General features: G+C 36.9%; 3 protein-coding genes and 1 long non-coding RNA gene across 6 annotated transcripts; 3 read left to right on the top strand and 1 right to left on the bottom strand.

Moving 5' to 3' along the window:
• Positions 1 to 6,733: 6,733 nt before the first annotated feature.
• Positions 6,734 to 11,527, bottom strand: LOC125614825. Its single transcript, XR_007345382.1, has 2 exons — positions 11,263 to 11,527; positions 6,734 to 7,047 (listed from the first exon to the last, which is right to left on the bottom strand). It is a non-coding gene; the product is annotated as an uncharacterized LOC125614825 (long non-coding RNA).
• LOC107133755 (olfactory receptor 4C46-like) lies at positions 7,464 to 11,372 on the top strand. The gene is made up of 2 exons (XM_015475964.2): positions 7,464 to 8,359; positions 11,348 to 11,372. Exons 1-2 carry the CDS (start codon positions 7,464 to 7,466, stop codon positions 11,370 to 11,372), a joined length of 921 nt encoding a protein of 306 aa, XP_015331450.1.
• Positions 11,528 to 21,687: 10,160 nt separating the features above from the next.
• On the top strand, positions 21,688 to 30,348 carry LOC107133753 (olfactory receptor 4C46-like). Of its 2 annotated transcripts, XM_048797706.1 has the most exons (2): positions 21,688 to 21,701; positions 29,445 to 30,348. In XM_048797706.1, exons 1-2 carry the CDS (start codon positions 21,688 to 21,690, stop codon positions 30,346 to 30,348), a joined length of 918 nt encoding a protein of 305 aa, XP_048653663.1. The 2 variants fall into 2 exon arrangements, with proteins under 2 accessions (XP_048653663.1, XP_015331447.1); XM_015475961.1 differs by lacking the exon at positions 21,688 to 21,701 and having other exon boundaries at positions 29,434 to 30,348.
• Positions 30,349 to 42,537: 12,189 nt separating this feature from the next.
• Positions 42,538 to 47,774, top strand: LOC107133756 (olfactory receptor 4C46-like). Of its 2 annotated transcripts, XM_015475966.1 has the most exons (2): positions 42,538 to 43,433; positions 47,750 to 47,774. In XM_015475966.1, exons 1-2 carry the CDS (start codon positions 42,538 to 42,540, stop codon positions 47,772 to 47,774), a joined length of 921 nt encoding a protein of 306 aa, XP_015331452.1. The 2 variants fall into 2 exon arrangements, with proteins under 2 accessions (XP_015331452.1, XP_015331451.1); XM_015475965.1 differs by lacking the exon at positions 47,750 to 47,774 and having other exon boundaries at positions 42,538 to 43,467.
• The last annotated feature ends 3,736 nt before the right edge of the window (positions 47,775 to 51,510 follow it).

Below are 51,510 nucleotides of genomic sequence, written 5' to 3'. Positions count from 1 at the left end.
AAAAAAAAAAAAAAAAAAAAAGTCTACCAACCAAGAAAAGCCCAGGATACACAGCCGAGTTCTACAAGACCTTTAAAGAAGATCTAATACCTATACTCTTCAATTTATTTCAAAAAATAGAAAAAGAGGCAGCACTTCCAACTCATTCTAAGAGGCCAATATCACCCTTATTCCAAAACCAAGCACATCGAAAAAAGAAAACTTCAGACCAACATATCTAATGAACATAGATGCAAAAATTCTCAATAAAATTCTGGCAAATTGAGTACAAAAACATATCAAAAAGATCATGCACTGCAATCAAGAGGGATTCATTCCAGGTATACATGGTTGGTTCAACATATGGAAATCAATAAATGTAACTCATCACATCAATAGACTTAAAGAATCATTTGATGATCTGAATAGACACAGAAAACACATTTGACAAAATTCAGCATCCCTTTATGTTCAAAATACTAGAAAAACTAGAAATAACAGGAACACATCTCAAAATCATAAAGCCTATCTATGCTAAGCCCCAGACCAACATCATTTTAAATGGAGAAAAATAGAAGGCACTCCATATAAAACTGGGACAAGAGAGGGATGCCCTCTTTTACCACTTCTATTTAACATAGTTCTTGAAACACTGGCCAGAGCAATTAGACAGACAAAAGAAATTAAAGGGATACAAATAGGAAAATATTTGCTGATGATATAATTCTATACCTAGAGGACACTAAAAGTTCCACGAGAAAACTTTTAGAACTAGTAAACAAATTCAGCAAAGCAGCAGGATATAAAATCAACACCAGAAATCAAAGACATTTATGTATGTCAGTGACAAATCCTCAAAGAGAAACGAGGAAAACTACCCCATTTAAAATAGTCTCAAAAAAACATAAAATAATTGGGAATCAACTAAGCAAAAGTGGTGAAAGATCTATATAATGAAAATTACAGAACCCTAAAGAAAGAAATCAAAGAAAACCTTAGAAGATGAAAAGATCTACCTTGCTCTTGGATAGGCAGAATTAATATTATCAAAATGACCATAGTTCCAAAAGCAGTATACAAATTTTTTCCCTTTTTTATTCTTTGTATTTTTATTTTTGTGATAATATTTATAGTAACTTTAAATCTTGTATATATTCAGAGTTGTATTTATACCTTTTTTATAGTGTAGTGAAAACTAAAAGATAAAAACAATGGTGTGATTTTTGAGAAGGAGTTATTGAGAATACCTTATTTTAAAGCATAGTTGCATAATTTAAATCTCTAGATAGGCCATGAAGGAAGATTTTTAAAAGAGGCAAAAATGAATAATTCAATTTAGAAGAGAAAATACATTTTAAAAATAAGCCAAAATTAGGAAGCAGATTATATAAAACAAAGCAAAAAACTTGTGTATCTTAGAAAATTGACTATGGTTGACTATAGTTTGATTATAGTTTTATATACAGCATAGTAAATTTATTGATTTTATTATATTTTGAAATTGTACATTGAAAATATTGATGTTCATTAAAAATGTAGATTGACAATATTTATTTTCATTGTGAAACCAAAATTAAAATTGTAGGAAGTGCAAATCCTGCTTCAAAATATTCCCTGATATTAACAAAAGTACCAGTACTCTTTAACATTGATCCAGGACTCTCTTAGTTACAATGAGAGAATATCAGTTAGGATATTACAGAACTATGTGGACAAAGATGCTTCAAAGCGGTTCCCAAAGCAGTTCTAGGAGCCCTCGGAAAAAGTCATCTCATGTTGCAATATCCACTGTTCGATGAGAACGTTTGTAAAACCCTTTTGTTCTAATAATACTGAATGATTCCAAGGTCTATGTCTCTGCCTCTCTTTCTAATCTCTCTCTCTCTCTCTCTCTCTCTCTCTCTCTCTCTCTCTCTCTCTCTCATAGAAACACAAAGGTGTACAAGTGAAGATCCCATACCCTTCACTTTAAGTGTATTTGCCAAAAGTCTCTACTATGTAAATTTTTTGAGAAAGATTTTTGTACAAAATTATTTGCAAATATACATCAAATTCCATTTTCCAGGAAAAAAAAAGACAAACCCACTGAATTGTCATTATTGACAAATAAATGCATGACTAAGGTCCAGAGAATATGTGGATGATAGTATGAAACTCCATCAGGAACAATTTTATGTTTTTCTCTTTAACTATTTATTATATCATTAACAATGAAAAATTGGGAAATTGGAAGATATAGGTTTAATTATTTGATGTAAAATGTTTATGTGCCACAAGTATTAATATATTCTGGGCATGGTATTAAATATTTTTTATATATTTGTCTATTTTATTTTTACCTTGGCCAATGAGATACATGTTATCGTATTGTTTCCCCTTTTGCAAATAGGAATATTACAACCAAGTTCAAATAGAAAAGTCTATATCTAATCCTTATTTGTATGTTTCAAAAACTCATATTTTTACAATACTTCTCATATCACAAATTCAAAGGCTTAATAACTTTCCCCTCAAATGAATTTGTCCTCAAATTACCATCCTAAATGTCTGTTCTTAAAAAGAACTACCATTAACATATTCCAGAAGAACTTAAAATTAAAAATTAATATTTACTAAAATCAAATTTTATGTAAATAGATGTCCAAAACTTCAAAGAATTTCCCAGTTTAAGAAAAATATTTATGTTAATCTTGTCTCATATTTTATATTTCTCTGCAATGTCAAGGTTGTTCTTCAGTCTGATTCTTCTTATCTTTCTCTGTAATATTAAACAGCAAATTGATATAGACAGCAGCTGTCTTCCTTTTTGCATCTTCAATGCACAAAAATATTTTAGGTCTGCATTACTAGGAATACTTTGAATTAAAAGACTTAAGACAGACCAGAGGGAAAAATTACCATAGGCATTTTTTTTTTTTTGCAACAAAAGCCTGTGTAGTTATATTTGAAAAAAAAAAAAAAGCCAGTAACATTAAAGTGGTCATACAGAGAGCTTTAAGGCTTTCTTTTATTTCTATTTAGAATATTGACATGAGTGATTCTATAATGTTATAGCATTGATAATGTGATAAGTTCCCCCTCTCAAACCAGAATAATTTCCTTAAAGTCCAAACTAACTGATGTTATGTAATATAATTTAATGAATTCTAAACTCTTTATTACATAATTATATCAATGAGCTAAGAAACTATCATAAAAGTATTGATATTAACCATGATAAATCACTCAATTATTTAGGTATAGAGGTAATATTTCTCAACATTCCATATAATAAATCCATCTATGACAAGCCCACAGTTATACTATCTTAAATGGTAAAAAGCTAAGTGCCTTTTTTGTAAGTACAGGACCAAGGAGCAGGCCATCTCCCCTCAATTCTATAAAACAGAATCCTAGAAAATAGGCAAAAAAAAAAAATGACATAATCTTAAATAGCTAGGAAACTCCTAAGACTTTATAAAAGTCTGTTAGAACTAACAAATGAATTCTGTGAATTTGCAAGATACAAATCATCATGAAACAATGGACTGTATCTCTGTGCAAAACTACCATGTACAATAGCAGCAGAAAGACTAAAATCATGTGAATAAATTACCCTGGGGATGAAAGACCTCTGCTTTAGGGACTATAAGATATTTCCGAGAGAAAATAAAGAAGATATAAATCAATTAAAAGAAACCCTATGCTCATGAATTGGAAGATTAATATTGTTGAAATGTCTACATTACCCAAAGAAATCTACCAATCCAATGAAATCATTATCAAAATCCCAATGATGTTTGTTGCAGAAATAGAAAAAAACAAACAATGAAATTCATACAGAACTACAAATGAGGCCAAAAAGCCAGNTATAACTAAAAAGAACCAATAAAATATTACTTGTTCAAAAATAAAATTTTAAATGAAAAAAGATAATTCACAGACTTGGACTAAATTGTGTATGGTTATATATATAATATATATATTTGAGATCAAATATATTGATGTTGAGATCACTTAAAACTACTGTTGAGATCACTTAAAACTACAAAAGAAGAAGCCAAAACTTCTGTTTTATCTGATAAGGCTATAGATGAAAACCTCACAAGAGATGATATACTAATGACCAATAAGATTATGAAAGTTTAAATTAACCTAAATAATTAGTAAAATTTGAATTAAAGCTACAATAATTTACCGCTATGTACCTCCTAGAAAAAATAAATTGGACATAAGTAAAAATATCAAGTGACCAAATGACTTAACTTTTCTGTTTCAAGTACATCTTCAAATTTGTAGTGTTGCCTCTTAACCCAGGACAGCCCATAAGACCCAAAGAGGATCGTAATATAGAACATTCCAGGTTAAGGCTACTTCCAAACACTCTTAGAAATAAGAAGAGCAGCTTTTGGAGGAAAGTACTCTAACATACTACTATTAATTTTATGCCTCAGCAGCTTTGCTCTTAGGCAATCAACAATAGGTTTCAGAAATGGTTAAACATCAGTCAGAAGCAGGAAGTTCCCTCTGCGAAATGCATCATCAGGGAAACTGCACCACTGGTCTCCGCACAAGACTCCTACTGCCATGCAGTCTGCTTGGCATTCAGCTTTCGAAACAAACCAAGTTCATAGAGGGAATAGGGACTCTCAAGGGCTTATGGTCCAAAGTGCAGGACATAACATTTCCCCACTCAAGAGGGGGAGATTTTCAAAATCTCTTTCCAGGATGAGACTGAGGCAAAACCTTTCCATCAAAGGTAATTAATTCCTGGGAGAGAAAGCACAGCTACTAGCAAGGTCCAAGAGACTTTATGGAAACCATAAATACCCAGATAATGTAAGAGTAAATACCATCTATAGTAGTCACTTCATCAAACGAGACTCATCATGATGACACCCACTTGAATTTTTTTCCTTCAAAATTTCTACCTCCTGCCCTGAAGACCAGACCTGGATAATGAAGATCACTTTTCCATAATGAAACAAGTGAATCCATTTCAAGTTCTATCCCTGGGTTTTCTGTGAGACATTCAAGGTTTGATGTGGGAAGGAAAGATTTGGACTTAGAAAGACTTCTTAGTATCTGTTGATTTGATATTGTATTATTTGAATACTCTCTTTCAATTGTGTCTTATATTTTAATATTGAAAGATTCTTACTCTAAGTGGAGGTCACTCTGAAGATGGGAGTGCTTCTGAACACCATCAAGCATCATTAAAATCCTCTAAGATTACTAAGGTAAGTTCTTCAACAGGGCTGATGTTCACTAAATATTGTTAGTTTTCATGTACTGAAATTTTACTTTTCAACATTTTTAAGTATGATTATAGGGTGTTTCACCCTCACCTTAATTTTTCAAGAGATGGTAAATTCAATCAACCTGATTTAACAGTGGACAATTCAAGAGTCAAAAATGAAGCAAAAATTCTTTAGCAACTGAAGCCTATTTTACCATGAGACACTCTTTGGTTAACTAAGATAATTCACACAGGCAAAAACAAAATTTAAATGAACTTCAAAAAAGATTTAATATGAATAATAGATGGCCTAAGACATCAGATATTGAGTAAAGTAAAACATGGGAAATCTTTCTGGGATCAATGGCTATGGATAATAGAGGTTTCTGTAGATTCTTTACAAGTAATATTGGAGATAATTCCTTCACTGTTCAGTGTGTTAATTCTGCACATCTGCTGAGTGCACGCAGTTAAACATAAAGGAAAGTCCTCTATGTATCATTAGAACGGTTGTGAGTGTGTTCATATAATAATCAATTATCAGATCAACTTATGAGGTGATATTCTTAACTATCATTCCATAGATAGAAGAAACAGATGGGTGCTTTGCCAGGAAAAAATAGGTTCAAGTTGAATAACCAGGATTCTAATCAGTTTTCACTAATTTAAAGCCAAGATGCTGTGATAGTTGTTTTCAACATATCCAACAGGATCTGTAACCACATTATGGCAGTATTGAGAAGGGGAGAATTGGATGTGAGGGACAGATGAGGACAAAGGAACCCCTCCAAGAATGCAGAAACAATTATTTTTTTCAATATTTGAGAGTTCAAATGAATCATTGTATGTCTGTGAGTCTGCTGAAGAAATTAGTTTATATAAAGATGTCTCTCAGATGGTATTTAATTAATCATACTAATTACGGTCATGTCAAAAGAGAATTATTGGTACATTGCTAAAACAGGGCAATATGGGTTATATAAGTTAAAGCTAAAAATTTGGAGGACAAAAATAAATAGAATAAGAAAAACCTGAGTTCTGTTCTTAGCTCTTATGTTTATTAGCTTCTTCCTTTAGAGCAGAATTATTAATTTCTCTGTGCTTTCATTACAGGCAAAATAATTTTAAATATACCTATAAGATGACTCTAGCCAGCAACCACTACTCTTAAAGTGATTATTAAATATGCAGACATCTGCAAAAGCATTTAGAACACCTGAAGAGTTAAATTTCTTTTGGTTAGCATTGCCATTACTAAACCACTACAATCATTTTTTCTCTCAAATTGTTTCCTTATCTGTGTAGTGAAGTAGTATTACCACACAGGTTATTCTAAGTATTAAAAAGAAACATATGGGGCTGGGACTGTAACTCAGTGGCAGAGCGATTGCCTAGCATGTGTGAGGCACTGGGTTCCGTTCTCAGCACCACATAAAAATAAATAAAATAAAGGCATTCTGTCCATCTACAACTACAAAAAAAAAAAAGAATTGTGTGTGCGCAAAGCACTTGGTACCATGAAATTCACTGAACAAATATTGCAAAGTAATTTATTGTTGGCTATTATGAAGCTCTTGGGTTTAGTCATCCAGCATTATGAATTATTTCAGAGTAGCTTTTTATACTTATATTTCCATCACTGTTGCACTGAAATTCTTCCATCAACTCTCATGGATAGTCAGCCACCTGGGGTTCCTGGATCTGGCTTCCATTATTCACTGAGCCTTGAGCAGCTTCTTCCAGGACACATAGTGGCATTTACAAGGGTAATGCCCCAGATTCACCCTTCCTCAGATTTCTTGTCATACTTGTACTCATTTCCATAGTTATGTTCTGTAGTCTCCATTTTCCTAAGAATAAGGATGAAAATTGTTAACTATACCATGATGACTATTACATCAATCTTCTACCTCCCTTAGGGACTTAACTGCCACAATCTGTTCAATCTTTTACTTATATTTATTCTCCTAGTTTTCTGGTTTCCACAAAGGAGTCCATGTATTCCAAGGGCCTTTTGACTTTTATGTCTATAAGAATTTCTCATGCATATGCTTCTTGCCCAATCGTCACTCAGGAGGCATCTGAGTAATCTATAAGGTAACAGAACCAATATTTTATGCTCAACAAAATCCATGAAACAAGTGTGGAACTCATGAGATTTCACAGACAATACAATCCAGGCTTTCTTTCTTTGTGACATGGAGAAGTTTAACAAATTCAAGGTTGAATTCACGTTTTTCAGGTAATAAAGTTGCACAGGAAGTACATGGAGAAAAGGAACAACGTGACAGAGTTTGTTCTACTAGGACTTACAGAAAACCCCAAGATGCAGAAAATTATATTTGCTGTGTTTTTGCTCATCTACATCATCTCTATGTTAGGAAATTTGCTCATTGTGGTTGCCATCACTGCCAGCTCATTGTTGGGGTCCCCCATGTACTTTTTCCTGGCCTATCTCTCCTTTATTGATGCCTGCTACTCCTCTGTGAATACGCCTAAACTGATTGTGGATTCACTCCATGAAAAGAAGACCATCCTGTTCAATGGATGCATGGCCCAAGTATTTGGAGAACATTTCTTCTCGGGTGCAGAGGTCATCCTGCTTACAGTGATGGCCTATGACCGCTATGTGGCCATCTGCAAGCCCTTGCACTATGCAACCATCATGAACTGGAGACTGTGTATGCTGCTGGTGGGCGTGTCCTGGATGGGAGGCTTTCTCCATGCAACCATCCAGATCCTCTTGATCTTCCGACTACCCTTCTGTGGCCCTAATATCATTGATCACTTTATGTGTGATCTGAGCCCTCTGCTAAACCTGGCCTGCACTGATACCCGCACTCTGGGGCTCTTTGTTGTTGCCAACAGTGGGTTCATCTGCCTGCTAATCTTCCTCCTCTTGCTGGTCTCCTATGTGGTCACCCTGTGCTCCCTCAGGACACAGAGCCTAGAGGGTAGGCGCAAAGCCCTGTCTACCTGTGTCTCCCACATCACAGTGATGGTATTATTCTTTTTCCCCTCCATGTTTGTGTACCTGAGACCTGCAGTTACTTTACCTATTGATAAGGCAGTTGCTGTTTTCTACACTATGATAACTCCCATGTTAAATCCCTTGATCTACACCTTGAGAAATTCCCAGATGAAAAGTACCATTAAGAAATTATTTACTAGGAAGTTTCTTTCTGCTGGACAAATACCTATGCCTGAAGATCAACATTGAGTTTACTGAAGAAAGTGTCAAATGGCCCTTTTGAATGACCTCATCAAGCAGCACTTTAAAGATAAAGATAAAAGTCATATTTACTCAAAACTGTGCTTTACTCAATCTCATTTGTCAATTCATGGGATTAATCAACTCGTTATATGCATGTGTGAATAGGACATACTCTTCTTATGTGTAAGTATAATGCAACAATATTTTAAAATTCTTCATTGAGGGAATTAAAAATGTGTGAATAAAAAGGAACAACAAACTCAGGACCATGCTACATGTTGAAAAAAATTTAACAAATCAAGACTTGATTTTCTTTGCTTTATCCATGTATCTAAATTCATAAGCTATCTTTTAATAACAACAAAATAAATAATTAACCATTTGTATTGAGCAGAAATCTTTATAGTAAGCAGAACTATTGTTCCCATTTTATTTGAATATGACTAGTTTTCCAGATCATACTGTTAATTTCCATGTTACATGGCCATGCAATGATAACAAATAGATCACATAAATGTGTTCATTATAATTTTAAAAATACTATTTTGAGCACATTCTGTTTGATAATTGATTTTCCAAACCTAAAAATCTAATTATTTTATAAATATCTTCTATAAACATATATATTACATTTTAGGTAATACATTTTGGATAATTGTTGAGAGCCACAGCGGAAGGGGCCCCAGCAAACTTCCAGCTGCCGGCTGATGATTGGCTCACAGCGGCCCCAGCAACATCTAGCTGATTGGCTCCTCTGCGGTGATGCTCATTGGGCTGTTTCCCTGCCCTTTCAGACCACGGAGCTGCTCATTGGGGGACTTTTTTGGCTCCGCCCACGTGACCCAGCCAATCGGCCTCAAGAGCAGGAGGATTGTAGGAGGGGAGAGAAGCTTGTGTGGGAGAGAGAGGCTTGTGGAAAGCCGGGGATGGCAGTTGAGGCTCTGAGGGTTTTTCCTGAGAGGCTGTTTTGTTTGGCGTGTGTGGTTCTAAAAATAAAGTTAGTTTCTTTTGACAAGTGGCTCCTGATTGTGCCCAGCCAGACTGCGGCAGATAATATTATGGTATTATAGACTAGGGCTATTAACAAAAGTGACATTTAACCTCGAGTAGTAAATAATGTAGATTTGACCATGTTTCTGAATTTCCTTCTAGTCTTCAGAAAAATTTTTGTAGCTCATGTGACCCTATGTTGATAACCCATTAGAGGAGTGATGGATCACGGAAAAGAAACTTGATTGTCTCATAGGAACTCCAATTTGATAATACACAGCTGGACTCCATGAATTACTTGCCTGCTAGCTAGCAGTACTTTAAAGTAGCATCAAGTTTGGTCCATGATAAGCAGTCAGTGATTGAGTAAAAGCATAAAGACATATAAATAAATTCTGTAAAATGAGTACTAGGGACTACAATTTTTTTTTAACCTTTAATCTGATTCAGACTGGGGGGAGAATTTAAGCTTGCCTTCCAAAAGGAAGCACATTTTGTTTTCTTTTATGCCCTACATGAACTGAGCAATGAGAAAGAGGATGCAACTGACATTCTTTTCATATGAACAAAAACATTAGACCCTGATATTCTGTCAGCAAGATCTCATTATCTATGCATGTTGGCTATTGATGACTTTTTTTTCTGTAATTTTGTGGTCACATTTCATTAGTAAAACATATTTGTCAAAGCATATAGCTCTCTCTACACAAAAGCAACTTCAGGATTTTTGTTTGTTTGCTTTTTCATTCACTGATTTGTTCACTCATTAAAAAACACAGTGATTTGAGGGATTGCCCTGAGATGAATGAAAACACACCAGTTTCTTCCTTCCCAGTGCTTAAGATTCATTGAGAGACTCTCAGAAGGGAGTGGAAAGAACTCCTGAGAATTATATATACAAGTTAAGATGGACAGAGGGCTATGAAAGCATGTTTGATGGATGACAAACACATATCTGGGGAGGGAGAGGTGTAAATGCGAAAGGATTCCTACAAGGAAAGATATAAAAATGGCACATTTGGGACAAAATTGGGTAAGGAGACTGAAAAGGCAAGAGATTGAATCAATGCATCCCCATGACAGGTAATGTTTAATAAAGGCTAGAGGCATAAACAAAATATGCAGGAAACCTAAATAATTCAATGTGGTTGGGGATATTAGGTTGAATATTCATCCAGCAATTGTTTACTTAAACCCCACTGAATGCCAGGTGTGGAACTGCACACTCAGCTAGTTCAAAAAGTAAATTGTCATTCCTGAGACCTGAAAGACAGAAGTGGGTACGTACCGATCAAAACAATTCTCAAAATCCTGTTACAGATTAATAGTAAGGATCATGGAAAACATTGAAAATATTTTTAAGATGGCAAGTGATGCAATTAGATTTTAGACTTACAGTGATAACTCAACCTACACAGTTTGATAAATGAATGAAGGGAGTAAGATTGACAGCAGAAGAGCAGAAGCCTATTGTAAGGATATGAGTGTGAAAACTGTAGATTGAACTCTGGTCCTGCTGGTGAAGAGGCAGAGTGTGGTGGACACTGGAATCATGTCCAGATCACCTCTATCAGGCCAGTGTGCACAAGACCCAGCGACTGTGTCTCTGGGCTTCTAACAGCTCACAGCCCTACACTTCTCTGAACAACTAAAGAAAAAGGGAGCTTCAGTCTATGGATTTTCTCTACCATCTTAGGGTCCTCAAGTAGACAATAAAAGACTATGACAAAAGGAAAAGAAGGTTGGAACCCCCTTGCCTCCAGGCAGAACAAGTTATGGAGTAGAGTGAATACTCTATAGCTTCTCAAGGTCCCAGGCTAAAACCAAACTTATTTTGATAACACATATTTCTTCCCCTTACCTTGTCAGATTCCCGCAGTCCCTGCTTCTGTCACCTTCATAGAAATCCCCACATCTAGTTCTGCATCTGTGGAACACAAAATGACATGGAGAGAGAGGAGTCACAGGTGAGATTCAGGTTCTGTCTTGCATCACAAGATGGATGAGGAAATTGAGAAGATGGATCAGAGAGATCTATGAGTCTTTGCAAGTGTTTAACAAAGCTGCTCTATGTCTTGTAGAAGTTCCTTCCAGCTACTAGTAGGTGGTCTTTTTACTCCTAAGGATGACTCTACATTGCCTGAGGATTCTCTGCCCTGAGGAAGTTGCCCTGAAAGAAAATGCTGATTCTGCTTGGGGCTAACTCCCACCTCCCTTCATTATTTCCAGACTCAAGTCTAAAGTTACCCTAAAGGAACTGCAAAGTGTAACCCTATGTGCACTGCACTCCAAAAAAATACATGATTTTTCTAATATATGTAGACAGGAATCCAGGAACATGTTTATTAACAAATATCAAGTGTGGGATAATGTTGGAACAAACAAAGCTGAATCAGGCCATATTTACAGATGCAAATTCACTAAAACAAATATTCTTAGAATTGTATATCATGGAGTTAGGAAGAGCTCTGTTTAATTATTTAGCTGCAACAGGAACCCAAATGTAGTGCTCATGAGTGAGATAGAAATGCTAAACTTTCAAGGGTTAAGGGTTAGAAAGGGATTAAAAAGCTTAGAGAAATTGGAATGCACTGTGATTTGTCTTTAAGATTCACCCACCCTGGATGAGTTCAATGTATAACCTTTATCACAACTATGAGTAATAAGTTGTGGGAGGAGCCCTGGCATCCTTGAAAACTTCTGTGATTGCTCTTCCCTGTTGGTGGGACTCCACAGTGGGAACTCTGATGCCTGGACTGGAAACTCTAACTGCAAAGTAAATAATTGGATCCTTGGATGGCAGGAGTCAAGTGACATCACTCCATCTCCAGAGTATTGGTGGTAGAGTGAATAAAAAATTAAAGAAGAAATCCAAATAATCAGACCAGAAAAGATCTATGACCTTGGCTGGTTGATTTTAGGCTTCGTAAAAGTGAAATATTATAGAAATCCTAATGAGTTCTTACTTGATATAGTTTAGCAGAAAAATTTTAGTTTAAGTGAATCAAAACAAAACTGAATTTTGAATATAGAAAGTCATGTTTCCTCAATCAGCTTCCAGACTTCAGCCACTCTACAGATCCAGAGCAACTAAAATAAAGAGAATTTGGGTGGCTTCAGGTAGCACCCTGGAACTCTGTCTAAAACTTATGTGAAACTTTCTCCTACTCTTCTTCAAGGTACACTAGGGCCTTTTGGGGGGCACAGTGCATTAGGAAAATGGAAATAATCAGATACCTATGCAACTACTGGACCCCAAATATCAATTGACAATAATTAAAGAACACCCAAATATTAATATGGTCTGAAGATGAAGGTCTCATGGAGATTAGGTGATCAATGAAATTTTAATTCAGGTCTTTGTCTCAGTGTTGAGTGTCCTGAGACTCATTTGGTGGTCATTCATGCTGTTCTGAAATTAAAATTAGGAAAGAGAAACTCAGAAGAGATAGAATCTCCACACTGATCTCCTGACCCACAGAGAGAAAATGATTATGGTGGGAAAGACCAAGTGGAAGCCAGTACAATTACTTCTACCTAGGAAAATAGTAAAACAAAAATAAAATTGTATTTTACTTGGCATAGTATTACATTACAAATATAAATTTCATTCCTGGAGGCATTTCAGAGCTTATTACCACCAGGAAGGTCTTGAAGGTCTACACCAGGGTTAATTCCCATCACATTCAACTGAACGATTTGTCCTGTTCAGGATACAGATGGTTATAGGAAATGTAGAATGGAAGTCCATAAGTTTAATCAGAAAGAGACTTCAAGTATATGTGCTGAACGAGATGTGATTTCCTTGCTTGAACAAATTAACATATCCCTGTGTCATCTGATATACAGCTAGTGATCTGGCAAAGGCTTCTCCATGCTTTTCAATAAGAACCCTCAGAAACACTGTGGTTTCATCTAGAAATACCAGCAATGAACATTTGTCAGACCCAGGAATGAATGATGGTCTTTGAACTGCCCAGAGACAGAGGCCATGCCCCTCTGGAGAATTCTCAGTGTAAAGGCACCATGGAGATCACCTAGTTGTATGGCCATGCCCCGTTCAAAGGGAAATTCCCTGGTAGCCAAAGAACTTTATCAATTCATGATGCTGGGAGCCATTAGCCAAGTAGGTATGACAATTTCCTTGCCAGCATACCCCATGTTGCTGACATTTTGCAGTGACATTGCATGTAGGTGACCTTGCTCAAGGACCAAGGCGGATTAGGGTGTTCCCGGTTTAAGATAATCGGGTTTAGGGCATTCCTGGTTTAGGTTCCAGGTTTAAGGTTTAAGATTATTCCTGCTGGGAATAGGGCGTATCCTGCTGCCTGAGTTCCCCTTGAGTTCTCACGGGATTCAGACAGTATTTTTTGGGAGACAGAAGCCCAGTGGATATGGATTTGGGCAGAGAATGTGGATTTCCCCAGAACGTGATTGTAGACGGCTGGTGTGAGTTCGGGAATAAAGAGTTGCTGTTTGAATCTACAAGCTGTGTGGTGGCTTGTGATTGTGTGCCCAGCCAGACTGCGGCATTTGTGCCCAGCCAGACTGCAGCATCATACCTTGGGTTCAAACCCCTGCTGCCAGAGTAGAGAATCATGGGTTCAAGCTGATAAATCCTAATTGGACTGCCTTTTATTCTGAGCCTCCAGAGATAGGCTGAACCACCATGCATACCTTTTTACTCTACTTTTGTGTCTGCTTTTTCTTAATCCCCCACATAGCTGGGTCCACATAGCCCTGAATAAACTGTGGTTCAAACGACAAAGATCCTTTCTCCTACCTCAGGAGACAATGATCCAGCCCTATGACATGATCTGCTATGGTGTCATATTGACCTGCTGTGGTGGTATAATGATATCCATGATGTCATAATGACATTCTGTAATGTCATAATGAGCTTTCATGGTGTTAAAAATGACTTGCTATGATGTCATAATGACCAGCTGTGGTGTCATAATGAGCTTCTATTGAGTCATAATGATCTGTTATGATAATAAAAATGACCAGCTGTGGTGTCACAATGACCTACTGTGGTGTCATGATGACATCACATTATATCACAATGTCTGCTATGATGTCATAATGATCTCTCATGATATCATAATGAAGTTCTATGGTGTCATAATGACTTGCTATGGTGCCATGATGACCTCACATGAATTCATGATGACCTGCTACGGTGTCATAATGATCTGTTATAATGTCATAGTAACCTGCTATGGTATCAGAATGACTTGTCATGATGTAAGAACAACCAGCTGTGTTGTCATAACGACCTGCTGTGGTGTCATATCACTTGCTCTGTTGTTATAAGTATCTGCTGTCCTGTCTTAATGATCTGTTATGATGTCATGATGACCTGCTGTGCCTGAGTGTTCTGAGGCAACAAGAAGTTGTGCTACCTGGGTTGATATGTCTTCTGGAGGATTTTGATTTCTATATTGTGGAATCATTAAGATTATATTAGAGAGTAGAACTATAATCAAGCTATTTCCCAAATATTTGTTCTATTTCCTCAGGAGGATGAAGACTTTGATCTAAAATGAAAAATGCTTTAGAGCTATGTTCTTTGTACATGTTCTCCTTTCATTTAGTCCTTCAACACATGCCATCCACGAACCTAATATGCCCCAGGCTCTATTTGGGAGCTAGGAGAGACACATACATATGGATCTCAGGGCTCTTACACTTCTGTGAGTGCAGATGGAAATACATAACATGTAAACAAGTAATTTTAATAACATGTGATATGACAGCTGATTCAACATTCAAGTGTTGTGTAAATTTAGAAGTATTGGTTTTCCTTAAACCTATATTACCTTATTTATACAGTTGGAAAAGTACTTACTTTATAGCATTTGGGTGGGATTAAAAAGAAATAAATGTTATTTTAAAAAGACCTATTCACTAGCTGTCACACAATACACGTTCAATGCTTTCTTTTTCTTTTTTCTTTTTCTTCTTCTTTTCTTTTTCTTTTTAAGGCTGATGATAACAGCAGAGGGTTGAGGCAGTAAGGAAAAATAAATGTCTGATTTTACCGAGATCTGAAAAAACCTTTGCAGAAAAACTAGGATTTGAAGGATGAGTTGATAGGTGGAGAAGAGAATTAGAGGATAGATAATCGTGAAATTCAGTGTTCTAGGGAGAATTTTGTTTGCAGTCTAATTTGGTAAGCCATCTTGAGAGAAACTTTAAAAAGGTTAGGATGAAGGTGTCAATGAATTACTTCATGTATCATGCCACAGGAGGCATCTATAGATAAAAATGAAGAAGCATCACAGATCTTTAATCAGAGGACTATGGCATTTGGAAATTATATGTGTTTAAACAGGCAGCAACAAGATAGGGAGGACAGAGGACATCTGGTGACCTTGTACCTAGGTAGAATGATGAAAAAAATACTGTGTATTATGTCTACAACTCTTGGAAGAATGGAAAGACAGCACAGCGAGATAAACAATTCCTTAGTTTTGAAAGCAGCTGGTATATTTGTGAATTTACCAGACACCCATGACAATGACAATATTTTATGGGAGCTGGCAACACTAATACACATGACAATAGTTAACCTGTTGGAGTATGTGTAGCTGGAGGGAAATGTAATTCACGAGCACCTGCCTGAGTCTGTTTGGCTAAAATCAGTAGTGGCAACCTTCATTTTATCAGCATGTAAAGCACTAAGGTCACAGTGCATTCAGAAAAGAGTTTTCTAGAAACCTCAGTTTTTAGAAGTTTTTTGAAGTTTTATGGTTTTCGGGTTATTATTTTTGTTTGGGTGGTTGGTTTTTAAAATAAACAATGCTTTGTTTCACCCTGAAATATCTTCCATTGGAAAATTAATTATAGAATTTAGTATAATATCTGCCTAATTGACTAGTAAAATAGTGTGGTTTTTTTGTTTTGTTTTGTTTTGTTTTGTTTTTTTTTTTTTTTTTAGCAGTAAACCAGAGGTAGAGAATGATTTTGACCATTTGAGTTTTGGAATGTGCATGTCAGATTTTCATACATGATAAAGGAATCTTTCTATGCTTGCTTCTCTTGTAAATGCTGCAGTAGAGGTTACAGTATATAACTGTGGTGTTGTGTAGCTTGGAGCTCTGCTGTGGTGAGCATCAGTCTGCAGCCCAACATTGGGAGTTTGTCCTCAGTATGGCTGTATCTGATCACAGTAATATCTAATGAAGCCAAGAGAATGAACATAAATTGATTTCGTCTTCCACTAAATATGTCACAATCTATTGGATTGCAATCATTACCATTTGCTAATAAACTCTTAAAATAAGTAAGACTTATTCTTTTCACTCTCTATCCCAGAATAGCCAGCAGATTCTACAAATCTGATAGATAAGTGGCATGGCTCAGAAATCAGGCACACAAGGATGTTTTTAAGAGCTCAGAAAACTCCTAGATGGAGAGGCAGTATCAACACATACCCTCTCTCCATTTTGTCATCTCATCTTCATATTTAGAAATGCCATAGATCTTCCACTCCCTGATTGGTCTTAGACAACACTCTTGTTGTAGGCAGATGTCTACCTCTCTTCCTTCACTTCCATTCCAAGTATTTCTCAAGTTTTGGATTTTATGTCCAGTGGCCACCAATACCCTTTTCCAAATTTGACATAGCTATTAAGTATATCATACTGAATGTTGAAGAATGTTGAAGTTTTCTGACTCCAATTTTGAAAAACAGCAAATGGAAAATGATAGTACCATGAAGCTAGAGAAAGAAGAAAATAATGTAACTACTAAACAAAAGTAGTTGTCTGAAAACCACTAATATTAAAAAATTCCATTATACTTATGGTTAAGATGTTTTTCCTCCATTACCTGATGCATAATTGTATAATTTTACCTATTCTATATATTTCATTCTATGGAAGAAGAAAATAGAAGTCAAAACAGTTCTCAAATCTTTGCAGCATCAATAGTATTATAAGATTTAGGAGTAAAAGAAATTTATTAAAAATCATCTCTGCTATCCCATAAATATGGGATAAAGGACAGGGAAAATCAGGACAGGGAAAATCAGGACAGGGGAAGTGTCCTAGGAAAAGAAGTCTCTGATGTCTCTCCCAGATGGTGGCAGAGGGGCTCACTCAGGCCCAGATAGCTCCAGATACTCTTGTGAATGGACTATATATATATATATATATATATATATATATATAAGCCCAAGGATGTTTGCTCTCCTCCCTTCTGTATTTTTAAGTCCATGTCTGTTTAAATCTGGCTGATTCCCCTGCAATAATGTCAGGATCAATGGAGCTCAGGATCTTCTGGCTGTCCAGTGGCTTTGTCTCTAGCTCAGCTGTCCACTTTCATAGATGTCACTTTGTTTCTGAATCCAGGCCATCAGGACCAGCACGCAGCAACACAGCATGCAGCAATAAATGTATTCTTAGAATACAGGTGGCAATCCTTCTAACCATCCCCTCCCAGCCCTTGCTGTTGTCATGGGTATAGGCTGCAGTTTCACCATGGAGCTTCACAGTGAAAAGGGAGTTTTCTTCTTCTGATGTGTCATGAGAGGACTTGTTTTCTGCTTCTCACCCTCTGATGGTCATCCAGGGGCTGGATGGAGGGGTATTCAGGGTCATGTTGGGGGGTATTCGGGGAGTGGAGTTGCTCACCTGCAGGATGCAGACAGGAATGAAATGCAGATTTGCTCTTCTGTTGCCCTGCTGCCCTGACCACTGGTTCTTCTCAGCCAGCTGAGCAAAAATGGGAAGGTGCAAAGGGCCAGTTCAATGGCACTTCTCTTTTGGGAGACACAGAAGGTGATAGAATCTGCAGTGTGCAAGCAAGGCCCCACCTCTGGATGTGCATGTTTAATTGCAAACATGCTTATTGCTCCCTGGATTGCCTGGTGCTGAAGCATCAGATATGTAGCCATTGCATGGTCAGATTTTGTGTTTACCAAAGATTACCAGATGTGATGTGGGATATAAATCATGTCAAGCATGATTGTCATTATTGTGGGGATGAGTGGTTGGCTAGTAGCTCACTAGAATGAGTTTGAATATTTCTCATCCTGGCTCAGCCATGGGTGCCTCAAAATTTGGTCTACTATAAGCCTATGTATGTGGTTGATGGTCAGTAATTGACTGATGACACTAAGTACTTTAGCAGAAACGTGAAGGGGAATGTCATACCATGCATTCAGGACCTTCTCCTTCAGCTGTACAAAGGTGGTCACATCGAATTGGAGGTTCGTCAGTGAACATGAAGAATAGAACTACACCCAGGATCCAGGCACCCACCACATGGTTGTTATCTTCTTGCTGGTAGAGTTCTGGGCACAGTACAGAAGGCCTTGCTTGCACTGTGCAGAATGTGTCCAGCTCCTGCCCAGCTGTGACCTGCAACTCAGGTAAAGTCAAAGAAGTTAATGTTTCCTCCAGTGTCTACCAGGATGTTCGCTGGCTTCCGATCTCTGTGTGTGGTGCTCTTCTTGTGGTAGTAGCTCACAGAGCATGTGATCTGCCTAAACCTTCCCTGGTCCTCCTCCTTTTGCTTTCCTCATGCCTCCATGATGTGCTGCAGTAACTGTCCCCACATGAATGCTCAGCACAACCTAGATGTTTTCAATGTGTCAATACCTTGAAACAACTTGATCATGTTTAGTTGGTCCATGGCCTTCTGCTCTACCTTTACCAGGACTTCCATGGCAACCTCTGTCTCAGTGAGGAGACGATGAACCAGTTTCACCTGAGCAATGCTGCCCTGTAAGGTGTCCCTTGGGCCACTATAATGGTTCATGAGAATATCCTTAAAGAAGGAGCTGATTGAGAGGACCTGCCACTCTTACCCTTTACTAAACTCACTACTCTCACTACATTTTGTAAGAAACAACGAAAACAATTTTAGATGAAAAAGAAGGAAAGAAAAAAGAAATAAAGCAAAATAAAATATCATCCCCCTCACAGAAAAAAAAGAAAGAAAGAAAGAAAAGAAAAGAAATCCAAAATACCTAAATCCAAAACCACCAAATGAGGCTATGCCCCCCCTCCCAAAAAAAAAGAACTGTCACAGCCAGGGCCTGAAGTATAACTGGTGTTTGAAATTCCCCTACAATATACCTTTGTGAGATCAGTTCAGTAAACCACCCATAACCCACAGAGGCTGTCTCTCTTTCTGACCTCCCTGACCTTTTCCACTTTCATAATAAGAGTAAGAAAGGCTTGAGAAGCTTTTTGCTTTAGTGGGTTATGGAGACTGATATTTACTTGTGTAGAAATTAAAATCTGAAGGATGTTTCAATGCCCTTCCTTATTTTGAGTTCAAGAGTCTATAAATAACTTTTGGCTTGTAAAGACTTTATCACACCTACACTCAAGGTATTTAATTCCCTTTTCTTTCAGTTTGGAATGACTGGTGTCAAAAGGATGGTAGCAACCCACATCATGATAGACACTTCCTTCTCTAAGACACTGTAGGGATGTTATTACCATATGTGGGGCTGAGAGGAAGGATGCTTTCTTTATGATTTCCCTATAAGGTCCTCATCAGATACCCTGGGATCCAGAAGGCAGTGGGTTGATATATTCAAAGTGATGAGGACAAAACATGATGCTCCAGGGGACTCCTTCTTTGGAACTTAAGGACTTACCTGGGCACCCGGGTACAGAGGGAAGGTTGGTGGCATGCTGATGTTTATGACTGGTGTCTTGCTTATGGACTCTGTGGCAGAACTAGGCTGTCTGCAGCTTCTGTGCTGCTCCCTGAGCTCCTCCATCTATTCATGGAAACGTTGCTGATGTAGCCAATGTGCTCAGGTCAGGCTGGGGCAGGTTAGTGGAGGTCTGGTGGCCCTGGGATCCCCATGGAACTGCTTGTGAGTACATCAGGTATGGAGTTTCTAGGAAAACACTTCCAATTCCTGCAGCTGCCAAGGTGGGAAGTGGTAAATGGATTTGTGGTCTCAGGTACAAGAACCTGCAAGGTACAGGTTCCCTGGCTCCTCTGGTTACTCCTGCCCTGGATCACACCATTGCCCTTGTGAGTCACATAGCCATTGTGGCTCTGTCACTTTCTTGTTTCACAGAGGCCTTGTGAGTTGTATCATCCTCATGCTTCATGTCTTCCCTGAAGCCTAGAGCTCCTTTGCCAAAGGGGTCGTCCTCTGCTTCTGTGGTTGTACCTTGCTAGGTTCAGCAGTTATTCTCATAAACCCCCAGGTCTAGACTTGGGCTCACAGCACTGGCTCCAGTATGCCATGACTGGAAGTTGCAGAAGCTCTATGTGCCCTCAGAGCCAAAGCATTGTAAAACACCAACATTAGTTGGCATTTGGTGAAAACATGTGTCTCTTCTGATGATAACAGGAAGTTTAAACTGCTGCTGAGATTCAGCTCCATCTTGCAATATTATATAAATCTATTCTGTGATTTGTAATAAATTAATCCAATAAGGGGTGGATATTAGGCATTACAAGCAGAAATTACATTTAGAACTGGAGACTGAGAGATAGAAACATGGTCTGTATGCTTCAGAAACTCAGATCTATTCAGTCAAATTGGCCAGTCAGAGAACAATTACAGGACAGTATAATAAGTGATATTTGAAGTGTACCAAAGGTTCTCAGGAGGGGTAAGGGAGGGCCCTGGGAGAGATGGAATAGTAAACACAAAGTGATAATTTCAAGTCCTGAGCCCAAGTGCCTATGAATGTCACTTTATTTTGAAGTAGGTTCATTGCAGATGTAGTTATGTTAAAATTTTTGAGGCAATATCATTCTGGATTTAGGCCAGTCCTAAATCAAATCACGGATGTTATTGTAAGAAAAATGTGGTGGAGATTCCTGGGGGAAGTCCTTATAACACTTAGGGAAATCTATCTGGAGATGGAGGCAGAGACTGGAGACAGGAAGACACAAGCCAAGAAGTGCCAGGCATTTTTCAGCCACCAGTGAGAGGAGGGAGTTGTGGTCAGATTCTCTCTCTGAGCCTCCAACAGTAGTCAATCCAGCCAGCACCTGGATTTAAGACTCTGAGATAATGAATCTTTGTGTTATTTTAATTTGACAAACCTGTGGGAATCTATTATGGCTATCCTAAGCAACAAAATGTCTCACCTAGTCTGGAGGCTGAGACTGGAGATGGCCATCAGGATAAACATGCTTTCCAGCTCAGCAGCATTTAAGCAAAGAAGGCCAAGTAGGAGTTCACCCAAATTACGCATAGGAAAAAAAAAATCCATGAAATTGAAACAGTCCACATTTTCACATTGTTTCCTGTAAAAATACTAAGTCCTAATTCTACTAGAGAAAGGCAAAAGACATGACACTCCCCCAGTTTTGTCTACTTTAGGCAAATGTCTCCACTATGTAATCGACCTGGTCTGTTGGAAGGGGCCTTGATATCTCACACCTCTGTTTCTATCATACTGACAAAGCTAAGTATCATTTTCTCATCTAAATCATTGTAATAACTTTCTAATTGGTCTATCTAATTCCATCATGGCCTGTGCCACCCCTAATGCATCTGGACATAGCAGATGTCGAGATAGAGATGCTGTTAAAACCTAAGTGACTTTGGGTCATTCTCCAGCACAGAACCTCCCAATGGCTATTCATAGCATTCAGAGCAAAAACGTGAAGTTCTTAAATGTTTGAAAGACACAGGTAGAACTGATGATACATGACTTTTTTTGATGTCATCTCCTGTGACTTAGCCCTTGACCCACTTGGTCTTCTTGCAATTCTGCACATGCTGGCTATGAGCCTGTGTTAAGGACATTGCAATAAGTACCTTTCCCTTTCTCTGAAACACTCACTACCCAAGTATCTGTCTGGCCTGCTGCCGGCCTGCCTTCATGTTTCCTCTCTAAGGTCAATTTATCAGGCCTTTCCTGACAAAGCCATAACCCCTCCTCCAATACTTCTTTTCTACTGAACAGTACTTAGATTTCCCTCATACTACTTATTATCATCTGAATTTTGTATTTTTATTTGTATCTTGTATATTTTCCCCTCAACAAAAAAGATCTGTTTCATAGAATTTGGGACATGATCTCTTCTGATCAACATTATGTGATAACTGTGTAGGGCAGTGCTTGATAACATGGTATGATTTCAATGAACAGTTTTTGAGTGAATGGATGAATGTGATATCAAAAATCTTTTTTTTAAATGAGAGCTTCACAAAAAGAAATGAAAATATTTCATGAAAATTTCTGGATTTATTATTTAAAAACTCAATAACTTTAACATGTAATACTATAGAAAAAAGTTACAAGTTCTACTAACAGATTAAAAAATCTCACATTCTTTTTAACACATGTGCACATGCACACAAAAACACACACACATACTATGAACAAACAAACAAAAACGGAATAGAATTTAATCAATGTGGTTTTGATATTAAGTTTTCATTTTGGATCTTGTTCAGTGATGCTCCTGTTGCATAGGACTGTTTCAATTTGAAAGTATTTTTCTGACCTTCACTTTCTTTTCCTAATTCGTACTTCTTAATTTTACACAAGGTAATAATATAGTTCACAAGGCTCAAGTGATACCTAATGATTTCCAGGGGAGATTTTGCTTTTTCTGTGTGTACTCTCCAAATACTGACCGGGGCTGAGATGCTATGTCTTTTGGTCTCTCCCACCTGGGAATTTCTGTGCCTCTCCTTTCTTTGCTGGAATCATACTACACTAATCAGATTCTATGTTCTTTGCCCACTGTGACTAGGAGGGAGAGACCTTTGAAATTGTTTTAATCTTTTCATTGACACATAATGATTGTACATATTTGTGGATACTTTGATTTAAGCATACATTGTGTAATCATCAAATCATGGCAGTTAGCATGTCCATTACCTTAAATTTTTACCATATTTTTTATGGTGAGTAAATTTGAAATTCTCTTTTAGCAATTTTTAGATACACAACAAATTCTTGTCAACTCCATCCACCCACCCTACTGTGCAATAAAACACCATAATATATTCCACCTGCCTCACTGTACCATTGTGCTTGCTGACCAGTCCCCTACCCTTCCTCCCACCTGCTCTCTCCAGCCTCCAGTAATCATTATTATGTTCCTAAGTTCTATGAGATCAGCTTTGTCTAGCCTTCACATAGGAGTGAAATAGTGTGGCATCTGTCTTTCTATGCCTGACCTATTTCATTTAGCATAATGATTCCCATGTCTCTCCATGCTGTTGCAAATAACAGGCTTTCATTTTTTTCTTATGGCATAGTAGTAGTCCATGATGTACCTGTACCATATTCTCATCCCTCATTCCTCAGTTCATGGACACCAAAGTTGATTCCATATCTTGGTTATTGTGAATAGTTCAGCAGTAAAGATGGGAGGGCAGCTATCTCTTTGACACACAGATTGCATTTCCTCTGGATATATTCCCAGTGGTGGAATTGCTGCATCACACAGAAGCTCTTTTTTTTTTTTTTTTTGTGGTGTTGAGGATTAAACCCAGAGCCTTGTGCTTGGAGGGCAAGAACTCTACCAACTGAGCTATATCCTCAGCCCAGTAGTTCTATTTTTAATTTTTTGAGGTGCCTTCATAATGTTTTCCATAATGGCTGTATTAATTTATGTTCTCATAAACAATGTATCAAAGTTGAGAAAGGCATTTTAAAAGTTTTTTCCATAAGCAGAATTACTTCCAGGTGAAAGTCTGACTTATGAACAGCTCCTTGTGAGAAAAAAAAAAAGATGGACAAAAATGAAAATTTCTTTATATTACCCTTAGGAAATAGTCAGCAAAGGCATATAGCTTAATCCCTTATGGCCAGTATCCTGTGGGCTACACAGGTAGATAATAAAAATGCAAACTTAGGCTTTTTGGAGAACACACCTGGTGAGATAATTCTTTGTAGAACTAGCTGCTGAGGAAGAGTGGAGGAGGGCAAATGTGGGGAGAGGGTGATGTGCACCTGCCTTTATATTTACCTTAACACTTAACCTCCACTCCAACCTGAAGAAGAGCAGGACATCTAAGCTGCCATAAGGCAAGTGTCTTGCTGAAGGTCACTCAGCCAGTGGTTAAATCCAGATTTATTTGATTTCATGGACTGTGCTCTTTTATCTCCACTCTGCTGCCTAGATATCAGAAATAGATTTTGGGGCTGGGGCTGCAGCTCAGTGGTAGAGTGCCTGCCTCGCCTGTGTGAGAGACTAGGTTTGATCCTCAGCATCACATAAAAATAAGTAAGTAAAGATATTGGGTCGATTGACAACTTTGAGGGATTTGAGCCTAAACCTTTAAAAAGTAACTTTAGTACAAGAATGAAGGCAGCCTGTGTTGTAGATGAGACATAGCTCACCATGGAGGAAGATAGGTAATCTGGCAGTAGTGAGGACTTGGAGCCTCAAGGGGATGCAGCAGGAGAGCAGCATCAATCAGACATGCTCACTTAGGAGGACCCTGGGTGTTAACATTGAAGGCAGCCAAGAAAATGTCAGATATGTCTTTTTGAATTCTACAAGAAGCAGAGGTCTTTAGAATTCTTTGTTTTCAGTCTGGTAATTGATATGTCTAATGCTGAACTCCATGTTTGAGAACCTCAGGCATGAAAGGAAAAATAGTGCACTTTCCACACAATACAAAGACAGTCTGAAACCCTGTGAATTAGGGTTTTATTTGGTTACCCTCATTAGCTGGTTTCCCAGATACATTTCCCCATGTATGCATCAGTGTACAATTGTACAATAGTAATGCTGGTGTCAATAGTAATTAACAATTTTTGAGCACCTAAAACTAAACAGTTGACCTGTAGTGACATAATACCTCAAAGCAACCACAGAAAGAAGAGGCTGTTTTATTTCCCACATCATCATGAAGAACATAGGCTTACAGAGGTTTATAGATCAGGCCCACCTCACACAGATAGAAAACAGCAGACCCCAGATTGGTACCTAGGATGCCTTGGTCTGGGAGCCTGGTCATCTGAAAGCCTAGGTGTTGGTGTGTGCTAGGTACTTGAGAGGGCAAAGTGGGGTAGAGCAGAGTTCTCAAGAGGGTATGACAGTAAGGTGATTTCTTCCTTTCTTTCCCTCCCTTTGTCTTTCCCTTTTCACTTTTTTTTCTGATTTTTTCTTCCTGTTTACTTATGTCCTTAAAATCTCAAATGGGTTTTCTTCCACTGAGAGAAGTTGGAATGTCTTCCCAGGCGCTGATGCCACTTGCTAAATCCTGGGCACAACCACAATCCCAGAGTCTGGAATGCTTAGTCTCCCCTTCGTAAATCACTTTCTCTTACAAAAATCATCCCACTTCTCTCTTCTCAGTTTCCCCATCTAAAACTGAAGGTACCATTAGAAATTACTTTTGAAGATCATTGAAAAGCACTTTTTAAACATAAGTACAAAATCTGTGCAGTTTTCAGAGATTTCAAGACGGAATTCTGAAATGGAAAAACCCTCTGTGTTAGTCATCTTTTCATTGCTTTTACTGAAATACTTGAGATGAACAACTTGAGAAGGAGGAAGCTGTATTTTGACTCATGGTTTCAGAGAATAATTCCATGTTGAGTTGATCCCATTGCCTTGGGCCTGAGGTGAGGCAGAATATCATGGCGGAAGGGCATGTTGGAGGAAATCTATCAGCTCCTGGCAGCTGGAAAGCCAAGAGGGAGAAAAAGAGAGAGAAAGGCCCTGAAGAAGAACTCTTCCAGTAAACACCCTCAATGACTTACTTTCTCCAACTAGGTCCCATTTCCCATTCAACCATGAGATTTTGTTCAGCTTTCAGATCCAAACCATAACACCCTCTCACGAAACTCTGGTTCACCCAAATTATTAAGCTACTATTAATGCAGCTTGGTTCATATTGCATTCCAAGAGTTAACATCGAATTCCATGCAGTTATATAAAATACAGAATGATTTTACTGGCGTTTGCTAGAATTTATTTCTATAAGGCTCTAGACTGTGACCTCCAGAGGTAATACAAGTGTTTGCTCCAAGTGGCAGTGCCATCAGAAAACCTCAACCCTTCTCACCCAGAGCTTTGTCCTCAAATGCTATTCACCTACAGCACTTTCAGGCTTCCATGTCTCAGTGCTTGTGTAAATGCTGAATGCCAAATTTTCCATTGGCTTTGGGATTTTTGTTGCAAAGATATAATTTGTGTTGCTTTAGTTTTATGTCATAGAAGGTTTTAAATCACTTTTTTGGATTTTGCCTTTTGAAATATCAATGTCGTCTTATTCTATTACTCCTTTAATGATTTTGCCTTAATCTCTCATAATTTTCTTTGTTATTGATTTCATTGCTCATGAAACACTCTCAAATACTGCATTGATGTATGCACTAGTTAGAGCAAAGCAAGTTGCAAAGGATTTAGATGTTTGGATAGGAAATACTGCATTATATTAATCAACCCAGAGAACAAGAAGCAGATTCAAGAAGATCTAATCTTAACTAAGCCCATACTCTGTGTGGGCATTGTACTCAGTGTTTTACATGCCCTATGTCCTTTAACCTCAGTTTTGCAAAAAAGCATAGGTCCCCAATGCAAGAAATACAATTCCCAACTCAAGATGGGGAGAGTCTCTTTCCAGGATGCCTGATCCTAAGACAAAACCTTCCCATCAAAGGAAATAATTAATCCCAGGAGAGAAAGCACAGCTACCAGCAAGGTCCAGGTGTCTTTGTGGAAACCTCTTTAAATACCCAGATAGCACAGGAGGAAATACTTTCTGTTGTAGTCAGTTCAAGAGCAAGATTCTTCATGACTAGAAATATCTACTTGAATGTTTTCCTTCAAACTGTGTTCCTCCTTCACTGAAGCCCAGATCATATTTCCATAGTGAATCAAATAAATCCATTCTGAATTCTAACCCTGGGTTTTCTGTGAGGCATTCAAGGTTTTGTGTAGGAAGGAAAGATTTGGACTTCTAAAGACACTTCCTTAGTATCTATTGATTTGATATAGAATTATCTGTATAGTCTCTTTCAATTGTGTCTTATATTTTAATATTGAAAGGTTCTTATTCTAAGTGGAAGTCACTTTGAAGATGGGATTGCTTCTGAATATCATTAAAACTCTCTAAGATTATAAGGTAAGTTCTTCAACAGAACTGATCTTATTAACTATTGGTACTTCTCATGTACTATAATTATTATTTTTCAGAATACTTAAGTTAACTAAGATAATTTACAGCAGTGAAAACAAAGTTTAAATGTACCTCCCACACATGAGACCTAAATATGAATACTAGATGGCCTAAGACATCAAATTCTGAGTAAAGTAAAACATGGAGAAATCTTATTGGGATCAATGGCTATGGACAATATAGGTCTCTATGGCTTCTTTACAAGTAATATTGAAGAGAATTCCTTTATTTTTCAGTGTGAATTCTGGACATGTGCTGAGTGCATACAGTTAAACATAGAGGAAAGTCCTATATGTGCCCTCAGAACAGTGGTAGGTGTGTTCATGTAACAATTATCAGAACAACCCATGAGACGATATTCTTAATTTTCATTTCATAGATAGATGAAGTAGATGTATGCTTTGCCAGGAAACCTACCCTAGAAAAGAAGAATTCCAAGTGGAAGAACCAGGATTCTAATCAGATTTTCCCTGATACTCATGCCAAGATGCTTAGCTATGTGACAAAATGGAATTTTCCATCAGGGTCTATAATCCACTTTGAAATGGTATTGGAAAAGAGAGAATTGGTTGTGAGAGAAAGAAAGGACAAACGTACTCTCTCCAAGAATGCAGAAACATTTATTTTCTTAGCATTTGACAGTTCAAATGGATCACTGTCTGTTTGTTGATGAAATTACTTCTACAAAGTTGTATCTCAGGTAGCATTTAATTAATTATAATAATTACGCTCATGTCAAAAGAGGATTAAAATACAACATTTCTATACCATGATAATATATAGGATATAAATTAAAGATGAGAATTTCAAAGATAATATATTTTGACAATTTGGAGGACAAAAATATATAGAATAAGAAAAATCTGAGTCATGTTCTTAGCTCTGCCATGTATTAGCTGCTTTTTTTAGAGCAGGATTCTTATTTCTCTCTGCTTTTATAACAAGCAAAATAAGTATAATTATATCTATAAGATGATGATATTCAGCAATTGCTAGTCTTGAAGTGAGAATTAAATCAGCAGGCATCTGGAAAAGCATTTAGAACACCTAAGGAGTTCAATGAGTTTTGGTAAGCATTGCCATTGCTAAACAACTGCAAACATTTGTCTCTGAGATTGTTTCCTTATCTATGCAATGAAGTAGAATGTACCACAAAGGTTATTCTAAGTATTAAAAAGAATCATGTATGCAAAGCACTTGGTACCAAGAAATACACAGGACAAACACTGCAAAATAATTTGTCATTGACTATTATGAAGTTCTTGGGTTTAGTCATTAAGTATTATGAATTATTTCACAAGAGCTTTTTATACTTACATTTCCATCACTATTGCACTGCTATTCTTTCCATCAACTCTCCTCACTAGTCTGCTACCTGGGGTTCCCAGATCTGGCTTCCTCTATTCACTGAACCTTGATCAGTGTCTTCCAGGACACAGTGGCAATTAGAAGAGTAATGCCCCAGATTCACCCTTCCTCAAGTTCCTTATCACACTTGCACTAATTTTCTCAGTTATGTGTTATAGTTTTCCTTTTCTTAGAATAAAGATTGTTAACTATACAATGATGGCTGTTGCATCCATCTTCTGCCTCCCTTATGGGCTTAATTGCCACAATCTGTGCAATCCATTACTTATGTTTAGTCTCATCATCTGAAAATTCACAGTGTACTCAGGTGGGCTCCTGGTTGTGTGTCTGTAAGTTTCACATGCAGAAGCTTCTGGAAGAATCAACATTCAGGAGGCATTTGAGTCATCTGTAAAAACACAGAATGTTTTCCTTAAAAAGAACAAATAACTTATAAATAAGGATAAACACTCATCAAATCTCAGTGCACAATAGAATCTAGGCTTTTCATTTTATTACAATACAGAAGTTTAATAATTTCAAAGTTTTACCCGCTCACCCCCAGGTACTATAATAAATTTGCACAGGAAGTACATGGAGAAGAGAAATGTGACAGAGTTTGTTCTACTGGGACTTACACAAAACCCAAAGATGCAGAAAATTATATTTGCTGTATTTTTGCTCATCTACATCATCTCTGTGTTAGCAAATTTGTTCACCGTGATTACCATCATTTCCAGCCCACTGTTGGGCTCCCCCATGTACTTTTTTCTGGCCTATCTCTCCTTTATTGATGCCTGCTATGCCTCTGTCAGTATGCCTAAATTCATCGTGGATTCACTGCATGAAAAGAAGACCATCCTGTTCAATGGATGCATGGCCCAAGTCTTTGGAGAACATTTCTTCTCAGGTGCAGAGGTCATTCTGCTTACGGTGATGGCCTATGACCGCTATGTGGCCATCTGCAAGCCCTTGCACTATGCAACCATCATGAACTGGAGAGTGTGTGCCCTGCTAGTGGCAGTGTCCTGGATGGGAGGTTTTCTCCATGCAACAATCCAGATCCTCTTCATCTTCCGACTACCCTTCTGTGGTCCTAATGTCATTGATCACTTTATGTGTGATCTGAGCCCTTTGCTAAACCTGGCCTGCACTGATACCCGCATTCTGGGGTTCATTGTTATTGCCAACAGTGGGTTCATCTGCCTGCTAATCTTCCTCCTCTTGCTAGTCTCCTATGTGGTCATCCTGTGCTCCCTGAGGACACAGAGCCTGGAGGGTAGGCGCAAAGCCCTGTCCACCTGTGTCTCCCACATCACAGTGATCCTTTTATTCTTTTTTCCCACCTTATTTGTATACCTAAGACCCGCAGTTACTTTACCTATTGATAAGGCAGTTGCTGTTTTCTACGCTATGATAGCTCCTATGTTAAATCCTTTGATCTACACCTTGAGAAATGCACAGATGAAAAGCACCATTAGGAAATTATTTACTAGGAAATGTGCCTGAAGACCAACATTGATATAACTGAGGAAAGGACCCTTTGAATGATCTTAGCAAGTAGTACTTAAGCTATTAAAAAAAATCATTCAAAAATTCTTTTGATCAATCTCATGAAATTTAACAAATTATGATTTTTGTGTGTGAATTTGCATCATGAATCCCAGTATTATCCATAAATGGAAAACACCAATAATTAAAATGAAAAACAAACAAGGAAAAAATCTTCTTCTTTCAAGGAAGAAAAAAGAAATTGATTCAGAGAAAGAGAAAAAACTACTTCAGGACAACTCTGAATCTTTGCAAACCTTTACCAAATTAGGGCTTGATTTTGCTATCTTCATTCATTTTATTTATCAGGAAAATGACAGAAAAAAGTTATTAGAACACATCTAGCAATGATCCTGCAATCAAAACATGACTTACCAGATTATACTGTTAATTTCTGTTACAAGAACCAGTAATTATATTAAATAGACCATATTATTGTACTAATTATCATTTATGGGGAATAGACAGTATTGAACACACTGCACAGTTGAATTTTTATAACTAAATATCCAATGGTTTTTATAAAAATTTCTCATAAGTATACATATCACAATTGATGGTAATATGTTTTGAGGAATATTATGGTAACTAAGGACTTTAGGGCTACAAAACTGAAACAATATTAACCTTTAATTGGCAAGTGATGCAGATTCAACCAAATTTCCTTATAGGCTTCAGCAAGGCTGTGTATACTCAGGTCGCTGTACTCTGATAACCCAAGATAAAGAGGGGTGAGGCAAATGAAAGAATGCTTGAAGGTCAGGCAGGAACTCCTAGTTGAATAATGCACAGGGAGACTACATTAAGTACTTGCCTGCTAGCAAACAATAGTTTCTCTATTGTAGTACAACATTTGCCTCTGATAAATGGTGAATGAAGAATGAATGTTAAAGTAACATAAATAATTAAAATATAGAGTAAAAAATGAGTCCTGAAGACTACAGATTGTTTTTTCACTGTCATCTAATTCAGACTGACCTCTGAGGGAAACCACAGGTTTTTTTTTTTTTTTTTTTAACCCTATGTATACTGAGGAATGAGAAAGAATTGAGAACTGATTTTCTGAGCATATGAGCAAATGTTATATCATGATGTTTTCTCAGCAAGAATTCATTATCCTCTGCATAGGGTCTGTTTATGATTTTTCTGTTACATGGTGGTCACATTCATTAGTAAAAACTATTTTGTAAAACGTATACATCTGTCTATACAAAAGCAATTTCAGGATAATTTTTGTTGTTGATCAATGTTTCTTTCACTCTTTAATAAACCCAAATATTTGATTCCAAAAATATTAATGTTTCGGGTGACTTCTGAGGTGAACAAAACACACCTAGCTTCTTCTTTCATGGTGTTTAAGTGACAGACACCAGAGGTTTGAGTGGAAAATACTGATGAGTGTTATACAAACATGTTAAGATGAACAGGGTACTAAGAGGACATGTTGGATGGACAATAAACAAAGTCCTGGAGAGAGGGTGCTGACAGAAAAGGATTCCCAGAAAGAAAGACATAAAAATGACCCTCATGGGATAAAATTGGGCAAGAAGAGTGAAGAGGCAAGATGTTGGATCAAAGAATTCCTATGACAGGTAAGTTAAAAACAAAACATGCAGGAAACCTAAATCATGCAGCATGACTGTGGTTATTAATTTATATTGTTATTCAACAAGCTGAACACTAAGGTAGTGTAGAGGTAAATTGCAATCCTGAGAATGGGAAGACAGAAACAAGCAAGAACAAAAAAGATCGCAAAATCATATTAAAGCTTAATGGCAAAAACCATGGGCAAAACATAGGAAGTATTTTTAAGATGGTGAGTGATACAATTATATTTTAGTTTATAATAACTTGGTTTCCAGTATGATAAAGAATAAAGAAATATGAAGGGCAGGAGGGAAGCAGAAGCCTAGTATAATGATCTGAGGGTAAAAGGCTGAGATTGAACTCTGATCCTCCTGGTGAACAGACAGAGTAGCGGACACTGGAATCATGCTCAAATCCCTCCACCAGGCCACTGTGCACAAGACCCAGGTATTGTGACTGGGTTGCTAAGAGTTCACAGCCCTAACCATCTTTGGACAAAAACACCAAAGAAAATAGAAAATTCTATCCAGGGATTATTCCCACTATTTTATGACTCTCAAGTGGAAAAATGAAAGACTATCACAAGAGTGTAAAAAGGTTGTATCCCTTTGCCCCCTGCAGAACAAATTATGTACTACATTTATGACAGTGGTCCATTTCATGCTTTGAATACAGCCTTTGCTGCTCTAAAACAGACATGTTTTTTCTCTTCTCCCTCTTTTCCTCCCTAATGTCTTCTCCATAAACCCTCCTCCTAATTTCAGAGGAAAATGGGATTCTTTTTGTACAATTCTTTAAAATTTCTCTTTTGCTCCTGATGGAGAGAATCACAGATGCTGGGACAGGAGTCCCCTGTGTTTCTTTTTTGCTAGAAAAGCAACGAAACTTCTTTTATCTTTTTTTCTCAAAACCTTGTCTTCCTTATTGGATGGTCATCAGGGATGGGACCAAGCTTTAGACCACACAATGAACACTCCAGAGCTGCCAAGGAACCAGGCTAAATCTGACTTTACTGGGGACCACACACTTTTCTCCTTCTCTCATCAGACTTATTTAGTCCCTGCTTTCAAATGACAAATACATAGAAATCCCCACAACAGGATCATTATCAAAAACTGAAATAGAGAAATAGTTCCCCATATATTTAGAAGTTATAGAGAATCAATTGATGAGGAAGTTTAGAAAGAGGAGTCATGGGTGAGATCCAGGTTCTGGCTTTCAACACTAGATGGGTGAGGGAACTGAGAAGATGGAATGGAGAGAACTTTGCAAATGAAAAGGGCCTCTCCATCTCTGGCAGAGGTGCCTGCAACTACAGCAGGGGGTCTCCCAGCCTGTCTAAGGAATGCTCCAGAGTTGCCTGAAGAAACCACAATGGTCTCCCCTGAGGAAGGTTCCCTGCAAGACAAGGCTGACTTTGTTTGGGACTGACTCCTAACCCCCCTTCCCCTTCTTGACTCCTAGACCTATAACTAGGCTCAAGTCCCCACAGGGACCTAAAAGAGCCACAATGTGTGACCCATGAAAAGGTGAAATATGCTCCAAAGGCTTCATGATTTTTCTAATTTATGCAGACAGAAATGCAGGAATATATCTATGAATATATGCAAAGACTATGCAAGAATGATGAAATAGACATAAATCAGGTTAAATTTACTGATACAGACTTCATTAATCAGATGCTTTCTTTAGCACTGCAGCTCAGGGAGTTGAAAAGGACTCTGGTTATTCAACTGCAACAACAAGGACCAAATGAGACTCTCAGTGAGTAAATTAGAATGTTTTAGGAGTTAATGGCTAAAAGGAATTCAAAGGCATAGAGAAAACAGATACAGTGTGATTTGTCATTTAAGATCTACTATCCCACCCTAGGAGAGTCCAGAAGACATAACTTTCATCATAACTATGAATAGTAAGTGAGTGAGAGGAGCCCTGACATCCTTGAGGACTTCTGTGATTGCTCTTTCCTGTTAGACGGAACCCCTCAGTGGAAACTGTGGTTCCCGGCCTGAAAGCTCTAACTGCAAAGTGAATAATCGGATCCAGGGATAGCAGGGGTTAAGAGGCAACTCTTGATATCCAAAGTTTTAGTCGTGTGGTTGCAGCAGTGTGAGGGAGACACAGAAGGGGTTAGGCAGCCAGGGGAAGATGGCAAGATGGTGAGTAAGGAGGTGGGGGTAGGGAACAGGGCCAGGAAAAAGGAGCATACAGAAGGAGGCTCTGCTTGATGAAAGTGCTCCTGGACACAGCAGAGATTCCAATCAGATAGACAAGTCTGTATTCCTGCCCCTAAGCCAGGGATCCAGTACAAAACTAAAACAGATGTGTGGACAGAGGGGACTCCAACCATTAATACTGAAGAAAATGTGGACAGGGGAGGAGACAGGAGAGGAGGAAATTCCAGAAATCATAAAAAGGACAAGACAAAACTACCCCAACAGATTCCTGACTTCTCTTTGGAGCGATGCTCTGTGTCACTTTTGCGATAAACCTGGTGCTCTGTGTCTTGCTCTGCAATTCTTTGCTGAACAGAGTCAATGAACCCAACATCCCTGGATGGTAACAAGTGAACAGCAGAGTTAAAGAAGAAGCGAGCTGGACTGAAGAGAACTATGACCTTGGCTGGTCGATTTCAGACTTCCTATTAGTGAAATACTGTAGAAATCCTAGGAGTTCTTACTTTGATATAGTGAAGAAGAAAAGTTCAAGTGAATGAAATAAAAACTGAATTCTCAAATCAGAAATTCACGATTCCTCAATCAACATCCAGACTTGAGCCATTCTGCAGATCCAGAAACCCTGAAATTAAAGAGAAGCTGGATATGCTTGAGGTAGGAGCCAAGAGCACTGCTTCAAATTAATGTTGATCTGTCTTCAAGATACCCCAAAGCCTTTTTCAGGTTATCTTTGCATTAGAAGAAGAGAAATAATCAGGAATTGCTGTGACTACGGAACCTATGGAGCAGAGAATATCGTGGTGGAAAAGGCTAAGTAGAAGCTGGTAGATCTCACTATTCAGGTGTGATTCTTACCATATTCAACTGAACTACTTGTCCTTTGCAAAGACAGATGGTTATGGAAAAATTATAGTGAAATTCCATTAGCTTGATCAGATGGAAACTCCAATTTCAGCTTTTGTACCAAATATGGTTTCATTGTTTGAACATATGAAAACACCCGCCTGGTGTTTCATATGTAGCTAATAATCTGGCAAAGCCTTCTCCATACCTTTCAATAAAGGACCATCAGAAGCAATTTCGTCTCATCCAAAAAAGCCAGTAATGCACACTCTTTCTCCTAAAAAAAGAAGTGCTGTTTTAGCCCTAATTCATAATTCTCTCTCCCAAACCCAAGCAACCCCTCATAGAGAGAGAAACTCAACAAGTTTCAAGAAAACACAGAAAAAATCATTTAACACTCCAATGGAGATGAAAATAAATTAAAAATCAAAAAGATCCTCTAGCTCAAGATGTACTGTTTAATTAATCAGAGGGCATCAATAGCAAAATTAGATCAAAAAGAAGAGAAAATTAATACGATTGAAGACTGTTCTTTGAGAATGTAAGGGTAAAAGAAATTGAAGTTAAAGCATAAAAGTTAAAGGGTAAAACACCGGGTGTTGTAAAGTTTCTAAGCTGCAAGGTCTGAGTTAAAATGTAAAGGATTAGGTATTGTTAGGTTTCTATGCTACCTGCAAAACCTGAAATTTCTGTAGCTGTTGAGACAATGCTTGGAACTGCCCAGTAAATATTTCCCCTGACTATTGGTTGTTTAATAAGGGCTCTGTGTGGTTGCACGTAGGCATTGCAGGGCCTGGACCAATCAGTTTAAATGTAACCCCCTCCTTAGGAATGACCTATCACTCCAGCCTGACCTGTTCCAGCCAATGAATGAACCAATCATGTTTAGGAGTTGTTGTTCAATTTTCCCGCGCCTAATGATGATTTGTTCTGATGTATACAAAGCCCTCCGCCCTCCCCAAAAAGTGTACTTAAGCAGTGCTCAGCCCCTGCTCGGGGCTCTGGGCTGCTTTCCCTTCTTGAGTGGGCACGGAGCCCCAGCATGCTGGTTCAATAAATCCCTCTTCTGCCAATTGCATGAGTGGTCACTTGGTGGTCTCTTTCTCTGACGTTTCGCGGGACCCTTACAAGAATACACAGTCTGAGTAATAAAAAGAAAATAAGAATAAAAAGAAATGAATCAAGACTTATAGGGACTTTAAGGTAGAATTAAATGTTAAAATAGTTGAGTTCTGGGGGCTCAAGAGGGACTTGAAAATGCCAAATTGTGGAAAACCTCTTCAAATGGATCAGAAAAGAATATTTTCCAAACCTAAGTAAATGTGGATATCCAGGTACAAAAAGAGCAGAGTTGCCAGTCAAGTTTAACTCTACTATCCACTATGAAAATTAGTGTGGAGTTTCCTCAAAAAATTGAAAAAGAATTGCCATGTAATCCAGTTATGCTACTCCTGGGTATATATCAGTGTCTATCAATAAATGAATGGTTTTTAAAATATAGAGAATTCAGCATGAATAAGAATGAAATTCTGTCATTTGCAACAACAGGGTGAAGGTCATTATGTTAAGGGAAGTAAACCTCGCACAGAAAGACAGGACTGCATGACCTCAGCCACATTGGAAACTAAAAAGGTTGATCTCATAGAAATTAAAAGTATGGTGATTAGCTGTGACTGGGAAGAGCAGGAGGTAGATGATGGGGAAATACTGATCTATGGGTAGTGAGCTGCAGTTATGAATAAGAAGCTCAGGGTGCTGTGGCACACGGGGGTGACCATATACAATGTACATTTCTAAAGAAATGATAAATGTTTGAGGAGATAAACATGATTAGTATGATTTAAACATTATGCAATGTGTACATGTATCAAGTGGAACCTCATTAATATGTACAGCTTTTATATTTATAAACCTTAGTTTAAAAAGAATTAATCTTCATCCTAAAGCAAGAATGAAATTATGGCATTTACCGGTAAATAGATGGTGCTGGAAAATATCATGCTAAATGAAAATAAGCCAATCCCTAAGAACCAAAGGCAGAATGTTTTCTCTGATATGCAGTTGCTAATTCACAATGGGGGAGAGGTCTAGGGAAGAATAGAGTTACTTTAGAGAAGTGAAGGAAGGGAAGGGGGTATGGGGGTAAAAAGGATAGTGGAATGAAACAGACATTATTAATATATATGACTGAATGACCAGTGTGATTCTACCATGTACAATCAGAAAAAAAGATAAATTATACTCCACTTATGTATGATATATCAAAGTGCATTAATGTATTCTACTGTCATTTGTAACTAATTAGGACAAATAAAAAGATTTTTAGAAATAATAATTAATACCAGTAAAATGTGCTGTAACTTGAATAGACATTTCTAGGAAGAAGACATAGCAGTGGACAGCAGATAAACTAAAAGGTGCTTGATGTCAATATAAACATCAAGAAAAATGCAAATCAAATCACAACAAGATATCAACTTAATTTGATAGGATTGGAATTATAAAAATCAAACAAACAAAAACAAAAAGATAATAAATGTTGTTAAGGATGTAAGAAAAAGGAAATGCTTCCCCACTGTTTTTGTTAATATAAATTGGTTCAGCCTTACAGAAAAAAGTATGAAGTTTCCTAAAATAGTTTTAAAAACAAAAATATCAGCCTTTATAAAGAAGAAAATCATTATTTGTATTCTTGATGATTTCCCTTCTAACTTCAGTGAGATGAAATCTCATCACAGTTTTGATTTGCCTCTCTGATTACTAGGGATGTTGAACATTTTTTTAATATATTTGTTGGCCATTTTTATTTCTTCTTTTGTGTAATGTGTTTTTCTTTTCACAATTTATTTATTGGGTTATTTGGCATTTTGTTGTTGTTTGTTGGTTGTTGTTTTTTTTGGGGGGGTCTCTTTGCTATTTTATTTTGTTGTTTTTGTTGTTTAATGTCAAGCTTTTAAGTATTCTGGATTCTGTTGGAGGAAGAGCTTAAAAAGATCTTCTCCCACTCTGTAGGCTCTCTCTTCATGCTAGTGTTTCCTTTGATGTGCAGAAGATTTTTAATTTCATGCCATGCCATCTCATTTATTGATTTGGGGGTTTTATTTCTTGAGCTTTAGAAGTCTTGTTAAGGAAGTAGATGCCTGTGCCAATATGTTTGAGTGCAGAGCCTGTCTTCTAGAACTTGAAAGGTTTCTTGTGTAATTTTTAGGTGTGTTTGATCCACAGTGAGAAAAGGTATCTTCATTCATTTTCAGTAGGACTGCAAATTAGTATAAAAACTTTGGAAAGCGGTATAGAGCTTCCTTAAACCACCAGGAATGGAACCACAAATTCACCCAGCTATCTCACTCCTTGGTGTTTACTCAAAAGAAGTAAAGTCAGCATACTATAGTGATACAGGCACATGAATGTTTACAGGACCACAACCCATAACAGCCAAGCTATAGAACAAGCTCAGGTGCCTGTCAACAGATGGGGGGATAAAAAAATAAATAAATGCATACACGCAATACTCAGTATACAGGAAAACTGGGGACTGAAATGGAACAAGTTATACTCCATACTTGTATAATTATGTCAAAATGAGTCTTGATGTTATATATAAATATGAAGCATTAATAAAAAAGGAAAATGAAGAAAATCCTGCCATTTGTAACATTTGGGATCAACCCAGAAAACATTAATGTTAAGAAAAATAAGCCAGGCACAAAAGAGCAAACACAACATGACATCACTTACAGGATAAATCTAAAATAGTCTAACTCAGAGTTATAGAATGGGACTGTGGTTGTCAGGAGCTGAGGAATGAAGAGGAAGAAAATGTCAATCAAATGGTATGATGTTTTGGTTTCACAATATTAATAAGTTCTGGAGATTTATATACCATTGAGCTTATACTGATCAATATTGTCCAGGATGCTTAAAATACTACTCAAAGGGCAGATTATGTGCTGCATGTCATCATCATCATCATCATCATCATCATCATCATCATCATCATATTCTTCTTCTTCATCATTATATTAATAATAAACAAGTAGTTGGATATACACATTTGAAGATGGTCAGATAGGTGACCAAATAATTTCATGTCATAGATTATATGTTATATATGTACTGTATTTTTATGTGAATTACTTCAAATAAATGTTTGTTTGTTTTAAAAAAATCATATATACACTTCCTAAAATGACTAGTGGCAAATAAGTAACAATGAAGTTTTGTCCAATTGACAAAATGTGGAATGACATGAACTCTCTCACTGTGTTTTAAATATCTCTCCAAATCTGTAATGCTGCCAATCATTCCATGCTGTGTCCCAGAGAACACTGTTATATAGCCCTTTCTTTGGTTTTTGGCTACTTCCAAAACACTGGAAATCAGGAAAAGCACCATGTGCAGTTAAAAATAGCTGTCATTAATAAGCAATTCACGGTGGATTTTCAGAAAGGATTTAATACTGATAAGAAAGATGCCCCCTCTGGAAAACATTTTCAGGGAAACTACATCACTGGTACTCACACTGGATTAATACTGCAATCCTATTTACATGGCATTCATCTTTCCTAACAACCCAAATTCAGATAAAAAAATAAATAAATAAAAAAGAAATTACGTTCAAACTTCAGGAAATACAAGTCTCCATTCAGAGGCTGGTAATTTTCAAATACATCTTTCCAGTATACCTGCTTCCAAGGTAACATATTTCCATCAAAAGATATAATTAATTCCTGGGAGAGAAAGCTCAGCTATAAGCTAGGTCCCTAAATTCTTCTGAAAACCTCTTAAAATTTCCTGGTCTTGTAAGATGGCAATATTTTTTGTTGTAGTTGATTCATCTAGAGCAAGATTCATCAGGAGTGACCCATTTGAATCCTTTTTCTCCCAGCCTCCTGCCTTCTGTCCTACTGAACCAGAGCAGCAGAATGATTTCATTTCTCTGAAACATACCAAGTGAATCCATTCTAAATCCAAATCACAGATTTTCTATTAAAATATTTTAGGCTTTAAGTCAAAAAGAATGATTTAGACTTTAAAGGAAACATCCTTAATGACATTCGATTTGATGTAGGGTTATCTGAATATTCTCTTTGGAAGTTTGTTGTCACTTCATATTAAAATTCTTATTTCAAGAAGAGGTCTTTTTGAAGATGAAAATGATTCTGAACACTCAAAGCATAATTAAAATCATCTAAAAGTACTAAGGTAAGATTTTTCAATAGTGTGGATGTTTATTAATTTTGTAATTTTTCATATGCAGAGATCATTACTTTTCAACATTTATCAAATGCAGTCATAGAGTGTCATTTGTTGAGTGTCATTTGTTATAGGATAATTCATCCTCACACCCTTTTTCGAAAGATGGTTGGCAAATATCATTGAGCAAATTTAACATTAGACAATTTGAGACACATAGTGATGAAGCTTTATATAAAACCCAGCCCTCTAACAACAAGAAAATTTAGTTTGCCATGAGACACCTCATTTAATAACCAAGACTCTGAAGATAAAAACAAAATTTAAGTACAACTTTCACACACTTAAGACTTGGATATAAATATTAAATGACACAAATCATCAGCTATAGAGCCCTAGTACAAACAAGAAGTCTTTCTGGGGTCAACTGCTGTGGGTAAAACACATGTCTTCTTTAAAAGCAGTAATCCAGAAGATTCTTCTTTAGCTGACAGGAGATTTGAAAATGTCTCGATATTTTTACTCAAACTGTCAATTTAGCTTTGCTGAGTGCATACACAGTTATAAAAATAAATGAAAGCCCTATATGTGTCCCTAGATCTATGATGAATGTGCTCATGTAACAATCAATTCTCATAAAACCTATGAGGTGACATTCTCACTCTCACTTTGTAGATGATAATGCAGATGGGTGCAGGGCCAGGAAATGTATCCAGGTAAAAGAACTTGCAAGCAGGAAAAAAAAAAAACACCAAGATTCAAATCTGGTCTTACTGACACTCAAATCAGTACACTTAACTTCATGAGGGTTGTGTACAACATTTTCCAGCTGACTGTGGGGTCCATATTTTATAGTGGTATTAGAGAAGGCAGAACTGGGTGTGAGGGAAGGCCAAGTGAAAGGAGCCCTTATGAGAATGAAGAAATACTCATTTTCTTAATATTTGGGAGTTCAAATGAATTATTATGTATCTTTGTGTCTGCTGATGAAATTGCTTTGTATAAACTCTCTCTGAAGTAGTTCATCATAATTTATATAACATAGCATTTGATTTATAGTTAAGAGGAAGAGGAGAACAATATATGTTCAAGAACTGAAGGACAAAAAAATGAATAAAAATTGGACTAACCTGAAGACAGACAAAGAGGTACATTCCCATAATTCCACCTACTAGGAAGCTGATGCGGAAAATCACAATTTTAATGTCAGCCTGAGCAACATCATAAAACTCCATCTTTAAAAAGTATTTAATGATCTATTTATTATCTTCTTGACTCTGCTAATTATTAGTTAATTTTTCTGAAAGAAGATTCTAAACTCCTCTGTGCAATATAAATAAGAGTAAAGATGGATAAAAAGATAACAACATTAGCCATTCACTTTGTTGTGAGAACTAGATCAGTACATGTCTGAAAAACACTTAGAACCCATGTAGAGTTCAGTTACTATCAGTAAACATGATCAAGATTATTGCGAGCCATCTGCAAGCCCTTGCACTTTAGTTTCTGAGATGATTTCTTTACCAGTAAGAAGCATGCAACAACACCCGTCATACAGATTACCTCAAGTATGAAAAAGAATTGTGCAGGCAAAGCATTGGTACTATGCCATGCATGGAATAAATATCAGTTGTTTCATAATTAGGGATTGCAAAGTTATTAGATTTATTCAACAAGTTTTATGAATTATTTTATAGCTGCTCTTTTGTACACTGGTTATATTTCTGTAAGTGTTGCCCTCATCTCTTTATATGAATTGTTACCATTACTCTGCTACATGGGGTTCTGATCTCTGGCTTCCACCCCTTATTTAACCCACTATGCTTCATCCAGGACACAAAAGGATGGTTATACGAGTAACATCTAATATTCCCTTCCTTAAGTTTCTCACCATCCTTGATTCCTATTCTCAATTAGCTCTCATGTTTCTCCATTTCATAAGGAAAAAAGGGCAACATTCTTTAGTTATACTTTGATGGCAGTCACATTCTGTTCCTACCTTGCTTTGGGGGTTTAAATGACACTATGAGTGAAACCTATTAATTCAATTTAAGCTCTGAGTTATTTCAGAAAATTAGAGATACTCAGCCTCTTGCCTTGTGTGTTCACAAAATTTTCTCACATATATAGTCTTTGCAGAATCTTTACTAGAAGGGAAAGTAATCATCATTACTCAGAACACTTTTTTTTTTCCACATCACTCAACAATATAAATGCAAAAATCTCCACATCAATTCTCTCTACTCAATAGAATCCACACATTATTTATTTATGAGAAGGGAGAAGTTTAATTCAAGTTTGTATTTTTTCTTCAGGCAGTGCGATTCACTTTCACTTGAAATACATGGAGAATAGGAATAATGTGACAGAGTTTGTTCTTCTGGGGCTTACTGAAAATCCAAAGTTGCAGAAAATTGTATTTGTTATGCTCTTGCTCATATACATCATCTGTATGGTAGGAAATATGCTCATTGTAATCACCATCACCACCAGTTCATTGTTGGGGTCCCCCATGTACTTTTTTCTGGCCTATCTCTCCTTTATTGATCCCTGCTATGCCTCTGTCAATACCCTTAAGCCAATGGTAGATTCACTCCAAAAAAAGAAAACCATCTTGTTGTATGCATGCATAATGCAAATCTTTGGGGAACATTTCTTTGGAGGTGCAGAGGTCATTCTGCTTACAGTGATGGCCTATGACCATTATGTAGCCATCTGCAAGCCCTTGCACTATACAACCATCATGAACCGGAAAGTATGTCACCTATTAGTGGGAGTGTCATGGGTGGGAGGTTTTCTCCATGCAATCATCCAGATCCTCTCCATCTTACCACTACCCTTCTGTGGCCCTAATGTCATTGATCACTTTATGTGTGACCTGAACCCTTTGCTCAAACTGGCCTGCACTGATACCCACACTCTGGGGCTCTTCGTTGCTGCCAACAGTGGGTTCATCTGCCTGTTAAACTTCCTCCTGCTGCTCATCTCCTATGTGGTCATCCTGCGCTCCCTGAGGACCCACAGCCTGGAGGGTAGGCGCAAAGCCCTGTCCACCTGTGTCTCCCACATCACAGTGGTCGTCCTGTTCTTTGTTCCCTGCATATTTGTGTACATGAGACCTGCAGCTACTTTATCTATTGATAAAGCAGTTGCTGTATTCTACACCATGATTACTCCTATGTTAAATCCCTTAATCTATACCTTGAGAAATGCTCAGATGAAAAATACAATTAGGAAATTGTTTAGCAGCAAAGCCATTTCAAGTGACAAATGAATGTGCCTCAGGTCCAATATTAATTTAACTGAAGAAAGGATCAAAAGACATATTGAATAATCTCAGCAAGAATACATAAATGATACAAAAAAAAACATACTGTCATTTATAAATTCTTCATTGAGGCAGCCATACATGGGTGCAAAATAGTGGAGAAAACCAAAGCCAGGACAACTCTCTCATATTTGTAAAATTCTTCTTACTCGGGGCTTTGTATTTCTAGCTGTATGCAAGTATATGCATTCATAGGCTATACTTCTAATGAAAATAAAAAATAAATAACTACAAATATTGGTATTGGGCAATAATCTCTATAATACTTGTAAGATATATACACTGCTGCTATGGTTTGGATTCAAGGTCCACCCCCAAAGCGCCTGTTAATATAGAAATAATAGAGGTAAATGATTAGACCATGAAAGCTGTGAACTGATCAGTGTATCCTAGTTTGAATGGACTGACTGGGTGGAAATTGGATGCAGGAGGACCATGGTTGGAGGTCACTGATATTGTGCCCTGGAAGGGTGCATCTTCCCTGCAGCTCACCTTCTCCCCATCTCCCTCCCACCCTGCCGTTAGCTGAGCTTTCCTCCCATGAGCTGTTCCTACCTGATGTGCTGCCTTGGGCACAGAACAATAAAGTCAGGTATCTATGGACTGAGACCTCTGAAACCATGAGTCCTCAGTATAAACTTTTCTCCCTCTCAGTTGTTATTGTCACAGATTCTGCTCATAGCAATGTTAAAGCTGACTAAGACAACTGCTATTATCTCCATTTACCTGTGATGATACTGGCAAAATGATGAAGCTATCAATGTAGATATATTGATGCTCCAATAACCAGAATGTTTCTGATTTTCCAGACCATACTCTTAACTCCTATGATATACTTCCAGATTATGATGAGAAAAATGTCACTCTAGTTGCCAGGTCTCAGACAAAACTGTGCTAGTTGCATTGCATATGTTAAGTGATTATGACTAATAATCTAACAGCTTTCTTTAATACCTATTATTAATTTACACAGCATAACTGATGTTCATATGTTTCCAGTAGACTGTGGTTTGTAGGATTTTAGAGCTTGAATACACATTGAACATTTAATGTTTGTATGGTCAGTAACATAAATTCAACAGTGTTTTTAAATTTCCTTGTGATCTTCAGAAGGGTTCTGTAGAATTATTAATCAAATAAAATACCTGAATATCAGACATGAAATCTATTTACTAAATATGTAGCTATGATCCATAAAGTTCTTGCTTGCTAGCTAACAATAGTCTCTTGGACATACCACACAAATTCTGACACCCAATAAATATAGAATGAAAAAATAAATGTATAAAATAACATAAATAAATTAAATTAAATACATAGTAGGAAAAGAGTAACAGAGACAAGGGAAATTTTTTCTACCTTCATCTCATTTAGACTCTGAGGAGAATCCCAGAGAGAACTCTTAGAGGAGGCACATGGTATATTTACTTTCATTTAAAATGAGGAATGAGAAAGAATTTGAAAATGTGTTTCTCAGAAAATGAAAACATATTTCATTTTAATATCCCTCAACAAGATTTCATTCTCCTATGTGTAGGGGATATTTATGATTTTCTCTTACATTGTAGTCACATTTTGTAAATAAATGCTATTTATAAACTTAAGTAGCTCTGCTTACACACAAAAAAAAGCAGTGTTACAAATATTTTACACTTAGCCCGGCCAGGTGTGGTGGCACATGCCTGTAATCCCAGTGGCTTGGGAAACTGAGGCAAGACAGATCGTGAGTTCAAAGCCAGCCTCAGCAACAGTGAAGTACTAAGCAATTCAGGGAGACCGTGTCTCTAAATAAAATACAAAAAAGATCTTGAGATGTGGCTCAGTGGTTGAGTGCCCCCGAATTCAGTCCCTTGTGTGTGTGTGTGTGTATGTGTGTGTGTGTGTGTGTATCACTTAATTCTAAATTCTTGCCTCACATAGGTTTGAGCCAAAGGATATTGATATTTTGAAAGTTTTGCAGGTGGATAAATAGATACTTACCTTTATCCTTCACAGAACCAAAGATATATTGAAAGACTTGAAGGAGGATGTAGAACATTGCATCTTAGAGTTATAAATAGTAAAATGGAAAGGGTGTTATGAAAGCTTAATGGAGTAACACCAAAGATCTGAAGAGGATGGTCAGGAAAGTATTTCAAGATGTAAACACATCAAAAATGATACTCGTGGAATAGAATGGGATCAGTAAAGAGACAAGAAATTGAGCCAAAGCATTCCTAGGACAGGTAATAGCCAACAAGTGTCAGGAGGCATAAAAGACCATGTAAGAAAACTAATCAACCCCATATGGTTGTGATTATTAAATGACCTATTAGTGAAGTGATTATTTATTGAAACCCCACGGGTGTTAGCCACTAAGCTAATAGGGTTACACACTAACTTATTATAAGGGTGAATTAGGACTCCTGAGTCTGGAGAGATAAACATAAGCAAGATCACAAAGGCTCCCATCTCCCATAATCCTGTCAAACCCTAATGGAGAGGGCCATGGAGAAAATATTAAAAGTACTTTTAAGCTAGTGAGTGACATAGTTAGATTTGAGTTTTACAATGAAAACTCAAGTTACAGTAACTGAAATAACATGACAGAGACGAGATTAGCAGCAGGATAAGATTGACTATTGTAATGATGAGAGTGTGAAAGACTGTGGATTCTGCTGTAGAGAAAGCACAGTGGACTGCCAAATCCATCTCAAAATCCCCTTACAAGGCCTGAGTACGTAAGACCCAGCTAGTGAGAGTCTGGGATGCTAGCAATTCACAGCCCTAATCTTTTCTGGGTAATTTCACTAAAGAAATGGGAAGCTGCAGCCCAGAGATTATGTCCCCCACACACACACACACACACACACACACACACGCCCCAAGTGCACAATAAAAGACTATCACAGGACTATGACAGTTGGGTTCCTGCCTTCATGTGAAGTCAGCCATGCAGTACAGTGAACAATTCAGAGCTGCCGAGTTTCCCAGCTGAAGCCAGACTTCATGTGACACAATGCACTCCCCTTCCCCAACTCACCAGCTTCCCTAAGTCCTTGCCTCCACATGTCACCTTCATAAAAATTGTCACCTCTGATTCTGCATCTAGAACACAAACTGATATGGAAAGAGAGGAAATAGTTCCTCAAAGGTTTGCAAGTTATAAAAAATGAAATAACTGCATAATGTAGCATGATTTATCATTTAAGACCTACTTGACCACCCTAGGAAGGTCCAGAAGACATACATTTAATCACTAGGATGAGTAACCAATTTCTGAAGGCAGCCCTGATGTCCTTGAAGAGTTCTGTGATTGTTCTTTTCTTTTGGTTAAGACCCTACAATGGGAATTATGGTCCTTGAAGTGGGAAATAGAAATGTAAACCTGTCAGTCAAAAATACTGTTACCACCAAAGATCTACTTTAGTAATTAAGGAGAGATAAAGGCATTCCCAGGAAAACTATTATCAAACAAACACAATAACACATGATGGTAAGGATGTGGAGAAAAAAAAAAACATTTATATACTCTTGTTGGGAACATAAGTTAATACACTTATCATGGAAAACAGCATGGAGGTTCCTCAAAAGACTCTAAGTAGAACTTTCAAATAATCAAGCTATCCCACTTCTAGATACATATCAAAAGGAAATTGAATAGGAAAGACAGTGGAATGATCCTGACATAATTTTCCTATGGTCATATATGAATATACCACAGTGAATCTCTACATGATGTACAATCCACAAAACTTGGATCCTAATTACAAAAAGGTGTGCTCCATGTTTTTATAAATAATTCAAATTTTAAAAGTTAATAGAATATCATAAAATGAAAAGTATTAAAAAGTGTGATATGATCTACATGTTGGCTTGCTATAATTGATAACATTACTTCTGGTGAATGAGAATGTATTACATGGCAAATTTTTAAAGTTGAGAAAAAGATTATGATGACATTATTTAATCCAGAATACTAAGAAAGCTTAAATAAAGGATGATATAAAGGCAATAAAAGGAAATTAAGTCAGCATACAAAGAGAAACCTTCATTTCCATGTTTATTACATCACAATTAACAATAGCTATGATAAAGAATTAGCCTAGTTGCCCATCAACAAATGAAAACAGAAGTTATGGTACATATACAGAAGAACGGAATCCTGCTTTCTGCAGCAAAATCATTATGTTGAATGAAATAAACAGGTACAGAAAAGACATGTACCATAGGATCTCACTCATATGAGAAATAAAAAAATGTGTACCTCATAGAAGTTGAGGGTACAATGGTGGTTACCAAAGACCAGGGAAGGTAGGGGGCAAGTGATAGAGATATAGCAATCAATGGATACTGAGTTACAGTTAGAGAGAAATGAGAAGTTTGAGTGAGTATAGTTAAGAATAACTTTCTGCACATTTCAAAAAGCTAGAAAAAAATTATTTTGAGGATGCATGTCATAGGAAAATGCTAAATTTTTAAGACTTAAATATGTCTTAACAGCTTTAAATTTTATGCAATGTGTACATATGCATCCAAACTTAACATGGTACACCATTAATAAGTACAATATATATATTTTTCTGTATAATTTTAAAATAAATGAAAAATAAGCAAATAAACAAAAATAAAAGATAGAAGACTTAGAATGGACTTTTCTCCAAAGACATAATGATGGTCAACATCTATTTAAAATGATTCTCTCTGCAATAATAATTAGGGAAAATGCATATCAAAATTACAATGAGATATTCAATCTGAAAGGATGGGAATTATTAAAACAAAAAAAAGATAACAAACATTGGCAAAGTTATGGGGTAAGGGAAAATGTGTCACTGTTCATTGAAATGTAAATTAATTCATCCTCTATGGAACAGTATGGATATTCCTTTAAAAGTTTCAAAAAATAAAGCTACACATTATCAAGATAATACTAATAACTCAAATGAATTGAAATCAGAACCAAAATTGTATGTGCATTCTTAAGTCCATTATATGCTATTCATGGTATGCAAGAAAGGGAAGAAATGTAAATTTCAGTTGGCAGATGACTAGAAGAGAGTTTGTGATGTATGCATGTAGTGACTTATTCTTCAGCCATAATTAAAAGGACAATCCTTCCATTTACAACAATATGGATGAACTCAGAGGACATGATATTAAAAAAATATGGTAGAAGGAAAAATGCAAAGGTGACATGACCTTATTTATAGGAAAAATCTAAAATAGTCTAACTCATAGAGCAGAGGGTGAAACAGCTTCATGAGGTGGAGAAGGGGGACATGGGAGATGTTAGTCAACACATCTGGCTTGAGTTACACAGGATGAATAAGTTCTAGAGGTTTACACACCATAGTGCTGATATTGTCAATACTGTCGGTATGCATTACATTTTTCTAAGATGGTAGATCTTGTGTGAGGTGTACTTATCACAATAATAATTATAAACAAGAAGTTGGGAGCACATTTTCAAATGAGATCAGATATGTGATTGGAGAACTTTATAGCATAGATTCTGATGACAGTTTCAAGTGGGTATATGTATCCCCCACCGCATCAAGTCACATATTTTATGTGTGTACAGTTTTATTGTATGTGAACTGTGAACTATGCCTCAAAGAAGTGGTTTTAAGAAATAAAAAAGTAATATAAAGAGGGTGTGAACTGTGGATGAGAGGATATAAAAGAATGTACAGGCTTTGAGAAAATTATATGTGTGTGTATTTACATATTATGTATATAACAAAAGTCCTACAATATGTTGAAAATATTTTGAAATATACAAAAAGAAAGCCAAAACCAATATATTTTCATTATAGATAGAAATGTCACAAAAGATGACATACCAATGTTCAAAAGCATTTGTAGAAAAAAAAAAAGTGCACCTCCTTGGTAATCAAAAAATTTCAAGTCAAACATCACAATAATTTACAACTATTATTTTCTAGAATGACCAAATGAAAAATAATTAGCAATATCAAGTGACAAATTGTGGAAAGACTGGAACTCTCTTCCTATGTTTTAAATATCTCTCCAAATTTTTCATGCTTCTTATTAATCCACACTGACCATTCCATGAGCCCAGGGACAACTGCAATTTAGTGCCTTCTGGGAGTCTGGCTATTTCCAAAACACAATGAAAATTAGGAAAAGCAGGTTTTTGATCTAAGTGCTTTAAAATAGCTGCCATGACATTTAGTCCTTTAGTGCTTTACTTATCAAGTACTCAAGAATGGTTTATCAGAAATGGTTTAAAACTGGTAAGATAGAAGCATCTCTGTGACACATACATCAGGGAGCCTGCACCACTGGTCCCCAGGATGGACTTAGGCCACCATGCTATTCAGCTTTCCTAGCTACCTAGGTTCAGACAGGGAGATGTAAGTCCCACTTGTTTATGTTCTGACTGCAGAGAATACGACCTGTACTCTAGAGTGGGTGACACACAAACATACTGCCAAGATTATCCACTTCTAAAACAAAGCTTTCCAACATGGGATATCTAATTCTTGGGAGAGGATGAACAACTACAAGCAAGGTACCTGAGTTTCTATGGGAACCTCTTTAAATATCCTGATAGTGTGAGATGAAAATATTCCTTGTTGTCATCAGTATTTCTAGAGCAAGCCTCATGGATGGAATGACTCACTGAAATGTGTCTCTTCTGCACTTCCTACATCCTGCCCTAATGCACCAGAACCAGGTAATGAGGATCATTTCTCCATAATAGTGAATCAAGCGAATTTATTCTAAATTCAAACCTTGAGATTTCTTTGAAATCGCTTTAGGCTTTGGTGAGCACAAAGATTGAGACTTATAAAGTCACTCCCATAAAGCCGGTTTATTTGAAATTGAATTATCTGAGTAGTTTTCTTTTTAACCCCTTCTTATCTTTCACACTCAAAGATGCTTACTGTAAGAGGAATTCATTTGAAGATGCATTTGTGCCTGAACACACCGAAATGTCACTAAAATAACCTAGAACTGCAAAGGTAGGTTTTCAACACTGGTGATACTTATTAAATATTGTTATTTTTTCATACACAGCTTTGATTTTCTATATTTGTCAAATGAAGTCATATAAAATCTCATCCTTACCCCAAAATTTCAAATGAGTTAAAAAATGTTATTAACCTAATTTAACATTGAACAATTTGAGACTCATAGACATACAATATTTTCCAAGAACCAATTAACACCAGTGACAAAAATAGCTCACATAATAACCAAGATTCATCTTGAAAAGAAAAACAAAATTTAAATAAACCTCTTACACACAGAAGACCTAAATATGGATATTAATGGACACAAATCATCACTTGTGAGTCCATGCGCAGGGAAGTGGGACTGTTTATGGCATCAACTACTATGGATAATACAGGTCTCTCTGGCTCCTTTAAAAGTAATTTTGGAAATAATTCTTCCTCAGTTTATTGCAGGGTCAAACACTTCTCTGTGTCTTTTCTCAAAGTGTCAATTCTGCTTCTCTGATAAGTTTATGCACAGTTATAAAAGTAGCCAGAAGTTCCTATATGTAACACCAGCACCATGGTAGATCTGTTAACAGTTAATTCTCATAACAAATGAGGAGGTAGGGTTGTTATTCTAAGCTTATAGATGATGATGTAGGAGTGCAAAGTGGCAGGAAATGCACCCCAAGTAAGAGAATCCGCAAGAAGAATCTATAAAATCACTTAAAACACATGAAATATTCAGAAAGCTTTAGCTAACATTACCATTGTTTTTAGGACAGTAAACATTAGTATCTGACATTATTTCCTTACCTATTAAATTTATAAAATAAACCCAACCCCAAAGGTTATTCTATTAACATGTGTGTATAGTACTTGTTGCCTTGTAATGCATAAAATACACATTAAATATTCAATATCAACTATTATATGGTTGTAATATTTTGTCAACAAGTATTCTAGATTATTATATAGTATCACTTATATACTTTCATTGATATCCATTATATATATATATATATATATATATATATATATA

The sequence above is a fragment of the Marmota marmota genome, unplaced genomic scaffold (assembly GCF_001458135.2).
Source record: "Marmota marmota marmota unplaced genomic scaffold, marMar, whole genome shotgun sequence".
Lineage (NCBI taxonomy): Eukaryota > Metazoa > Chordata > Mammalia > Rodentia > Sciuridae > Marmota > Marmota marmota.
The sequence above is the reverse complement of the archived record's forward strand: the minus strand, read 5'-3'. Positions and strand labels throughout refer to the sequence as shown.

Excerpts from the sequence above, each read along its gene's own strand:
- LOC107133755 (XM_015475964.2), top strand. The coding sequence starts at position 7,464 with ATGGAGAAAAGGAACAACGTGACAGAGTTTGTTCTACTAGGACTTACA. Across the intron at positions 8,360-11,347 it reads AAAAGTACCATTAAGAAATT|ATGGAGAGAGAGGAGTCACA; the intron begins ATTTACTAGGAA and ends ACACAAAATGAC.
- LOC107133756 (XM_015475965.1), top strand. The coding sequence starts at position 42,538 with ATGGAGAATAGGAATAATGTGACAGAGTTTGTTCTTCTGGGGCTTACT.